Genomic DNA, 68,843 nt, shown 5'->3' with positions numbered 1-68,843 from the left:
CGGAGGGTCCGGCGGAGGCGCTCCACATCGTCTGTGGTGATGATCGATCCCTCCCATGAACCGCTCGGTTGCGCCATGGCCTCAATGGTCGACGCGGCGGACGGCGGCGAAGAGTTGCGCGGCGTGGACGAACGGCCCCCCGTGGCGCCGGAACGGCTGCGCTGCCTCGGCGGATCGGCGGAGTAGCTTCACGGCGGCCGGATGCGAGGCCTCGCCGAGTTTCACCGGCGAAATCGATCTGCGCGTGGTGGCACGAAGGAGCAGAGAGAGAGAAGCGCGGCGAGAGCAAGGAAGAAGAAGATGAGAGCGGATGGCCTCCTCGGTGCCTCCCCCTCGCTATTTAAAGAGGCCAGGGCAAGTGGGCGACGTGGGGACGTGGGCGGCGGTGTGGGATTAACTGCGCCCACGATCTCCACCACGCCGTCCGTTGCTAGTAACTCCCCTCCGCCACGTCAGCCACGACCACAGAGAATCCGGAGGGAACAGCGATGTGACCAGATGAAGCGCCAGAGACAGAGATTCCGTCAGAGCCGGTCGAATCGCAACTCGCGCCCCGAGGCGGCGGAGACTCCGGTGCACCTTCGCTGAAGCCGGATGCATTTTTCTGAAATCGGCTGCCGCCTCACCAACAAGGCGGAGACCTCTCCAGCACTTAAGAAAATCAAATCCGCAAAACCGAAGTGGCGTCCGGCTCGAGAGCAGCCGGACGAAGCAAGCCGAAAGAGGGCGCAACCGGCTGGAAGAAAATTCCCAGCCGGCCCCTCAAGTGCTTTTCATCAGAATCCATGGGATCAACGACTAACGGCCAGGAAAAACCTGCCCAGGTCCTTCTCTACGCAGGACCTCGCTAGCTTCAGGGGCTAATGTCGGGAGGAAGACCCCGGTTATGGCAAAAGACTGGGAACAGTTGGCTCGAGGCCGGCTGGCCCGCGGCAAAGGCCGGCTGAGGAGCAGCCGGCTGGAGCCGTGGCCGGCTGCCTTGCGAGTTGGCTGACCCTAGGTCTACGCTGGTCCAGTCATGGCCGGCTGCGCTATGGCTGGGCCGGCTTCTACGTGCCATGTCCGGCTTGGTTTCGTTCTCCCTGACCGGCTCGAGGCTGGTGAGCCTTGCAGGAGAAGGCTCAGGAAAGGTTATCCGGGTGCAAAAAGTCTACGCTGATCTCATCTCCCGTAAAGTAAGGGGCACTGTGGAGCAATAGTGCCCCACATCGGACAGGCCGTCATGGCATGTCTGCGTCATGCGCTGCAGGGCGACCGGCGGAGACAGCGGGCGCCTAGCGCATGTCGCTCGGCACGTCCCCTCTCCGCTGACCTCGGCAGAAGGACGGATGCGACCCCTACGTCCAGTGAGGCCAGCGCCTCGTCAGGAAGCGGGAAAGCCGGAGTCGGCGGGCCCGGCCAGTAGGCTATAGGGGCTTCTCTGTAAATGTAACTGACACTATATAAGCCACACCACCCCTCTCGTGCGAGGGGAGGATCGATCACTTCTCATTTCCATACTTAGAACCGCTCAGGAGAGAGGCCTTCGTCTACCTCCAGCCTCCTCCTAGCAGCCGGATACAGCTCAAGGAGCACCATTGTACTGTCTCACTCAGCATATACACTCTAGAGCAGGAGTAGGGGTGTTACCTCCATACGAGGGCCCCGAACCTGGGTACGTCGCTGTGTCGCTCGTGCCCATACCCGCATCCGGAAACCGCCGTAGACCATAGCAGGAACCACCTAACTTAAGCCACCCTATGGCATATGCCGTGACGATACCACGACATCTCTCTTGTTGCTTATTCTATGTATCAATAGTTTACTAGATATAATCATCTTCCTGCTTTTCTGTGGGTGCATGCACCCATGAGAATTCGGGGGAAGCGATGTAAGAAAAAAATGGTGTGGGCGTTACAGCGTGTATGGCAGCAGCAGATTTCGCCACGCACCCGATCGATTTCAAAGAATTTGAATCCTCATTGATTTGGCACGCACCCGATAGGAGCACCAGCGAGGCGTGATCCATCATCATTGAAAGCTACCACACGACTTGATCCTTGGCTGATTTCCTTTTTTCTTATTCAATTTTATATTTTTTCTAATTGATTTTCTAGGCATTAATTGCTATAATCTAACCCTTCATGTGCGGGGCATGGTTATCTTGTATTGTATGTTTCTTTGAAGCAATAGAATATTTTTGGATTTGAGGAGGACCAACGACCCAGGAAAAAGAAAAAAAAATCAGGGACCCATCATCAACAAACTCGCTGCGTCCGGGAGATCTGCCGTCGCAAATTTGCCATCCGACACAACAATCAGGTGCTATATTTCTAGTTAATTACTATTCGCAAAATTTATTGAGCCAAATATTCGTTCGGCTTGTGTTGTCAGTTGCTCGCAGAATTTTCGCGTCGTAATACCACTGCAGATCAGAACAAATTTCGACTACTTTGATGTGTCGACCCCATTCGCCATCACGCATCCGCCATCGCGCACACGACATCTCGCACTCGCCGCGCCGAGTGGATTTATCTTCTTCGACTCGGCATATATCTTTCCTGGCTTAGTGGATGTATTTTCTTTGGTTCTGGATATATTTTCCCCGACTCGGTGAATTTTATTTTCTTCGGTTTAGTGGATTTATCTTCTTCGGCTCAGTGGATTTATCTTCTTCGGCTTACTGGATTTGTCTTCTTCGGGTTATCATTGGTTTCCTCTAATATAATACTACCCGACGCATTTCCGGGCCAGTGGATTTATCATCTATGAATATTACTAGATTTATTTTCTTCGGGTCAATGAATTCATCCTCTATGATATCGGCGGATTCATCTTCAATATATGCTTCATATTTAATGGTGTAATCTTCAATGTGGATTCATCTCAAATACTTCATCTTGGATTCATCTTCAGTACTTCATCTTTAATGGCGTAATCTTCAATGGTTTAATCTTCAAACGATTTCTTCTCCAATGGCGTAAATTTTCAGTGGATTCATATTATATTATTGTCAATGGCTTCATCCTAAATAGCTTCACCTTATATGACGTCGCGACTCCGTAAACTTCTTCCGACGTCACGACTAACACTCGGGGGCTCGACACCGACTTCGCCGCGGGTCACAACTGCGACACGGCGCCTAAGCAACAATCATGACATCACCCAGCAGCGCTCGGGGGCTCGACTATTTCTTCATCAAAAATTTGGCGGCACCTATTTGCGCTATTTGGTGGTTTCTATTTCGGCTCGACTTCTTCTCTGCACTCGAAGACTTCATCGCGTGTCGACTCCGTCGTACCCAATAAGCTAAGTGTTCCTTTATTTTATACAAAGTTGATTATCGTTTACTTTCGCCGCGCCCGACACTCGGGAGCTGCGTTGTATATATTCACTCTACATCTCAGGTTGATAAAATAAGAACTGCGCCTAGGAAAAACTACATCAATGAAGAACTCGATAAAAAAACTGCAAGGAACCCGATGAAATTTTCTTCAAGGAGGAACCCGATGAAATTTTCTTCAAGGAGGAACCCGACGAAATTCTCTTCAAGGAGGAACCTGATGAAAATTTTCTTCAAGGAGGAACCCGACTAAATTTTCTTCAAAGAGGAATCCGACGAAATTTTCTTTAAGGACGAAATTTTCTTCAAAGAGGAATCCGACGAAATTTTCTTCAAGAAGGAACCCGACGAAATTTTCTTCAAAGAGGAATCCGACGAAATTTTCTTCAAGAAGGAACCCGGCGAAATTCTGTTCAAGAAGGAACCAGACAAAATTGTCTTCAAGGAGGAACCCGATGAAATTTTCTTCGAAGAGGAATCCGACAAATTTTTCTTCAATGAGGAATCCGACAAAATTTTCTTCAAGGAGGAACCCGACGAAATTCTCTTCAAGGAGGAACCCGACGAAAATTTCTTTAAGAAGGAACCCGATGAAATTTTCTTCAAGGAGGAACCCAAAAAATAAAAAAATAAAAAAAAGGAAAAATCTTCGGGTCCACCGACTCATCATTTATTCCGATCGAGAACACTGGCGGTGTACCCGACGACAATATAGAAGAACCCAATACATTCGGCTATCCCATCATGCCTGAGAAAAATATAGAAGAACAAGAAATATGGGTCGTTCCATCAGCCGAACGAAGGCACTCGACAATATATTCTCAGAGCGCGTCTGCCGCGGTAAAAAATCTGAATGCCGTGATTTGTAAAAGGGTCACGAAGGTAAGACCCCAGGATCCGTCCTGCGTGGCGTGGCATCGCACCCGAATACGCTCTCCCACTTTATCCACATCAACAAATGTGAAGAAAATCCTAGCGGACACGTTGGGTACCCGATAATTTAGCTGGAATTCAGTTTTCGATAAGTCCTAAAGCGGCACGTCCTGAATTACGCCAGTATCCCAGGTTCGAGTCTGAGGACTCAAACTTGAAGTAAGTTTATGCGGATTTGCCACAAGGGCAATTAACTGGTACCTGATCCGTCAGATGAACCAGCCTCATTTACCAATATCCATGTACAATATAGATGTCGAATAAAAATAGCAATGGCCTGGAATCGAAAAAATCAAGAAGAAAAGTAAGGGTTCATAGATTCAACCCGATTCTGCGATCCAATATCTCCATGGTAAATATATCAAGGTTTGTATACTCAACTCGACTCTGCGACTCAAGTGGAGCCTACTCCCATCGGGAGCACATGGATTTCATCAAGTCCTCCAAAAGGACTCGACAATTATATCAAGTCCTCCAGCAGGAGTCGATAAAAAGAGTGGCTGCGCCCAGGAATATAGTCAAGTTCTTCATCAAGTAGTACAACTTGAGTTTATGCCCAGGTGCAAACACCTGCCCATAGACTCGGGGGCTACTCCCATCAGGAGCGCTGGTCGCGCACCCGATAGAAAAATAACTTCGAGAATCGTCGACATCATCTACGCTACACAGGATCTACGACATTGACCTGATATATTTCCAGATCAATGGCCTCGCCTTGTATTTCTTCGACTTCGGAGATGATTATGATTGGAGTCTCTACGCAAGTCTTCGACTTCCCTAAACACTCGGGGGCTACTGTCATGGGCATATCTTTCGGGTACCCATTGTTACCATACCCGGCTCGGCCCAATATGGAGAAGGCCCAAGAAGGCAACCTAAAGAAGTAGTCGACTAAGACTCTTGTAAAACCCTAGGCTGGTTGCATATATAAAGCCAGCTAGGGCACCCGATAGAGAGAGGACAACATATAGACAATATAGCTTCGCCTACGGTGGCCCCCTGTAAACATACTTGTGATCATATACTAGATTGCTAGCAGCACGTAGGGATCCTCCACCGAGGGGACCCGAAGCTGGGTATATCGTGTGCCCAATCTCGCTCCCGAAATCTCCATCGTCACTCTTCCCCGAAACCCAAATCTACAATCCATAGGCATTGGCGAGGTGATCCCTCATCACCGACGAAGCCATAGGTGAGACGTCATCTGAAAACGGGCTGAGGCTGTCGAGAATCGAGTCTTCGTTGTCTCCGGCTCCTTCTTGGTGCTCGGAGTTGTTGTTATCTCCGGCATCCTCTGCTTGCACAGGTCCAGCGCCTTCCTCTGGAGGGGCGGATCCGGGTTTGTGTGCGAGGAAGTGCACGAAGTGACATCTTTGCTTTTGTAACACCTGGGAAACTCAGGCGGATCTGCATTGGTCTTCCAACGTTGTTTCCTGCTCAGGGGCGGATTGGGTGGGCTTTGATATTTTCCTATCTAAGGCGGAACCTTCTTTAGGAAGTTCCTGCATCTCAGATCGGATCTTCGTAGCTGCGTCCTGCTCAGCGACGGTCGTAGCTGCGTTACTTACCAGTGCGTTTTCGGAATCGACGGTCTCACCGATGAAGATGTGTATTGACGTCTACGCACACTTCTATTCTTGTAGACAGTGTTGGGCCTCCATGTGCAGAGGTTTGTAGAACAACAGCAAGTTTCCCTTAAGTGGATCACCCAAGGTTTATCAGGGAGGTAGAGGTCAAAGATATCCCTCTCAAGCAACCCTGCAATTAAGATACAAGAAGTCTCTTGTGTCCCCAACACACCCAATACACTTGTCAGATGTATAGGTGCACTAGTTCGGTGAAGAGATAGTAAAATGCAAGTGATATGGATGAATATGAGTGGTAATAACAATCTGAAATAAATATGGCAGCAAGTAAACATGCAGTAAAACGGTAAATAAACAGTGATTCGATGTTTGGAAACAAGGCCTAGGGATCATACTTTCACTAGTGGTCACTCTCAACAATGATATCATAAAGGAATATAAATATAAGCACTTCACTATGCTACTCTGAACTACTCTCCGGTTGGATAACGAACACTAATTCACCGCGTAAGGCTGCAAAAGCAAACCTTAAAGATGTATTCCCAAGTACTAATGAACACCCCACGCTGTCACTTTGAGCATTCATAGGAGGTACTAACACACCACAATTTCATAGAGACATCGAACTCAAATCATAATGCAGTGAACAAGTATTATGTGAAATATAGCCTAAGAGACCCACACGGTGCACACACTGTCACCTTTACACACGTGGGACAAGGAGTCTCCGGAGATCACATAAGTAAAATCCACTTGAATATCATAACGACATCTAGATTACAAAGCTCATGATCACATAAAGATCACTCCATGGGAGAGAGAGATGAACCACATAGCTATCGGTAGAGCCCTCAGCCCCGGGGGAGAACTACTCCCTCCTCATCATGGGAGTCAGCAACGGCGATGGAGATGGCGGTGGAGTCGATGGAGATGGCTCTGAGGGCAATTCCCCGTCCCGGCAGGGTGCCGGAACAGAGACTTCTGTCCCCCAGATCTTGTCTGTGACGGCGGCGGAGCTACGGAACTTTTCGTGGATGGAGGTTGATTGATTTAGGGTTTTCGCGTCGGGAGCTTTATATAGGCGGAAGGGTGAAGTCGGTGGAGGCCAGGTGGCCCCAGACCACCCCTAGGCGCGGGCCAGGGCCAAGCCGCGCCTAGGCATGGTCTGGCCGCCCTGTGGCCCTCCTCCGTCTCTGCTCTGGACTCCGTCTTCGCTCCGGGAAAAATAGGAACTTTGGCTTTTGTTTCATCCAATTCCGAGAATATTTCCTGTACAACTTTTCTGAAATACAAAACAGCAGAAAACAGGGAACTGGCACTGTGGCATCTTGTCAATAGGCTAGTTCCGGAAAATGCATAAAAGTGCCACGAAGTGTAAACAAAACATATAGCAATTAGTGTAAAACAAGCATGGAGCATCAAAAATTATAGATACGTTTGAGACGTATCATGTATCCCCCCCGATCGGGATGATGGAGAGCTTGACGGGGTCGGTCCTAGCTGGAATCCAGCATTCGTCTAGAGGGACGATCGGAAAGTTGCCGGCGTACAAGACACGCCCGACGGCGATGGTGTCGCCGATGCCTCCGAAGGTAGAACCCTCCCGGTTCCGGCCTCGAGACGCCGCTGGCCCCACGATGGGCGCCAACTGTCGTTGCCTATTCGACGGTACCCCGGAGGAGGGATCCTCACGCAGGGGGAAGAAGTAGGGGCCATTGGGAAGAGAGCCATTGGGACGGTGGTACGCGGTTTACCCAGCTTCGGAACACGCTGCTCGGAGGCAGGGCCTACTGCTGCTTGTCTGGAATTATCTGGGTGCTTTCACGTTGTTACAATGAGTTGTGGTTGTGCCTCTAGGGCTCCCGGGATCCGGCTTATAAAGGCGCCAGGATCTAGGGTTTCTACGAAGAGTCCTAGCCGGAATACAATCTCGCCTAACTACGGTACATTACATTGCCGTGCACGTCAATGATCGGCCTACTACCTAATATGTCATACTGGATCCGGCTACCTTTGATGGGCCAGGACGGATCCGACTTCAAGCGTACGTCGGTTGGGATCCGGCTCCTTGTTCCTGGGCTGGACTTCCTCCATCTTGATCAACAGCAACTGGGTCGTCCGATGGGTCGTATGCCACCATCACCGTCTATGGGCCACCCGGGCTTGCCGGATCTAGGCACTGTCGATGGTACACCCATGAAGTATACCCACAATAGTCCCCCTCTTAAATTCAATGATGGCTAGAGTTTGTATTGTAATATTTAGAATTTGCAGCATGGACTCTGATCTCTAGTCTGCAAGCACTATGCAGTCAACTTGGAACTCATATTCGTTTGTGTACGCTAGCGCCAAAATTCAAAGAATATATGTATTTACTTTAATTTGTAACATCTTATGGGGTATGTTTATTTGGCTGATGATGGCAAGCCTTGATTTTCTTGTATGCCTGATACACTTAGCTTCTTAATACCTGGTTGTGCTCTGTTTCTACACTAGTGTTTGGAAATGAACATAAACTTCCATGTTTCCTACCTTTTAGTTGTTACATTGAAGACTTTACCCTTTTAGACCATGTTGGTGCCATTTGTTTTCTTGTCCTAACAATGGCTTTGCTTGTTGCTCGATAGGTTAGCGAAAACTACTACAATATTTGGAACCAACTATGAACCCATATTTCTATGGTAGACTTTTCTTAACTGCACGAAACTACACAACATGTATTAAAATCGCTATTTGAACGAACAATGGAACTGTCTGTTGACTTCGCATCAAAGTTATGCAATGGGCAAATAATTTCAAGCACTAGGACGCTCCATCAGGATCTGAGAGAAATTGAATGGACACTGTGAAGAAATTAAACGGTGGAGTGGGGAGTGGGGAGGGGCAGAGGAGGCGCTCACCGAACGGTGGACGGTGTAGCGGTGGCGGGGCTCTCCTCCTCGTCGGCTCGAACGGCGGCGGCGGCTCGGGCGTCCTCCTCATCCTCCTCGACGGTGGCGGCGCTAGGCGGGGCATCCTCCTCCTCGGCAGCGGTGCTAGGCGGTGGCGAGAGCGCGCGCGGTGGCAGTTAGGGTTCGGGGGAAGAAGAAACTGGCAAGAGTGGCCGGGGAAGAAAGGGTTCGACTATTTCACCAAGTGAAATTTTTTGTGGCGCACCAAAGTAGGCATGCGCCACAGAATTCAGCTCGGACATGTGCCACAGAATTCCCAAATTCTGTGGCGCACCTACAACCAGGTGCGCCGCAGAATTTGGACACTTAGTAAACAAACTGGGCTAATGCTATGTTCTGTCAGAAACACAGCATTAGCCCAGTGGTTGCGCCCACTGTTAGCCTTGGGTAGCCCAGGTTCGAACCCTGGCTGCCCACACTTTTTTTTCCTTTAAAAAAATGTTTTTCTTACATTTTCAAGAAAGAACACAACATTTAATAATTAGTAGAGATTATCAATTACAAATTACTTGTATCACACACATATGTGCTTGTCTCTCACACACACACATGTACTTGTCTCACACACATACACACACATGTGCATACACCAAAAAAAATCTTCTTCGTCCCGGCTCCGAGCTCTAGTGTCTCTTCAAAATCTTCTTGCCCTTGTTGTTGGCGGTTGAATACTTTATGCCGGCCACCTTGAGATTTCTTCGCGTGAACGGACAGCCTTTAGAGGGTGGGGAGGTCTTCCTTCTTACTTTACTAGTAGTAGGCATGTCGAAGTGCTTGTCGAATTCCTCCTCGATCTTTGGATCACCGTTCTTGTCCAAGTCTTCCTCGTTGGCGTCTCCTTGCATTCCTATGATGCTCCTCTTGCCCCTCCTCACGACAACACGGCTAGGCCTCGACGGGTCGGTGATGAAGAAGCATTGGTCAACTTGGCTACCGAGTACCCATCGCTCATTTTTCGCAGATGCGTTCTTCGATTTGGCATCGGGTATAACTGACAAGGTTCTACTTGTCAATGACTACAGATTGTAGACTAGGGTTTCACGAAAAGTAGAGGGCAAGTAGATCTCGAAGGTTTCAGCCGAAAAGGTGCTCGACTGCTAAAAACTAGGGTTTGTGTTGACAATGAATCGATCCCTTCTTTCCCCCTCGGCTCCCCCTTATATAGGAGGTGGAGCCGAGGCTTTCGTATCGTACAAGTTACAAAGCTCGGGAGACTCTGCGAGTCTGTCCCGTACAATTACAAATCTCTTTATTCCTAATCTATCTCTATCTTCCATATCAACGCTTTATTGGGCTTCCGGACTTTGTATTCTTGGGTCATGGGCCTTCGATTATCCCCGGGTACCTTATTCGGCAGGACCATTCGGGATGCCTATGTCAATAACCATGGTGGTGAAATACCGGCCTTCTTTTTTGACCTTCTTCGCCCATCTCACACGGAACATTGGAACCGTCTCTCCACAGTAATTGAGCTCCCATATCTCCTCGATCCTTCCGAAAAATCTTTCCTTGACATTAGTCTCGTCATCGCTGTATGATAGCATAGTTACTCCTCATTTTTTATTTTCGCTATTCCTGTCCTTTTCCTCGGTGTAGAATCTGTAACCGTTGATGCGTACCCCTGATAGGTCCTTACGTTCTGCCCGGGGCCCTGTGATAAGGTGTATATATGAGTTTTTCGTCTTCTGTAGAAGGCTTTTTGCTCTGTGCTTGAGGCAGTTGACTTTGCTTGAACCAACGCGTGAAGCTGGAGTTGTGATCTTTGGTTACGTCTCCCATCTTCCCCGGCCGGCCCATATCGATGTAATTCTGCTCGATTACGCTTTTGTGCTCTTCCACCAAAGGTTCGATCAATTTTAAGTGTTGTAGCGCGACCCGGTGAGCCCTTTCAAAGTCGTCGCGTCGATTATTAATGCTGACATGTACTGAGCGGTAGCCCTCGCGGTGACCGACTCCAGCGAGCCTGCCGAGGTGCGTCCTGGTGGGCAGACCAACATCCTGGTCGTCCTCGGTTCTTAGTTAATTCTGGCAGAAGGAGATGCACTCGTAGGTTAGAAACCCCTTGGCCATGCTTGTGTCTGGACAGGCCCTGTTGCGAACGTATCCTTTCATGACACCGTTCTGCCTTTCAAACGACATCATGTTGTGGAGGAACGTCGGGCCGAGCTGCCTGATGTCATCAACGACATGGAGAAGGAGATGGACGCATATATCACAGAATGCGAGCGGGAAGTAAATCTCGAGCTTGCATAGTATCACCATGATCTCATCCTGTAGCATCTTGAGCTGCCTCACGCCGATCGACTTCCTGGTGATAACGTCGAAAAAGTTGCAAAGGCCAAACAACGTATCACAGACGTGCTCGTCCATCATCCCTCGGATCGCAACGGGAAGTATCTGCGTCATGAGCACGTGACAATCGTGAGACTTCATCCCGGTGAACCTCTTCTTTGCTATGTCCAGATATCTGCTTATATTCCCCGAGTAACCGTGAGGAACTTTCACTCCTAGGAGGCACCTGAAAAACTGCTCGAGCTCCTCCGGACTCGTTGTGAAGCAGGCAGCGGGAAGCACCACCGCGTTCTTCTTAGCCCTTTTGCGGAGACGTTGAGTCCCTTCCGTCTGATCATCATCATCATCGGCATCACTATCAGGGGCTTGAAGATCTTTCCTGATGCCAAGATGTTTCAGATCGTATCTTGCTTTCGTCCCATCCTTGGACTTTTCCGAATTGCAAAGAGTGCCAACCAGACTCTCGGTAACGTTCTTCGTAATGTGCATGACATCGAGGCTGTGGGGCGTGTGGAGGACCTTCCAGTACTCCATGTCGTGGAAAACAGACCTCACTTTCCATACACAGAGCAGCGGCTCTACCTACGGTCGCTTCTTTCCCGGCGCTAGGCACTCCTTCCAATTTTTCAGAAGCTCGTCGATTTCTGCGCCGCTCCTCGGACGCGGGGCTCCATCAGGCTCATCTTTACCATTGAACAGATCACCGCTTTTTCTCCACGGGTGATCCAAGCGAAGCCACCTTCGAGCACCTGGGTACACGGTTTTCGAAGATCCGGGATCCCTTGGTAGCTGGAGATGCGGGGTCTCGTCCATGCACTTCACACAGCCGCAGAATCTGTGGCCGACCTAGGCAGATACATATGCGTAACGAGGATAGACCGTGACCGTAGTGAGCAACGCGGCTCTCATATCGAAATAATCTCTAGTGTAGGCGTCCCACGTACGGGGTGGCGTCTTCCACAACGTGTCTAACTCCTCTTTCAACAGCCCGAGATACAAATGCATGTCGACACCTGGTTGTTTCGGCCCCTGAATGAGAATACTCAGGTGTATGTACCTTTGCTTGGTGCACAACCACGGGGGTAGGTTGTAAGGCCATACAAACACAAGCCAGGTGCTATGCGTGCTACTCTGGTTGCCGAACGGATTAAGTCCATCGGTGCTCATACCCAGCCTGACGTTCCTTGCGTCGCCCCCAAACCTAGGGAAGGCGATGTCCAATGCTTCCCACTGGCCAGCGTCTGAAGGGATTGTCAGGATATAGCCCATCTCCGGATCTTCTTCGGGGTTCTCCCTTTCCGCGTGCCATTGCATGAGCTTTGCTTCCTTAGGGTCCACGAAATACCGCTGCAGACGGGGAGTGATAGGAAAGTACCATACCACTTTTCGAGGTACCTTCTTGTTCCCACTCTTGTACCGTCCGTGGCCGCACACCAGACATGTGGTTCTGTCCTTGTACTTGCCCCGATAAATTGCGCAATCATTGATGCAGGCGTGGTATTTTTCGTGCGGTAGGTCAAGAGGGCACACGACTTTCTTGTCCTCCTCGATACTACTTGGCAACGTGTTCCCCTCTGGAAGACGATCGTGCCAAAATTTCAAGTTCTTGTTGAAGCTAGAGTCGGTCCATTTGTTCTGTGTCTTCATCTGCAGATAATCAAGCGTTACATGCAAGCGCGTATCCCGCGGACGACACCCAGGAAAAATCGGATTCATCCCATCTTTCTCCATTTGCGCCAGCTTGGCTTTCTCTCTGGGTGCAGCTCTGTCGTTGCTCGTCTCCTGGAGGAGCAGATCCTGAACATGAGAGTCCCGCAAGACCGAAATTAGCGGGGTCTCCGTGTTCGCACCTTCGTCATGATGATCTTCTCCGCCGGCATCTCCTTCTTCATGATGATCTTCTCCGCCGGCATCTTCTTCAAGATGATCTTCTCCGCCGACATCTTCTTCATGATGATCTTCTCCGCCAACATGTGGTCCTTCGTCATCTCGCTCGCCCTGGTCTTCATGCGCACCATTTGCTGAGGCCGGCCGCGCCTGGTTTTCATGCATGAAACCGCGCCTGAGCAGGTGCTCCTCCAATTGTCCGAAATCAGGGTTGATCCATCGCACGAGTTTGCATGATCGACACAGACATCTTATCTGGCGCTTGTTGCACCTAATCATGTCCGCCTTCGCGTCTTTCTTCTATCTAGCGATTTGAGCGGAACTCATCGTGAGGATCATGGTTGCCTGTCAATGGTATACATAGAGCAGAAAATTAGAACCGCAGCACATGCACACACATGCATGGACGTCACCGGAAAAATTCGGCATGACCTCTCCTAAAGGTAGGACATATGGGTAGTGCAAAAAATTGCCGAAACGGAAATGAATCAACGTTTCGGCAAACATCCATGCACCACGCCGGCACAAGCAACAACTTTACATGCAAATATTCATGGCACCACACAAGCTTTATGTATAAAGATCGTCTTGCCATCCCACGCACACACCGCCCACACGGGACAAGCGCTTCACCTGCAACAAGCATCCATCCGCACCTTGTTATATCACAAGAACTGGACCTGTCAAACATATCTTATGGATTATGTACTTGCTGGGAACCATGTGTTTGCAAACCTCTATGTCCTCTCATCACATTTGATAGATTGCTCCAGATGCTTCTAGCCTATCTATTGTTAATTTTCTTGCGTGGTTAATGTATCCTATAGTGTATCATGAGCTGTGAGGCCATTGAGGCCATGAGCTAGCTGTACCATATTACTGAATTTCTTTCTACCCAGTGTGATGTCATATCTTAGAGGAGAGAATGTGCATGTTGATTCCCTGAAAACAAACAGGTTTGCAGTATTATATTGTCATCAGATTCCCTGAAAGTACCCAATCAGATTCCCTGAAAGCGAAATATTGAGTTGTGGCTGTACAAACAGAGCTAGCAAGCGGCCTAGCTGCATACAGCGCGAGCGGCCTAGCTGCTAATACGCGGCTCGTGCGGCGCCGCAGAAAAACGCGGCTAATACGCGGCATATCGCGCAATCATACGGACATGCGCGGCGCGCACGCGGGCTCCTGCGGAGCGTCCCGCTTGCAGCCTGACGCGTAGTTTTTTTTTTTTTGAAATAACCAGGGGTCTGGCTTTCATTGATTAGCAGGGGGAAAAACTTTACATAGATGATACGATGGCGTAATTACGCCTCGGATGACCTGGGAAAAAGAGAGAAAAAAGAAAAGAGAGAGAGGAGCAGGAGTGCGATCGCTCAAGGAGGCTCGAACATGAGCCGTCTCAGAGCTTTGGCATTGGCGAAACTCCATTCTCTGGCCTCGTCACGGATCCATGAAATGATGGTGCGTAGTGGCGATGATTTGCCGCGGAAAATCCTGGCGTTTCGCTCGCTCCAGATCGCCCAGCACACGAGGATGAAGAGGGACGCGACTCCTTTTCTGGCCGGTTGATGACAGTGCTCCATCATCGAATGCCAAACATCCGTCATGGAAGAGTTGTGTCTCCAAACCGACGGATCCAGCGCCGAGCAGTGAGTCCAAGTGGCTACCGACGCCCATATTGACCTGGTGAAAGGGCACTCGAAGAACAAGTGCCATGACGTCTCCAGATTTCTGATGCACATGGGGCAGAAATACGAATTGGGGCACTGTCTTCGTTGCAAACGATCGGCGCACCAAAGGCGGTTTTGGAGCAACAGCCATGCAAAAACTCGGCATTTGGGCGGTGCCCATGGCGACCAGATCATCGCTGGAGCAATGGAACGGGTTTGCCCCTCGAAGTGGAGGTGGTAGGCGGACGCTGCGGAGTAGCAGCCATCGGTGGTGAGGATCCATCTGATCTTGTCCGGAGTTTCTGGGCGCAGCACGACGGTTTGCAGGGTGCGCCAGAGGTGGAGGAACTCTGGCAGCAGCTCCGGAGGAAAATTCCGACGCATATCATGGACCCATCTGTGGTCGTTGAGCGCCATGGCGACGGACTTGTTCTTTCTTCTTGATCTATGAAATAGCCGAGGGAATTGCATGCAAAGCGGCGCGTCTCCGAGCCAGGAGGATCGCGTAACCCGGCACGGGTCCCATCGCCTAAACTGACTCTCGTGGCTTGATGGAAGAGCTCAAGGTCATGCGCGTCGCAGGGAGTTTCCATGCCCACCCAAGGCCGCAGCGGCAGGCTCCATTCATGCCACAGCCAGCGAAGCCGTAGCGCACGGCCAAAGAACTCCAAGTTCGGCACGCCGAGGCCGCCGACGTCCAGCGGCGAGCAAACCGACTTCCACCGTACCTTGCATTTACCCCCCGCGTTGGTTTCTTCCTCGATGTCCCACAGAAAGTTTCTTCGGATCTTGTCAAACTCCTTCAGAAACTTTGGAGGAAGCTTGAGCGCTGTCATGGCGAAGGTCGGGAGCGTGCTGATGACCGAAGTGACGAGGGTTTTGCGTCCACCCGCATTGGTCCAACGCCCCTTCCAAGAGGCGAGATGAGAGCGCGCCCGATCGAGAATGTGTTGAAGATGAACCAGGCGCATCCGGCCGAGGCAAAGCGGCATGCCTAGGTAGCGGATGGGAAACGTGACGCGCTCTCCGGCGAAGGGTGAGAGGACATCGTCGAGGTTGACATTGTTGCATCTGATCGGAGCAATGGAGCACTTGGCGATGTTGATGCGGAGGCCTGTAGCAAGCCCAAAGTCGTGTAGGATCCGAAGGATGGCCACCACCTCGGCACGCACGGGATTGAGGAATAACACCGCGTCATCTGCGTAGAGGCTTGTGCGGAGCTTGGCCTCCCGAATAGGGAGCGTGGAGAGAACTCCGGCCTCTGTAGCCAGCTGGAGGATCCGTTGGAGCGGGTCCAGCGCAAGTATGAAGAGGAGGGGCGACAGAGGGTCGCCCTGGCGTAGCCCACGCCGGTGCCTAATGGGCCTGCCGTTTGTGCCGTTGAGGATGATCTCCGAGGCCGCCGAGGATAGGAGCAGGGAAAGCCAATCCCGCCAGCGAGATGAGAAACCCAGGCGTTGCAACAGCTCCAGGAGATATTCCCATGAGACCGAATCGAAAGCCTTTGCGAAATCCAATTTGAAGAGGAGCGATGGCCGTTTGCGACGATGAAGGGTTCTGGCAGTGTTTCTGACGTAGAGGTAGTTGTCATGCAGGGCCCTGTTCTTCAGAAACGCACTTTGCGCCGGAGATATCATCGCACCTATCACCGGCGACAGGCGTCGGGCGAGAACCTTGGCGAAGAGCTTGGCCACGGAGTGTATCAAGCTAATCGGCCTAAAGTCGCTGATCCGCGACGCACCAGCAGACTTGGGGAGCAAGCAGACGAAGGCGCGGTTGAGAGAAGCGAAATCGCCGCCGGCGAGGCGGAAGAGATGTTGAAAAACGGCCATGATTTCTGGCCTGATGATTCCCCAGCATCGTCTATAGAAGATGCCGTTAAACCCGTCGGGGCCGGGGGCTTTCTCGGCCGGGGAGTCTTTGATGGCCTCCCAAACTTCCTTAGCCGTGAAAGGGTTGTCGAGGCCGGCGTCAGGCAAGGTGGCAAGGTTCAGCGCCTCCCAGTTCATCGAGCGTTCACGAGGGACCGATGTACCCAGAACGGTGTTGAAGTGCTCAAACAGAGCGTCTTCCTTGTCTTTGTGCGTGGTGGCGATGGTCGCGTCCGTAGTTAGCGCTGAGATGAAATTCTTGCGTCGTCTGGAGTTGATCTTCACGTGGAAAAAGCGGGTGTTTGCATCCCCTTCCCGAAGCCATGTGATCCTGGAAGCTTGTCGTCGTCTCGACCTCTCGATCGCGGCGAGGCCCAGCACCCTCACCTTGAGGGTTTTGCGGAGGTGGAATTCAAGATCAGAGAGAACCCTGCTCTCCTGCGCTACGTCCAGCCGCAGGATGACTTCGTTGGCTAGGTGTAATTGGAATCTGACATCGCCGAACTGCCCTTTGCTCCATGCTCGCAGAGCACGAGCCGTTCTTCCTAACTTGACACGAAGGCGAGTGAAAGGGTTGGTCGATCGCAGGTCTGCGGACCATGCCGATTTGACCGTGTCGATGAACCCTTCCTGGCGCGTCCAGAAGTTCTCGAACCTGAAGCGCGGTTTCCTCGGCGGCGCGCAGATGCAGGACAGAAGTAGGGGGCAGTGATCAGAGTGTGACGACGAGAGGGCTTGGACCGTGCTTGGCGAAAAGAGCGCGTCCCAAGCGACGTTGTAGAAGAAACGGTCGAGGTAAACCAGCGTCGGGTCGGCACGCTCGTTAGACCAAGAGAAGCGGCGATTGGAGCAGCGGAGCTCCATGAGCTCGGATGCATCAATGGCGGCCCGAAATTGGCCCATGAGCCTACGGCAGAAATTCGTGTTGCTTTTGTCCCTCGCCTCATAGATGAGGTTGAAATCCCCAACTATGAGCCACGGCATGCCCGCCGGAGGCCGAATCGCGGCCAGCTCCTGCAGGAAAGCTGGCTTATCTGCATCGACGGAAGGACCGTAGACGACCGTGAACAGGAAGGAGGAGCCATAAGAGATCATCGTGACCGTCGCCGTGACGGAGTGGTTGCGATTTTGCGAGTTTGTCAGCGAGACTACCGCAGAGTCCCAGAAAATGGCGATACCACCGCGGGTTTCCTCCGCAGGAAGGTAGACGAAGTCCTGCCGCGAAGAGCCCGCGATCTCGATAGCTAAAGACCTATCAATGTGATCGAGCTTGGTTTCCTGTAGACAGAGAATCGACGTCTTGGCCGCGGAGGCGAGCTCAGCCACCGCAGTGCGACGCGCCGGCATGTTGAGGCCCCTCGGGTTCCAGGACAAGATGGGGCAGATTGCTTCACTCATCTTGGAAACCAGGCGAAATCAGCCGAAGGAGCAGAAGGCACAAGAGACACGAAGACAGCAGCAGCAAGCAATTCATGTTGAAAAGGACACAACCAGAGCATACATGTGGGCGGGACGGCGCCCAACTGACCAGCCTCAAACCCGCCGTCCCGGAGTAGAACGGACCACACCAACCCAAACAAGAAACGAAACACCAGGTGAAGCCCGGTGGCTGCTGCGCTATGACTAAGTTGCTAAACATTGAGAAACTAGTTCGCCAGCGCGGCGGCTCTGCCCGCGACGGCCTGCTGGGCGGCACGGTGCACCGCGTCACGGTCGACACGAGTCAGGATCGCCAGGCCGTCGATGTCAACCTCCGAGAGAGGCTCCTTGAATCGCTCGACGAGGCCGGCCGCCGCCTCCTCGACGCGCCGCTCGTCGCCAGAGATCACGTTCATCTCTTTGGCCAGGCGCAGTGTGGCCCGCTGCGCCACCGGGGTGGAGTTCGCCGTCTTCGCTTGACGCAGACTACGCTTGGGTGTGACAGCCACCTGCGCCGGAGACGCCGGGTTGAGGGGAGAGGTCCCCAGGATCGCCGCCGGCGGCACCTTGAACAGCATCTGCAGGAAGTCCTCCGCTGGCTCCCGCTGCATCGCTTCTCCTGCAGCTGGCTCGCCTGCCAGCCGCATATCGTCGACCTGCGAGGCAACAACAGAGACCTGCACCGAGTCCTCAGCTGGAGCCATGCCAAAGTCAGAAGTCGCCCACGGATGTGGCACCATTGGCAGGTCGGGGATGGTCGAAGGGCTGCTGGTGAAGGAGAGGGGCTGGCAGATGGTTGCGGCGCATGCCGCCTCCATCTCCAAGCACATCGGGTCGACCCCCATTGGGCCCCATTCCATGTCGACGTGGTGTGTCGAAACAACCAAGTCAGCAAGAGGGTCGGGGGCCACGAGGCCCGTCGTCGTCGCGGGAGCCTTGCCCGTCAGGGGCGCGAGCTCCTTCGTCGAGGTCGCCTCAAAGAGGCGCAGCGGCAGGGGCCTGTCGTGGGAAGCGGGGGCGGAGGTGGGAGCACAACATCAGAGCCTCGCAGGACGTTGGCTGTTGGCGAAGGGAGCGAAGCAGCTCGCTGACGGTGGCCTGCCGGCGAGCGGCTCCGCTGACGAGCGCCGTCGCGCCCAGAGGAGGAGGAGGCTGGGCCCCTGGGCCGAGCTGGAGCAGCGGCGACGTCGCGCCAGTTCCGGCGCTGACCGGAGGAGTCGCCCTCGTCCTCGCGGCGCTGGTAGGCGGGGAGGTAGCGACACCCGTCGAAGCGGCGGCCGCCGGAGCTCCTCTCCTCGCCGTCCGGTACCCCAAAGCGCCAGGTGTATGGCTGAACCGCGGGGTAGGGAGGCTCGTCCGACGAGGTGGACGAAGGGACCCCACTCTGGCCAGAGGGCGGCGTGCGCGCCTCCCGCACAGTCCAGTCCTCGACGAGGTCGATGTGGATGAGCGCGTCGTAGCGGAGGCATTCAGGCGGCGGCGCCACCTCCCTCCGCGGCGGCGAGAAACCGTTCATCTCCACAACACGTCCTGCATCCTGCGGGAAGACAGAAAAACCATGGTAACCTGGGATGCGGTCGATATTGCGACACCACACCCAGCAGCTGAACAGCTCCGTGTTGTCCTGCGAGTAAGTGCGGCTGTCGAGGCGGTCGACGAGGACGTGGTTGCCGAGCACCTCCTGTGCCCCTTCCCTTGACCACATGTGCATCGGCATCCGCTCGATGCAGATACGAACGTGGAGGTTGTAGGTGAGGTGGACGGCGTGGTCGGACTCCCGCCATGCTTGCAGCAGAAAGGCAGAGCCGTCGACGTGCAGGCGGCCCAGGGCGATGGCGCGGTCGCGGTGGGACGGGTTGTCGAAGAGAACGAAGAAAGCCTCAGGGTGGTGGCGAGTGACCCGCAGCTGGTGCGGCGGCAGGCGGAGATCCTTCTCCAGCGCCTGCCCCACGAGGTGAGGGTTGGCGCAGTGGCGCGCCTCCGTGGCCGTGACGAGGACGCCCCGGCTTCGCAAGTTGAAGATCTGCTGCTCCATGGCGCGGGAGGCGATGATGATCGAGTGGCTTGACGGAGGCGAGGCGCAGGCTTGGAGGAGATGAGGCGGTCCATGGCAGGCGGCGGCGGCGCGGGGAAGCGGAGTCTCTCGTGCACCGGCCCGCGAGGAGAAGCGGCCTTGCGGAAGAGCGGGCAGCGGCGGCCGGAGGTGTGCCCCCAAGCCCAACAGTCGATGCAGCGAACGGGATCTCTACAGGCAATAATTTAAGAGCAACTCGTTATCAAATTTTTACCAAAATTTGGCCCAATTTCCACACTACCAAGAAAAATTTGAAACATTACTGTAAATCATAAATAGGGTGTCCCTAATATTCTAGTCAAAAGTGAACCAATTAAGGGCAGTAGCTTAAGAGGAACACCTTTTTCATGTTTCTGGATCACATTTTGGCTGAAACTTGATACTTTTTTTTTATAAAAATGTGAAAAGGTAGTAAATTATAAATGGTGGTCTTACTGTTCTGGTGAAATTTGAGTAAATTAGTTGGCTCAGTAGCTACGTGAGTTTTCTTACAGCGGTAGATACATTTGAATCTGCCCATATGGCTGTGTATCGTCCTGGGCTTCAATGGCTACGTAGACGCTTCTGTGCAGTGGGCTTTCACTTTTACCTATCATGGCCTTTAATCTCACTGCCAAAGTGCTGTCCGCTCTTCCCAGCGATTCTTCCCCAATTCTCATCCCAACCACGAGCGCACCATGCCGCCGCCGCCGCCGCTTGTCGACGACGTCATCGCCGAGATCCTCCTCCGCCTCCCGCCGGACGAGCCCGAGCACCTCATCCGCGCCGCCCTCGTCTGCAAGCCCTGGCTCCGCATCATCCGCGACCCCGGCTTCCGCCGCAGCTACCGCGACCTCCACGGCGCCCCGCCCCTCCTCGGCTTCCTCCACCGCCTCATGGTGTTCCAAGGGGACCCGCCCGCCCGCTTCCCCTCCACCACATCAATGCCGGAGTTCCCGCACCCGGGTTCCGGCGGCCGCCGCACGCGCCCCCTCGACTGCCGCCACGGCCGCGTCCTCATCCACATGCTGCCGGGATTCCTCGTCTGGGACCCCGTCACCGGCGACAAACACCACCTGCCGCCCGAGCCGGAGGAAATCGACTGGCTCATCTACTCCGCCGTGGTTTTCTGCGCCGCCGACGGCTGCGACCACCTCGACTGCCGCGGCGGCCCCTTCCGCGTCGTCTTCGCGGCCACCCACGAGGACAAGGACATCATACTTGCCAGCGTCTACTCATCAGAGACCGGTGAGTGGAGCTCGCCAGTATGCCTCGACAACACCTGTGAAATCTACGCCCGGCACACCCGAGAGGCGCGTGCAGATGGACCCATGGGACGCTTCTACACGCCCTATGTCCAGCCGAGGCGAGGCGCCCTTGTCGGAGATGCAGTCTACTTCACTGTCCGGCGGGGCAACGCAATCGTCAAGTACGACCTGGGAAAGGACCGCTTATCCATGATTGACCCGCCGCAACATTGCTTGGTGCACGGCATTGCTATCACGGGGGTGGAGAACTGCACTTCACTGGGCTTTACCTGCATTCAGGGTTCCACCCTTCATACGTGGGCAAGGAAGGTGGATGCACAAGAAACTGCAGAATGGGTACAATACAGGGTCATCGAGTTGGAGAAAACAATGCCTGTTACCAATCCTGAAGACGAACGATCTGTGGTCGGCTTCGCAGAGGGTGTGGATGTCATCTTCGTTTGCTCAGGTGCTGGCTTATTCATGATCAAGCTCAGTTCTGGGCAGGTTAAGAAGGTTGATGAGCCCGGAGAATACTTTAGCGTGCTGCCCTACATGAGCTTCTACCTTCCAAGTATGATACTTTTGCGTCTTATCTGTTACAGCTTCTGTATGTTTGTTTAATTTTTTGGTTATGGTTTGTGAATAATTAGTCATAATGCAAGCAATATGTGTTAGTTATATTCACATATAGAGCCTGCCAAGTTCGATTATCTGTCCTAGAGATAACTTAATATGATCAACTAAAAATCATAACGTACTTTATATTAACAGTTGGAATGGGTGCTAGGACATAGCTCACCGAAATGCTGAAATAGAGTTGGTTATGAGTTTTGTGCATGATATATTTTAGATCATGCCACATTTTTGTTGCTAGTAAGGACTAACTGATCAAAGTCTGCTGCTGGTTTCTTTGAGAACTGATACTATTAAGTATCAAGTCATTTTTTTGGTCTATTCACCAGTTTACATAAAATTTTGCAAGTCATGCTTTGTCGAATTCTTTGAGATCCTCATGAAAAAATCCTTTCAATCAATAGGTAAATTTGTATTCTTAGAGCTAATTCTAATTCTTTCATTCAGTATTATTGTCTCTGCTAATCTTGCTAGTAATCTTAAATCGGTAATGATTAATTTCTTTGAAATTTACGAATAGTTCATCATTCTATCACATTTCAGATAGTGTGTCGCAAGTGGCAAGTCCATTTGTACATGGGTAAACTAATAAATAGAGTTCATTTCATTTTAACACTAACAATATTTGAAGATAACTTAATCTGAAAACTCTTGATCACTTTTTGGTAGAATTTATTAGTATTTCTTTTTTTCTGATATGGCAATGAACAAGCTTAATAATTGAACTTGTCTGTTCTGACCAGCACTAGTCTGAGCGTTCACGTTCTACATTTTTACAATGTTCATCAGTATATACTGTTCTCAATATATTCTTTAAATTTGAAGGTAGGTGTAGACGTATAGTTTATTTATCTATTCCTAATGCTGTATCAAAACTGTTGTGTTTTTCAAACTGCAGCTATGAGTTTGGCTTTTCGTTGGATTGTTACTGGTTGTTTGACTTCTTATGCTTGCATAAACAGGCAATAGTGGTGGACATGATGCAACTGATCTTCCGCACAATACTTAAGAGGACTTTCTGTCGTGATGTACTGGTTAGGCAGGTAAGTTTATCTTCTGCATGTATGCTTAGTTATCTGATCTGTTCCATCAAATAATGTAGTGCTATCCTTTCCGTATGTTAGTGTAGGCTCTTCTCACTCTAGATCCTCCAATGACCGATGACTTGGAACCGTTCCTCATTCTCTATTGCGCATATGTTCGTCCCTGCTCAGAGAGAGACTACTGTCATGCTAAGTAGTAGCAAATGAACTAACCCTTTGCCGTGCTTCAGGAATATATTTTTGTTTTACTTTGGGAGTTTTATTTACTCGTTTCTGCATCACCTTTAACTGTTTTTTCGTTGTTTTGTGTATCTCAAGTCCTAGTATGTATGTGCATGCTGTAAGTAGCATTAATCAAGCATTTATTTTCATATATTTCCTTTATTCATACAGACTTATAGAGTTTGCCATTTCACATTCCTGCTTATTCTGGATCATCGTAATACCTTAGTGAAGTAACGATAGACACAATACTTGAAGAGTATGCCTTTGCTAATCTTATACCTCTGTTTATCGTTTTGCTTGGAGTCATTTTAGTTTTATCGATGATAATTCTGGTTTAAGGCTGTTTGGTTAAACATTTTCTCAGCATGTCGCTTGTTATCCACCAGATTTTCATATATATCTAATTGGGCATTAGCCACTAGTATAATTTGGCCGGTCCAAAGTATATGTAGCTATGCTTTATGTGCGGTCTAATATTTCAGTTTTAGCCACCATGGATATTTAATACTTCATACCAAACAGGGGAATCAAAATGACACGACTAGATAACTAGTAACATGCATTATTTTACTAGCATGTTAACAGTAATGTAGTGCTGAAAGTACTTCTTAATGCTGTGCAGAGTAAAAAATGGCAGTAATTTTGGATCGAAGGAGGTATCAATTAGTAAGATGAGACAGGGTCCCTTGCCTGAGGCTTTTACCTCAAGAAGTTGATAAAATTCGTTTTGTTAGTGACTAGCTAGCTCGTACATTTCTGTAAGTTAGCTATGAGCTAGCAAGAATTTATGATTTCTACTCCAGGAGACCCTCTTTTGGTCTGTACTCAGACTAGTGTAGCCAAAATCTTACAATAGTTGGAGTCGAAAGTGTACTACCAGACTACAAATTACCTACTGCTGTTCTCTGTTTCCGTTGATTTTTTCTAATACTGCTTAGTCAGTTCAACTTTGGAGCTTTTGGCACAATTTCCAAAAATTGTGAAGCTAATGTTTTCTCTTTGAGTCATACAGAAATTGTGAACTCTAGTTTCTTTGGCTGACGATATTACTTTCTCTGCAGGTATCTACTACAATAACATTCTGGTGGCTGGGATGCAGAGATGGGCTGTTGGGTAATTTCTTCCAATTGTATGCTCGACGCGGAGATCGACCCTCTATGTAGCTTTCAAGTGCACTTGTAGGAATTGATGACTTAATTTGCCAACTTCTGTCTATTATCTCATATCCGTCAACTGTTGTGAAGGTTGTAGGCACATTAACTTGCTCTGATTAATTAGTATGATTAATTAGTACTTTACTTGTGGTGCGTTGACCATGCACTTGGAGGAATTAATCGCTTAATTCGCTAACTTCCGTCCATTATCTCATTTCCATAGACATTCATCAACTGTCATGAGCTTGTGGCATGCTGACCTGTCAACTCTTGCGGAAAATTGAGTGTGTGCTTCTGATTACCTTCTGTGTTGTGTCAAGCATGGAGATTTCAATGTCGGGTGTCTGCATATGTTCCTTGATGTCCCATTTTGTGTGTTTTTTACTTTTTGTTGAATTTGTATCTGGCTCCGAGCTTGATATTTAGTGGCTAAATACTGACTACTGAGTGTTGAATCGCATGAGTTGGGAAGAAGCTCCTGTATGTTGAATCGTTCCTGCCTTTGCCACTGCATAAATAGCTGCCAGACTGAACCAGGTCTGACTTTTAGAGTTCTTTGAGTTGTGTAGCTAGAAATATTAAGTCTCTGGTTTACGGAGTGAATTTCCTTTTGTAGATCTTTCTCTAATTCTTCAATTGCTCCTTTTTTCTTTATAAATTGGGGAGCGCTTGCCTAAATTTTGGATTATTTTATTAGTTTTGAAGAAATAAATGCCTCACTTCTTCCTTGTAAAATGATGAATAATCTGGTTGGTGTGATCAGGACTTGAATAGATGAACCAAGGCCAAACTTCTACTATGCATTGATGACCGCCTTTTGTTTAACATTCGCAAACTTCTATTAGCTGCATGCGCTCATCCAGTTGTGCATCGAGAACTCAGTAAGTTGAATCTATATTTGTTCAGTAGGAATGATAGTCTGGTAATCTGTTCGTCACTAGGAAGGAATGATGCTATTTTGCTACCAGGAATGTTTTTCTTCTGCATTTCTCGAAGCCCTGGCGAAGGCTTTGATGATTTGGCTAACATATGCATTTCCTCTCAATTACATCTTTGATAGTAAGACAAACAAAAGCCAAATTGACATTTTGTATTGCGGGTGTATGCCTTTAGGTATCAATATGAGGTGAGATTCACTAACTTGCACAGAAACAAGAAATAATCCATAAAATTGATTGGTCCAACAATCACAGCCGTTGAACGATCATATCATACAATCCTGGGGAGCATGATGAGGAGGAGCATGCACACGGCAGCAATGGCGGCTGCTCTCAACTTCTTACCAGCTACCATTGCTTCTTTAGAACTGGTGCAGTGACTGGTGAGACTCCCATAATTTTCAGTGTGCGAGCTCTTATTTGGCATCCGAGGGCAATATATCAACATTTGAGTTCACTGCTAATTTCACAACTATTATATGAAATCGATCATGCGGCGTGCTTTGGCGAGTGAATGATGCTCAAGTGGTAGTGTCATATAAACAGTGCTGTTTATATGATGAAGGTTAGCTGTAGAGCTGTAGGGAGAAAATCTATCGGGGAGTAAATATTTCCAGGCAATTTACAAGCTACCAAAATTGTTCTGTTACACGGACAATCTTGGTCTGTACAGCAACAAAAACAAAAAGTGTGTTTGCAGTGTGTGTGTTCGTGGGCCACATAGATAGGCAAACATTGGAATTTCGTGGGCTTTAGGTCACTTCCACTCCACAGGCGAGATGTTGCCGTCGTCGGCGGCGGCGGTGCTGGAAGACGGCGACCTGGCCTCCGAGATCCTCCTCCGCCTCCCTCCGCAGCCGTCGTCCCTCCCCCGCGCCTCCGCCGTCTGCAAAAGCTTGCGCAGCGTCGCCTCCGACCCAGGCTTCTCCCGCCGCTTCCGCATCCACCACCGCCGCAGCCGTCCCCTCCTCGGTTTCTTCATGGGAGCTGGCAACGAGCTCCGTTTCGAGCCCACTCTGGATCCCCCCAACCGGGTCCCGCAAGGCCGCTTCCAGTTTCCGATCGATGCCAGCGACCGCAGCTTCAAGCTGCTCGGATGCCGCCATGGCTTCCTACTCATGCTCCGCACATTTCAGGGGACCGTCCAGCTCCTGGTGTGGGACCCTTTCAATGGCCACGAGCACCGCCTAGCCATTCCTCCGGGGTTCGATAAGAAGCAGATCAATGGAGCCGTGCTTCGCGCTGCCCCCGGTGTCGGAGACATAGACCACTTTCAGGTGGTCTTGGTAAGCACTGACGTGCAACAAGGAGTGGTCGCCTGTGTTTACTCGTCGGAGACAGCATGGGGTAATCTCATCGCAACACCGCTTCCATCTTGGGGCAAGATTGATCCGAGCAGGCCTGCTGTGCTCGTCAGGGATTCCCTTTATATGTTGCTGCTTGGGATTGGGGGGCCTTCAAGGATCGTTGAGTTCGATGTTGGTAAGCAGAGTCTAGCAGTGATACCTCTGCCTGCCAGCTTTGATTATGGGTATGGTCGCTCTTGCTTCTACTCAGTTATGCGAGCAGATGGTGGTGGGCTTGGTATGGTCTTTGTGTCAGCTCCAGGTGGCAGCGCCCAATTATGGAAGAGGATCACCAATTATGATGGCGTTGCTTCCTGGGTGCTGGCAAGAACTATTGAACTAGACAAGCTAATATCCCATAGTTTAAAGAGTCAATGCTGCCTACATATTACGGGGTTAGCGGAGGAAAATAATGTGGTGTTCTTGTGGTCCGGTTTCGGTGTCTTCATGGTTCAGCTTGACTCACTGCAGTTCAAGAGACTTCCCCTAACCACCATGCATCGTTGGCATCCATTTGAAAGTGTCTATGCTGCAGGTAATAGCATGCCTTCATTTACAATGCTCGGATGACAAAACCAATCTACTTTCCCATTCCCAACGATTGGGTTGATGGAACGATGTTCACATCATTGTGTTAAGCTAGCAATTTTAAATACCGTATGTCAATTTTTTATTTTGCTGCTTGGTGACCCCTTCAACATATATGTGTAACCGCCCATTAGCCACTAACATAATTTGGTTGGTCTAATCTATATGTAGCTATGCTTTGTGTGCATTCTAGTTTATTCAGTTTTGGCCACCATGGATGTGTAACAATTCTTGTTGAACACATGATTACATTACTAGATCTATCATGAAAAATTGTCTCTTCACTAATAACATTCTTATACGTACTAGTCTATTGCGATTTAACTTGTGTGAAATTATTGTTTGATGCTGTGAAGAGTGAAAAAATGACAGTCGTTGTGGACCAGTGGAAGTATCAGTTGATAAGATGATGCATGACGCCATGACCTCTTGCTTTACGACTTACTGCATGAATTTTATAGAATTTGATTTGTTAGTAACTAGCTAGCTAATACATTTGTAAAAGGTTTCTGTTTCCCTGCTCCATGAGGCCCTGATGTGCCCACTGTTATTATAGCCTCTATTCAGAACAGATGTAGCTAAAAAACTGCTAATATTAGAAGTTGAAGGTGTGCCACTACACTAATATTATTTGCTGTTTCATATGTTAATAATGTTTATAACGCTGAGATGATTCAACTTTGGATCTTTTGACACAATTTCTGCAATGTTGAAACGTAATGTTTATTGCTTGAGTCATAAACAAATTGAGAGAACTTTCAAGGGTTTTCCTGGAAGCATAGTACAAATTTGTTTGACTAACGGTATTGCTTTCTCCGCAGGTATCTAGAGTGACATCCATGTGGCCGTGATGCTGAAATGAGCTGTGAAGTGGATTTGTGAACCCCCATCTATCATCTAATTTAGACGTTCCTTAACTCGGCATCGGCGAGAACCAAGAAGGTTGAAGGCATATTGACCTGATTTAAGCTTGTGGTTCATTTAATTTCGTTGATGCTTTTTAAGCAATCTAGTCTACGCGTGCGTGTTTGATTAGTCTCTGTGTTGTATCAGGCAAGGAGATTTCTGGTTTCGTCTTATGTTCCGTGATGCCCACTGTGTGTCTGTTTGTTGAATTACTATCTTGTTCCGAGCTCAGTATTAGCTTAATTCTGACTAATGAATGTTGAATGAACTGCACCTCCATACCTGGTGCTATTTGCTACGTGTTTCATTGATATTTTGGTTTCTCTGAGATGCTGTGAGTGTGAAGTCATGGATGAGTTGCTTAAAATTTTAGATTGTTTGATGAGATGGCTTAGTTTTAAAATATTCTATGGGTTAGCTTCTGGCCCCTTCCTAGCAAAAAGTGAAAGATGAATAATGCAGTTTGTTGTTGAGGCCATGGATAGGTAAATCAGAGCGAAATGAACATTACTCAGTTTATAGTATGCCTTATGCATTGATATGCAACAGCCACATAAATTCAGTTTATTGATTGCTGCTACAATCACAGCCGTTCAACATCATCATCATCATATCGTCCCATGATCGACAGGCTCTTCAGGTCTCTTCAAAGTAACTTGGCGTCAATTGTGGTTCCGCTTCTGGTTGCAGTCACGCACACAGGCCTCTGGATCAGCTGCACGACGAAGAAGAATTACGTGTCAGAAGAGAAAAGACACATACCATCATTGTTGATCAAGGAGAAGAATCACAAAAAATGTTCATGTGTGAATACCGAGAGAGCCCATCCCTCCATCAGTATGATTGTGTTACTTACCAGCGGGCTTCACGGGCGTGTCGCAGATGGAGTCCAGGCCGCAAGCCGCCCTGCAGTATGAGGCGCCGCTGTGTCTGGCCTTGTTGGGGCTGCATTTGTTGAGGCAGAAGAAATCACAGGCTAACCGCGGGGCCGTGTGCCTGCACTCGGGGTAGCACTCCCGGTAGCACCGGCAGAACTTGGACATGGCGGCCACCTGCTGCTGCTGCCCGGACAGCATCAGGAGGAGCATGCACAGGGTGGCAATGGCGGCCACCCTCGACTTCTTCGCCTGCATCTTCCTTCCACCAGTGATGGCTTCTTCTTCAGAGTTAGGGGAGAAGGAAGAGAACTGATGTGCTGTGGTGAGACTGTGTGGCAGCATGGGCTCTTATATGGGACTGGAGTTCCGAGGGCAGAACCGACATTTATCCCGGTATTCCATAATGTATTCTTGGAGCATTTCATTATTTTCCTGTAAAATCAAAGGTGTATGGTTTCATACTTCTTTTTCAAGAAAAAAAAGTGTACAGTTTCATAGTGTTGCAGCCCAATTGTGCGGCATGTTTCGGTGAATGAATGATGCTCAAGTGGAGGTGTGTCCTGTAGCCAATTTCGCCATGGTATTCATTTTCTGAACACACTTGCTACAAATATAACCTTGGATCTTAAACTGATTAGACAAGGTAGACCGGCCATTATTAAGCTGCATGTGTTGATGCAGAAAGAAAACTGAACGCAGTTTTGATACAATGCTATTTTTACGATATTACATGCCAGTAAGCCACTATGCCAAGCCAAGGTTAGCTATAGAGCTGCTGGGCGAAAATTTAATGGGACGCAAATACTAACAACTTCCAAGCAATTTACAAGCTAATGAATATAAATTCTAATGAAACCAGTCATGCCAGAACAGATTACAAAACATCCAAGTAGACAAAAAAAAAGATTTCTTCTAGTTACAAGGGTGCAAATTATGTGAGAAGATCAGACCCACGGTCACTCATCATTGTATCTATTCGTTCTGTTACACAAACAAACAGCACTCAAAAACCTAACATAGTTATAAACTCTTACTGACCACTCTTGTGGCAAATCATCAACTAAAGTGTCCGCTCTGCACAAAATGAGCCTCCTCCAAAACTACATGCACACCAATGGAACTGATCTAGGCATTCCTCTTCAAGGTACCATGAAGTCTGCCATATTTCCAAGGCTGTTAAGCGCTATCTGTCATTGATCATGCACAGGTAACCACCCCCGGTATTGCGTTCCAGGGGATACCTGGTGGTACCCTTCATATACCCAAGGTGACTCATGGCAGCATCTCGGAGTCCAGATCTGTTTGGCACCTTTCCTTTCTTGCGCTTCTTTATCATAGTGCAACTGCTCAGCGGGGCATCGCTTCCAGCCCCAGGTCTCCTACAACATAATTCACAACGATGAAATCTAAGTTAGAATGGCCAGTAAAAGTTCAGTTACAGCACGGCAACCTAGCACGTGGAATACAACAGCAATACCCTAATTAAGGCCCCTGTGGCTTATTTTGACGAATGGAAGACGGTAAACGATAGATAAAGGAATGCTGGAGAACTTACTTCAACAACTTCTCTGAGGCAACTCTAGCAGCTTCAATGGTGTCCTTGGTAGGTAGCCACTTTACAACCCTACCAGGATCACCTCGCATCGGTGAGTGGATTTTTACAAGCTGCATATGATTTTCTACATCAGTAAATGATCCCTTCATGCAGTAACAAAGAAACATACTTGTAGTTCCCAATGGATGTTAATATGGTTTTCTTAGGTTAGAGGAAGAGACAAACTCACACCAAGACATTCCATCATTTGATAATATGCTCTGCCATGCAGCGGAGTGTGTCCCTTTCTGGACTCTGAAAAGTATCTCGTCCTGAAATGAAAGACTGTAACATCAACTCTGCAAGTAGAAGTGCATGCTTGCAATGATAGTTAACATGCAAATCACCTACCATTCCTTGTAGCCTGGGTCTACTGTGAAACCATACATGTCGACACTGTCACAGATGGAGAGAGCAAACTCAAGAGCTTTAAGCCCAGTGCCTTTAGCAGATGAACCAAATGATGTTCCTAGCATGAGGTATACCGGATTGGTTATTGGAAGATCCTACATAACAAGAGTTCTGTCAGGCACTCAGGCAGGTAGGGCCTGTTTGGTTCCCAGCCACACTTTGCCAAGCCTAATTTTGGCAAGTGTGGCAGCCACAAAAGTGTGGCTAGGATTTTGGAAGCCACAAAGTGTGGCAAAAATTGGCAAAAAATTCACTCTATGATAAGTGGGTCATATGGATACTCAAGTGTGGCAGCTCTAAAGTGTGGCAAGAACCAAACACATGCCAAATTGCCAAACTTTGGCTTGGCAAAGTGTGGCTGGGATCCAAACAGGCCCGTAATGAAACAAGGTACATGTACCCAAAGGCCAAAGCACCCTAATTTCGAAATACAATATAGCTAAATTACCCGAATCATCTGGTTCATGGCATCATGTATTGTTGTCTTAACGATCAATGCCTCCTTTTTTGCTTCTGCAACCATGAGAATTAGCGTGCCTTTTCATTTCGTATCCCACTAAAAGAGAAATAGGTGGCAGGGGACTTACCATCTAATTCAACAACTTTATCCAGTGCCTTCGCAGATCCTCTATTAAGAAGGCGAAATGTACTCTTTGTACCAACGTACTCCGTGTAGTTCTGCAATGCAAACAGAAGAAGTCAGGCAAGTGCAGGTGAAGATATCAAAGCAGGAAACACAAGTATCTTAGGAAAACCTGGACGGGTGCACCATTTTCTCTAATGACAACATCATAAGAATCAATCTCATCCCCAAATTTTGTTTTTAGAAGATCCCCGGAGTTTCCGACAACAGCACATCTCCCAAATTGCTGCGGTACATATGGAGATGTCTCAGGGAGAACCAATGACAGTTTCTCCATGCAAAGAGCTCTGTTCCTGCACTTATTCCTGTGAAGCCAGAACTAAACATAATCAGCAATCTCTTGAATTTAACCATAATGTAAGTCTACATGAAACTATCGTGTCTACCCACAGAAGGACTCCTTTGTTGATCCTGCGCCATGCATACTCCTCCCAGCCATTCGGCAACGCATCAATGTACTCTTTTGTAAGTACTGTGGTACTGTTGCGAACCTAGGGGAAAGAACAAGACTTAGTGACTGCATCAACAGTTCCTAGTTTAACTCTGACAAAGTAAACGACAGCATCTTGTCACAGTTTACAAATCACTTATGATGTTCTGCAAATTTTCATTGCACTAACTAAACCACACATATACGTCAGTAGAGTAAAAAGATTGGCCACCTGCTGCCATGAGGCCACAGCTTCGCAGAGATTGAACTCAAATGCCAGCCCTTCAGACTCTCCAGTTTTGGGGTCTCTCTGCAAAAACCAGTCATAAGAGCAAAGTAAAAGGTAAGCTGGCCTAACTATGAGGAACAACATAGGTTTGTTCTGAGTAAAATTGCAGGCACAAATCTGAAAGGAGAAATGCATGCAAAAGAAGTGGTAGGAAACATACGCACTTACCCACTTGGAATCTGTGTCGCTTGGGTACTGTATTACGATCCGGCAGTAATCCTCTCCGGCAATGGCTTGCAGTCCTAGACCATTCGCATCCTGCAGTTGTTTTAATCACAGGTAAGAGTCATCCAAACCAGTATGATTAGGATCTAGTACAAAGGAGATCATCAAGTAGGTAGCAACACTGGTACGAATTGCCTTCTGAACATAAACATGGGTAGTTCCCAAACATCCAAACCGTCCCAATCCAAGACAGGTATCACTCTCTTACTACCAACCCTTCGCATCCACTGAACAGTAAGCATCCCACTCGCATCAATTCTCAGAACCAAGTCTAGAATATCATCAACCAGTTAGCTTGCGAATCCACCAGAGGCCAAGGTTCGTGCGTTTTAGAAGGTAATCGGCGCAGATACAGCACAATGCAGCACTTAATTTGCTCACAGACGATACTGCCAGGCCCCAATTGGTTGAGAGAATTCACGCACGGGTAGTGAGTAGATCAGCGGAGGCAAGGTGGTGACTCACCACGCACTTGCTGAACCCTCCCTGCAGCGCGGCGAGCGCCGCCAAGTCCGCCTCGGAGAGCCCCGCGCCGCCATCTGCATCCACCGCCCACACTGATTCAGGGATCTCCACGCGAAGGCAAATGAAGTAGAGAAGAGGGAGGTGAGCGGGGGTTACATGAGGAGAGGCCGGAGAGGTAGATGAGGATGGCGCTGACGCCGGAGAGGATGGCGGCGGCGAGGGCCAGCGGGAGCACCCGCATGGCCGGAAACCGGTGGCTCTCTCGCCGGAGCTGCGGCCGGAGTGGGGGTGGGAGTCGGTGGTGGCGCGTCTGCCTACCCAAGCCCGGTTGCTTGAGCGAAGAGCAATGGGCCGTGCTAGAATTTAGGGCGGAGAAGCATGGGCCTGGGCTCGGTTGCTTATAAAAACGAAGAAATCTCGTATACAACCAGGGATGTTTGGTTCGTCTATCGACGAATAAACAAAAGTTTTTCTTCCTAGAATAGGAATACTCAAAAGTTTAAAACCACATTCTTTTACACTCCCTCCATTCATAAAATGGCGTCTCCCTCTTGACCATGATCGCTGAGGAGGACAAGCCGGTCATTGGTGGCTCTACGCTGGAGCGCCGCAAGAGCAAATCAAGGCAGAGGATGGAAGGCTAGTGCATGCTCTACGCCGACTACTTCACCGACGATCCATTGCACGACGATGTCGTATTTCGCCGTCGTTTGCGGATGAGTAGGAAACTCTTTCTGAAGATAGTCGAGAATTTGAGGGAGATTGACTACTTCAAATTGAAAAGAGACGCCGTCGGCAAGCTTGGTTTCTCGACAATTCAGAAGTGCACAGTGACTCTTCGGATGCTTGCCTATGGAATTGCAGGTGATACACATGATAACTATCTGCGCACGGCAGAATCCACGGCCATTGATTGCATGTATAGATTCTGCAGGGCAATTGTGGTGATTTTTGGAGACATCTATCTGCGCACACCCAATGCAGCATATACAACTCGGATATTGGCACAAAATGCAGAGAGGGGTTTTCCTAGGATGATTGGAAGCATCGTCTGTATGCACTGGGCATGGAAGAACTGCCCATTTGCACACAAGGGCATATATAAGGGACACAAGGGTGCATGCAGTATGGTGCTTGATGCAGTGGCTGACCAGGACATGTGGATTTGTCGTGCCTTCTTCGACATCACAATGATATTAATGTGCTGCAGTGCTCCAATGTGTTCCAGACGCTTGTCGAAGGCAATTCCCCTCCGGTGCAGTTTGAGATCAATGCCCACCAGTATGACAATGGCTACTATCTTGCAGATGGTATCTATCCAAAATGTGAAGGAGATATGCCCTAGAGGCAATAATAAAGTGGTTATTATTTATATCTTTATGTTTATGATAAATGTTTATATATCATGCTATAATTGTATTAACCGAAACATTAGTACATGTGTGATATGTAAACAACAAGAAGTCCCTAGTATGCCTCTTAAACTAGCTTGTTGATTAATGGATGATTAGTTTCATAATCATGAACATTGGATGTTATTAATAACAAGGTTATATCATTATATGAATGATGTAATGGACACACCCAATTAAGCGTAGCATAAGATCTCGTCATTAAGTTATTTGCTATAAGCTTTCGATACATAGTTACCTAGTCCTTATGACCATGAGATCATGTAAATCACTTATACCGGAAAGGTACTTTGATTACATCAAACGCCACTGCGTAAATGGGTGGTTATAAAGGTGGGATTAAGTATCCGGAAAGTATGAGTTGAGGCATATGGATCAAACATTGGGATTTGTCCATCCCGATGACGGATAGATATACTCTGGGCCCTCTCGGTGGAATGTCGTCTAATGTCTTGCAAGCATATGAATGAGTTCATAAGAGACCACATACCACGGTACGAGTAAAGAGTACTTGTCAGGAGACGAGGTTGAACAAGGTATAGAGTGATACAGAAGATCAAACCTCGGACAAGTAAAATATCGCGTGACAAAGGGAATTGGTATCGTATGTGAATGGTTCATTCGATCACTAAAGTCATCGTTGAATATGTGGGAGCCATTATGGATCTCCAGATCCCGCTATTGGTTATTGGTCGGAGTGAGTACTCAACCATGTCCACATAGTTCACGAACCGTAGGGTGACACACTTAAAGTTGGATGTTGAAATGGTAGAACTTGAATATGGAATGGAGTTCGAATATTTGTTCGGAGTCCCGGATGAGATCCCGGACATCACGAGGAGTTCCGGAATGGTCCGGAGAATAAGATTCATATATAGGAAGTCATATTCCAAGTTTGGAAATGATTCGGTGCATTTATGGCAGGTTCTAGAAGGTTCTAGAAAAGTCCGGAAGAATGGCACTTTGGAAAGTGGAGTCCCGAAGAGACTCCACTTGCATGACCAGCCAACCCTAAAGGGGAGGAGTCCAAGGTGGACTCCCCTAGGGTGGCCGGCCAACCCACCTCAAGGAAAGGTGGGAGTCCCACCTTGGGTAGGACTCCCTCCTTGAGTAGGTTTCCCACATATGGGAGGTTTTAGTGTTGGGGTCTTATTCGAAGACTTGGACTAGAACTCTTGGGGCTTCCACCTATATAATGAGGAGGAGAGGGAGGGGGGCAGCCACTCTTTGGCTCAGCCTTGGCCGCACCCCTTAGAGGGCCGGCGCCCAACCCCCCTCTCTCCCCAAACCCTAGCGGTCTCTCTCCTCCACCACATCCCGCACGCTTAAGCGAAGCTCCGCCGGATTTCTCCACCACCACCGACACCACGCCGTCGTGCTGTCGGATTCAAGAGGAGCTACTACTTCCGCTGCCCGCTGGAACGGGGAGGTGGACGTCGTCTTCATCAACAACCGAACGTGTGACCGAGTACGGAGGTGCTGCCCGTTCGTGGCGCCGGAACCGATCGTGATCAAGATCTTCTACGCGCTTTTGCAAGCGGCAAGTGATCGTCTACCGCAGCAATAAGAGCCTACTCTTATAGGCTTTGGAATCTCTTCAAGGGTTAGTCTTGATCATCCCCTCGTTGCTCCCATCTTCTAGATTGCATCTTGGCTTGGATTGCGTGTTCGCGGTAGGAAATTTTTTGTTTTCTATGCAACGTTATCCTACAAAATGGTCAACATTTGTGAAGACAATCTCGAACCCTGTACCTGGAGGGAAGAAAGCTTGGTTTTCTCAAATGCAGGAGGCTGCTAGAAAGGATGTGGAGAGGGCATCTGGTGTGCTGCAAGCTCGCTTTGCCATTGTCCTGTACCCTACTCTTATATGGTACAAGGAGCAGATGTGGGAGGTCATGACATGTTGTACAATGCACAACATGATCATCGAGAGCGAGAGGAAATTTACAGTGTTTGATACTGAACCATATGAACGGATGGATCCTCTTGCACATAGTGGAGCATTTATGGACTCTCAAAGGCGGCGACTAGTTTGCAAAATGCTTAGGTGTTTTTGGCTCTGATCGCCGGCATGGCTAGCCCGCGGCGTTTTCTCGCCCCACCGACGCCCCGTTACTCCGTTAGCCCCCTATAGATTGGGTTTAGCCTGGAAGCGCCGAAGGAAAAACAAATTTAGTGGCCGCGGCTAGGTGGCACTGGCACCCCAAAACAGTTATTGAGGGCATCCCCAACGGGGCGACACATTTCGGACGCCCCAATTGTCCGCGGTCGTCCATTTGCGTCGCCTGGCGGACGCGAAAATGACCGTGAGGCGCGAATTGTCCGTTTGCGTCGGGGGCCACCCCCAGCGGTCCGACACATTTTGGACATCCCAATGGTTTGTGTTCATGCTTCTTCTTTTCCTTTTGTTGAAGAACTCTCCAATTTCTAAGTTGTACTTATTAACGAACCTTTGAAAGAGCAAGTTCGAACGCGAAAACAAGTTGTATTGATTATATACTAATTCTCTAATCGAACAAATTCAAACATATTTAACATACAAACTAGGGAACAAATTTGAAAACAAAGAAATTCTAAACTAATTTTTGGCCTTCTTGTTAGAAGGACCTGCCTCTTGCTTGTCACCTCCTCCGCGGAAGAGGGAACTGCCGGACGACGCGTCCGTGGAGCTTGATGAGGTCCAGTCGGACGACTGGTCACTGTCGTCGTCGTTGGTGAACGGACGACGATGCTTCGCCTGTGCCCGCGCCTGCACCCTTGCCCCGGCCCTTGCCTCTTTCCTTACCGCCGCCTCCAGCCGTGCGAACTTGGTGTCGGAGTCCCCCTCCTCCTCGTGGCTGTCACTGTCAAAGGCGGCTCCGTCCTCCTCGACCTCCCTCGGCGGGGAGCCAGGGTTGCTGGTCGTCGTAGACGTTTCTCTGAGTCCGACGGAAAGGACAAGTTGCTCATGGTGGCTGGCTAGCTGGTGTTGGAGAAGAAGAAGAAGATTGACATGCGGTTTGACGTCAATTACAGCAGGCGTGGGGATTATGACGGTGCGTATAACGAAGAGGCCTGCGGTTGCTCTTACGCGGTGGTTTGGCGGTCCATTCTGGCGGTTGGCGGGTTGATCGGCGCTCCGGCGGTTGACATCGGCGCGCTTGCTGTGGTTTAATTCGAGGCCGATCGAGCCAGGACCGCTGCCAGGCGGGCCCATGGGGAAGCGAACGGACGCTAGGCGCGTCCGAGCAGCGTCCGTGAAGACGTAAACCTAAAACATATTTACTCGCTGAAAACTCCAGACACGATGCAGTCACCCCGTTGGAGCAGCGTCACATTTCCAGTCCGTACGGACGGAAACGGACGCCCAGATGCCCTAAAGCCTTTTGAGAGGGCGAGTGAAGATCCAATTGGGCCGAGCCGAGGAACGGCAGATGCGCCACGCGCCCACGCCCGCGCCGCACCGGAGCAGCTGCTCCTCACGTGATACGCAATACCTACGAGTCGTCTCTCGCTCGCTCGCATCGCATCGTAGCCCACCCATCCCACCTCACCTCACCTCACCTCCTCCTCATCCGCCCCCCTTCTCTCTCCCCCCTCCGCCGCACCCGCAGGCAGCGGCGGCGGCGCACCAGACCCCCGCCAAGCCACCCACCCACCCACCCACCCAGCGTTCCCAGCTCTCCCTACAACCAGCAGGCGTACTCTCGCCTCCCCCCACCTCCCGCTGCCGCCGGCGGTAGCACGAATCCAGCGTCGTGGTGGCGGTGGTGCGAATCGAGTCGCTAGAAGACGACAACGGCAAGGGGCGCGCGCGCGGACCACGTCGTCGGCGGATCCCATCTCCCCTACCATACCCTATCCCAAGGTATACACATCTACACGCCCTAAACCGTTCCCGCATCTGCCGAACCCTATCCCATGGTACTAGCTGTTAGAACTCGCCAGTTAGGTTTTGGTTCAAAGCACGCCTGACCGTTCCTGCCATGTGCTACACGTGATCTCGAGCCTCTATGTGTATGTTCGCTTGCAATTCACAAACATAGCAGCACCGACCGTGCGTGTGTTTTTCGTGTAGAACACACGATAGCTAGTTCTAGCGCTGATTTTCATAGTGGTATTAGATGTTGGATTCTGTGTAGCATGATTGCCAGTCTCGTGTTCACCTGCTAATCTGAATAACGGAGTTTTTTTCTGTAGTTCACGTTGGATGGCATGATTCGTGGAACAAGTGCGTTTGTATGGATTTCTAGTTTATAGAGAAGAGACTTGAAAAGAAATCGAAGACGAACAATTAGAACGGAATATATTAGCATCATGTTTTTCATCAAACAACGTAGAGAGTAGGAACGTCATGTATAGTCCGTTATAGAACATAGCTCTTGTGTATTTGATTGGTTCTACGCCAGCACGGGTCTTGTGCAGTTGATCGCATCATATGCCCGTAGGCCACACTTGTGTTACGAACTAGTGCAAAAGTTCCTTCTGATTTCATCTTCATTCTTGTACACTTTAAAGCTTCATCGGCTGACTGTTCTCATTCTTAGGTATAGGTACAGCCTGGACCTTTGATAAGAGGCTGCACAATGGAGCTGTCAAAGCAAGGCCAGGAGCCCATGTCTGCTAGCATGGGGTCTCAAGCACTCCCCTCTTCAAACATCCAGTCTACCCAGCCTGGGTACCCCACTGTTTTCTACCCGCCCCTTTCTGCTGGCTGGAGTCCGCAGCCAATGTTCCCGATGGGGGCTTCTGTGCCGGTCAGTTCGTACTATATTGTCCCTATGAGCCAACAAGCTGTCCAAGCTGGCGCTTCCAGGCCAGAGACGTCACATCCTTTGGGGGCGCAAGTGCAGTCTATGAGCAGAGTATCCTTGAGGCCTCCTCAGCAGGTGCTGAATGTTCAGACATCTCTGCCAGTGATGATGGGGTCGCAGCTGTCGCCATCTGTTGCAGGGAAGAAACTCCAGCAGACTGCTGCTTCTCCAAAGGTTCAGATGATGAAATCTGCAGCGTCTGCCAAGCGCCCTGCGCAGAAGGAGCTATCACCAAAGGTTCAGCCTCAGCCTCAGCAGTTTGAATCTGTGAGATCGAAGTTCAGGGAGTCGCTCTCTGCTGCATTGATGACGGATTCTGACCAGCAGGATAAGAAACAAGCCGCTGAAAACCTGCAGTCTGATGGGCCAGCGGACCAAAAGAAGAATGTGGAGGTAGATGAAGTGCAGGACCTAGTGTCGATCACGTCCAAAGATGCGAGTACAACCAATTCAGAGGCAGGCAACGCTGATGGTGAGAAAGATGGAATTGAGAAGTTGGGCAGTGGCTTAGTGTCGGACGTGATCACAATCACAGATGATGATATGCAGCAACAACTAAATCATCTTTCTTCGGAAGGTGAAGCATTAGGTCAAAGCATGGTTGTCGCAGATGAACTCTTGCAAGGTCATGGCCTTTCTTGGGTTTCTGATTTTGACATTGGGATCTCTGAGCCTATGACACAACCTAATTTAAAAAGGGACAGAACTTGTGATATCGAGTCTGGGGTCACGGAATCTTTGGCGGAGTCTGAATCAAAAAGAATGAAGTCGGCTGATGAGGCAGCAGCAGATAAGGGTAGCATTATCCAGAAGGCTGAAAGATTGGCATTTAGAATCGAAGAGGAGCTCTTCAAACTGTTTGGTGGAGTGAACAAAAAGTATAAGGAGAGAGGTAGATCTCTTCTGTTTAATCTAAAAGATAAAGGCAACCCTGAGTTAAGGTTGAGGGTCATATCTGGAGATATTCCACCTGAACGCCTTTGTTCAATGACTGCGGAGGAACTTGCTTCCAAAGAGCTCTCGGAGTGGCGGTTGGCTAAAGCTGAAGAACATGAAAAAATGGTTGTCCTTCCTAACACTGAGGTTGATATAAAACGTTTAGTGAGGAAAACACACAAAGGAGAGTTCCAAGTTGAAATAGAAGAACCAGATGGTATTTCAGTGGAGGTTGAGCTTGGAGGTAATGTTCTATCTCATGTTCCATCAAAACCTGTCGAAGATGAGTCAAAAACTAATGATGAAACAAGTATGGATGATAAAGCTGGTGTAGAAGGTAAGGACAAGGGTTCTGATGGCATGTCACAAGATGAGGATGGTGGGTCAGGTGACAACGATTCATCGGGCAATGTGGACTATATTGAAAATGAGAAAGCAGATCTTATTGATGAACTTATGGTGGATGACTTAAAAGACGCGGAGAATCTTCCACCGATTCCTTCGTTAGATGAATTCATGCTGGGCTTAGATTCCGAGCCACCTTTCGAAAATTTATCAGTTGGGACACCGCAAAAAGATCTCAGTGATTCTGATGAACCTAGTTCCACTTTGGAATCTGAGAAACTTCCTGAGACAGAAGATAAGCTCCCTGCAGAAAAGAAAACTGAATCTGAATCTGATGGGCCATCTTTACAGGTTAAATCTGAGTCCAAGTCAGAATCACCCAAACATGAGGTTGGCTCAAATTTGGTTCCTGATGTGCCACCCGATGGACAGCTAATCAAATCCTCTCCTGATAGAGTTGAATCCAAAGAACCAGCTGCTGCTAATATCTCGAATCCTGTTTCGACTAAGAACCATGTGACAACTACTGTTCCTATGATTCGTGAGAGTATATGGGAGGGTGCAATTCAACTGACTCTATCGTCACTCACGAATGTTGTTGCCATTTTCAAAAGGTTTGTTTCTTTTGCTTGCTCTTTGAAGAACTGTTTTGTTGTTACGAACTTAGCATGTCCTGTTGATCTAAGCACATCCCCCCTCTTCATTTTCATCTTCTTAAGAAAACCTTTTAAGCACCATTAGTTGTCATTCTATATGTTGTATTCTTGACTGATGCCATTGTATTATGCTATGCACCATCAGTTTTCTAATGACACGGTCGGAAACTAACTACCGTGATATATGTTATTGACATTGGATATTACTTCACCAATATATAGTTCTGCATTTTTCGAATTGGATTTACCTCGCCACCTACACTTTGTGTGCCACAACCGGTAACATAGGCCATTAATGTTAGAAAGCCAACACTCGAAACTGGAGCGAATCTGGTCACTCTGTGTTGGTTCCTCTGATCGGACGGTAATGGTCCTCCAGCATCTCAACCATTCTCTCTAGTGTTCACCTGCAAGCTCGGGAAAACTTTTATCGCTCACGCAGCTGCTGTCACATGATAAACAAGTGCTTCAGAGAGACCCATTAACAAACGAGGCTGGTTAGTGCTAGGTTGTTCATGTAATCATCTTGGTTGGAATGTCAGAACTTTGAACAGCCCATGACTGCATATTTTACAAGTTTTTGTGCACAGGTCAATGGCTCTGGAACTCCAGATCAAACTCGGGCCTTTGTTTAATACCATTAATATAATGGATTAATGAGTCAGGACTTATTGTAACAGTAGCTTATGATAGCAAAGAAGGGCTTTCAAGAAATCCATTAGCAAACTAGGCTACTTTCTAGTATAATTAAGGGGCCACCGGTTGCTTGGTTGCTCACCGTCTCACATGTTAAGTTAAATTGGCTATTGCACATGATCAGCATTAATAAAACGATAAGTGTGAATGCTAGTTCCTAATAAACAGATGAAAATGTACTGCTGTTTGGTTATCTGTGATTTGATTATGTACTTCATATTTTTATTGGTTCTGACATTTGTTCAAATTTCTCTTGTACAGTGGTGAAAAGCCATCTGGGAAAGAATGGCGTAGCTTGATTGAGATCAAGGGGAGAGTTAAACTTAGTGCTTTTCAGGAATTTCTCGAACAACTTCCCAAATCTAGGAGCCGTGCTATAATGGTAATTCTGTTTTCAATGTATAATTTGTTTGTTTCTAAATGATTTTCTTACTGCATGATTATGGTTGAACCATATACATGGCTCAGCTTTATATGCTTGTCACCATGCTGTCTGGTTTCTATTATATATTGTGGATGGTTGCCGATACACCATATTGTAATCGCGTTCATAAGTTTGCTGAATAGATATATATATCCCTGTTGTTTTGAATGCATGAAACTTATGTAAAGTTTGTAATTTCAAATGCGTCCTAAACTGGTAATGTTTCAAATAGTAATACTAGTACATCCATTTCCCTCTGCCTTTCCTGATTTTGCTGATTAGATATATATACCCCCTGAAATTCGTCAAGACTATGGTATCTATCATTTGTTGTTTTGAGTTTTTCAAAATGTTTGGATCCACTGATGTTCAGAGTCAGGAACAAATGCGTATGTGTCGGTACTTTTATGCTGGTCCCCAGAAAATTTCATAGCAGGTGCTCAAGAAACTCACAGTTTAACGGCATGTGTACTTGATAACGTGTCTACCTCTCAAGCTATCTGGTCTATATGCTGAATTGGGACTCTGTATATTTGTAATTGTTATTGTGCTTAAGGTCTAGAGGTGTTATGAGTTATGGTGGTATATCGTCGTCATCCCACAGACCCAATTGAATTGTTTAACTAGACAACCTAAGAATTGTAAATAGTGTTGTATGCCCTCTTAATACTAATCTATTTATACATGCATATAGTTAAATGACATGTCCTGTGATCTGCATGTAATTCTCTGTTCTGTATCTTTTGAGTATCCGCTCCATCTGTTTTAAGTACGTTTTACTCATTTTTAGGTAACCGAGCTGTTGTGGAAGGAGGGTTCTCTGGAGAGTGGTCGCCAACATCTTTCACAGGTTCCTTTTCTAAGACATATCAGTATATCACCCATCAGGAGCTTAGCGGCACTTTGAAGAATATTTTTTACTAAATTGGCTCATTCTTCTGCAGACAATTGATTCATATATTGCAGATGAGAGGGTGGGATTAGCTGAGCCTGCAGATGGACTAGAGCTGTACCTGTGCCCTCCACAAGGAAAAACCGTGGAGATTCTCTCCCGGCACTTGCCAAAGGAGCACTTGGATGGTCTTGTTGTGGCAGCAACTTCGATCATCGGAATCGTCGTCTGGCGGAGACCCAGCGTTCCCAGGATCCCTTCCCACCAAAGGCATGAGGGCTCCAAGAGGCAGTCAATCCTTGGTACTCCACAGGTTACTGGTTCTACTTCGGTCCGTCGGTCCTCCGCGCTCCAGAACTCCTACGGTGCACCACCAGGTTTTCCCAATCAGCGCCACCAGCACGAGCCTGAGGAGGATGTAACTGATGATGTGCCCCCGGGGTTCGGACCTGGTGTTGTTGCCCGCAGGGACGAAGACGATCTCCCCGAATTTAATTTTGTTAACTCGTCAAATCCCGCTGCTAATGTAACAACACACGCCTTCAAGGGCCGACAGCATGTACCCGCTCGTCCAGTAGAGCATATCAGGGAGTTGGTTCAGAAGTATGGTAAAAGATCGTCTATTGAATCGCGTCGCTGGGATGACGACGATGACGATGATATACCAGAATGGAACCCTATCCAGCAAAGTAGACTCACCCAAACGCAGCAACCACTTCCTCCACCACCACCGCTGCCACCCATACAGCAAATCCATCCCTACCAGCAACAGCAGTACAACCACCCAAATGCAATGCAGCCTCTTCAGCAGCAAGTGCCCAGCAATAACCCCCTCCTTTCCCAGGCTTACCTCCAGCAACTTCAGCAGCAGCAGCAGCAGCTTCAGCCTTCGCAAACTTGGCAGCAGCAGCCGAATGCCTGGTGGCCGGCGCAGGCGCAGGGTGTCGCCGCCGGCTCCCCTGCTCCAGTACCCCAGTATGTTGTAACAGTGCCTAACAGTAACAGCGCCCAAGGTGCCCAGGGTTACAGCGCTGCAAATTTAGGTGGCATGCCCTGGAGACCGAGATAGAAAGAAACTTGTAACAGTTGTTAGTTCTCTTGATTCCTTTGTAGCTCTGCCCAGGTTTCGTTGTAGCGTTGGTTTCTTTTCCCTTTTTAGCTCACAGGTTCATGTAAGTATCAGTCAATCGTGTACATTCCTGTGCACGAGGATGTAAAAGATGGATAAATTAGATGGCTGTGGCTTTTATTCCGTCCAATAAACATAGGATCTACCGTGAACAATTTGGAGCTGCCGAAAAATTACCAATAATATTCGGACGTGGATAAAATAAATATTGGAACATTTGTAAATCTCGCTTTGAACTCTGTCAGTGACATTTGGTGCACTCAACATGCGTATGGAACTATAGCTTTGGCATCCTTTATGTGGTCTTCCCTTCCATTAGTAGTCATGAAGTTGATGCTACGGCAAAGCCGTAGGGAGGCACTACCACAAGTCTTGTGTTGTGACATGTTCCGGGAATAGGATGATGGGGATTATTCCTGTAATTTGTATGCATGTGCCCCTGTACCCAAAAATATAATTAACTACATATGTTAAAATGTTTAATTTGTATGCATGTGCCTCTGTACCCAAAAATATAATTAACTACATATGTTAAAATGTTAAATTGCGGTTATGCCTGCACCTAAACTAGTAGAAATGTAGAAGATATTTCGCTATGAGCTATCTATGGTACACAAATGTACAATTGGTCTGTATAAGTGACTTGCTTGCAACATCGCAGTGATTATTTAGAGATGACCTCATCGCATGATTCTAGAAACGGCTGCTCGTGAGAGTTATTGATGAACACTTCATTATGGAGCTCTCTCCACACATATCATGACGAAAGATATATGTTATCCTAATCAAAATTAGTTCTCACATGCTAGTGGTGTATCCTACATCCACGAGAACATTTAGACCTTATTGATTTCCAACATCATACCTAACACACTCCTTACTTTACTTGTTTTTATTTACTTTCTTGCATACTTCGGTGCTGCATTTCTTGCATACAAAAAAACAAACAAACCTTAATGGTCATTACTTTACTTTACTTGTTTTCATTTACTTTGACGGCCAGTGGCCATCCTATTGTTGATCTTAATGGTTGTAAGGAAACCACGACCTTCTTCGCTGAAGACATGTGTGTGCCTTCAGTCTATTTTCTGGCGACAAGCGATGTTCTACCTCGAGGCCTTTGTGCCGAGTTGGAGACCCTTCTGATGGGTTCATTGCATAAAAAAAAACTTCCTACAGTAGCAACCACAAACACACCAAGATCATATCTAGGAGATGCAAGTAACGAATAACCGTGATTGAGATTAACTCACCCTTGAATACACAAAGCGTCAACGAGAACGGTCCGCGTAGTTGATCTAGATGATCACTTGCCGATCTCAAGATCGTGAAAAAGACATGTGTTACAAAGGGAAACACTTATGTACTCGGTCACAAGTACGGCTTGACGACGAACTCTGACCCCTCGTTCCAGCGGGGCAGCGGAAGTAGTGGATCCACTAAGACTATCCAACATCACTCCGGCGTGGTGCTGTTGGTGGAGAAATAATCCCAGCAGGGCTTCGCCTAAACCCACAACTCGTATGGTGGATCAGCGGGAAGCTAGAGGGAGAAGGGATCAAGTGATGAGCAATCATGGAAGAGGAAATCCACCCATCTTATATAGGAGGAGGGATCAGCAACCAAGGGGGGGGGGGGGGGGGGGGGGGCTGGCCACTCCACTCACACCCACTCAAAATCCCATAAAACCACACTCAAAGATAAAGGTTTTTTCTTCCATACAAGAATAAAACATTTTTAATTCTTTTACTTAATACTTGTAAATTCTTTTAGTTAACAAACATTAACATTCAACCCCTTTAACTATTTCAATATTCCAAAACAATTCCGACGATTATCAAAACAATCCCTACGGTGTTCAAACTTTTCTCTGGTGTTCTGCATCCACTCAAAAGCATCGACGAACGTTAAGTGTGTCACCCTACGGTTCGTGAATAATGTGGAAATGACCGAGACACCTCTCCGATCAATAATCATCACCGGAATATGGAGATCTGTAATGACTTCCACTCATTCAACGATGAAACTTGTGATCGCATGAACCATAAACGTGGTAACCAAATCCTTTTATCTCACGATTTTTTAATTGTCAGGGGTATGATCATCGATATCAACTTATACCTAGTTTGATCCCGTTACCGACAAGTACTCTTTACTCTTTCTGTGATATGACATTCCTGTGACCTAGTCACATGGTTGCAAGTGGTGTCAATGTGATATCACCGAGAGACCCAAAGTATATCTCTCTGTCATCAGGATGGATCTTGATTCATGAGCATCAACTAATACTTTCGAGTGCCCAAATCCACCTTTATACTCACCCTATCACGGTGTGACATTTGATGTCATCGAAATACTTTGCCGGTGTTAGTGATTGACATGATCTCGTGGTATCAAGAATAGAGGTACTTCGTATGTGTTTGATATAGCAATGTAAACTTAATGACCTGATCATATTGCTATACCTACTCGGGTGTGTGTTCATCACATCATTCTTCTAATGACATGATCCTGTTATTAACAACATCCGACGTTCATGATCAGGAAACCTTGATCATCGGTTAATCAACGAACTAGTTAAAAGAGAGGCTTTACTAGAAACTCTTGTTTGTTTATTAGACAAACATGTATTAATGTTTTCGGTTAATACAATTCTAGCATGGGAAATAAATATCTATCATAAACATGAAATAAGATAACAACCAATTTATTATTACCACTTAGACATATTCATTTCACATTCGACTCCGATGTGATATGCTCCCGCCGCATCACCCCAAGTGGCCAAGTCCCCGGTGTTGTTGTGGTTGATTGCCATCGGAAGCTTCATTGACTCGCTGGACAAGGAGCTGGAAGAAGATCTGGACATGATTGCGTTTTCTATTTTTGTTCTAAGATCTTCTATGCAAAATTCAAGGACTAACTAGTAGCTCTCTTTATTATCAAGGTCATTTTTTTGTAAAATGTACTCCACCATCGATGAATTAATGCAGCGACGGGGCCCTTCGTGGCCCCTCTTCCCGTACAGAAAAAAAGCACGCTGATGAATGAGATCTTATTGTCGAACGAAGGACCGAAGAATACTTATTGTAGATGATGCCATCTCCAAAGTGGCGAAGGTCAACAAGAAGACGGAACCAAACCTAACCCAATCTGCTGAAAACCCTACTTAATGAAGAACTGCATGCATAGATCGGGTTCCTCACCCCTCCCGACACCGGCAAGGCCGACCGAAGGAGGGATGGGGAACCCGACCTATGGTGGAGACGAAGGTGTAGTTTTCTTGGAGGCGGCGGCCGCGAGAGGGTTTATTGTTTTAATGTTGTATGCAAAGGCGGAGCCAGGCCCCAGGCCACACGGGCGACGGCCTGGGGCGTGAGAAATCCATTGAGCCTATATTTCGGATTTTGGCCCGGGGCGTAGCCCAGCCCAGCTAGGGATGGCTTTCCTCATGTTTTTCCCCACACTGTGAGCGCGAGAGCTAGCGAAGACACACGGATGGACCAAATCGAAACCCCAACCCCCAGGAGACGAGAGCGAGCGACGGCCGCCTCTGCGCCATTGCTGCCGTCGGGATTCGGCTCCACTGCTCTAGGCTCCAACACTGGCGAGCGGCGGCCTCCGCTTTCCGTGCCTCTCCCTCTCCAACCTCCGCTTTTCCGGCGTCTCGTGACTCCCGTCGCCGCCTCGCCTCCTGGCCCGGCGCAGAGTTAGGTTTTCCCCTTTCCCCCCTTTTTCTCTGCCCTTTGTTTCCTCAATTTTTCTTACAATTTGATTGTCTAAATTTCCCCTTTAGTTAGGTGCTCTGCCCGTAGCTATTTTAGTTAATTTAGCTACCGATTATATTTTAAGAGGATAAGATGAACGAAAGAAACACAATTGATAGTTTTTTCCCATTGCAAACCACATAATCGGACATTTTTTTTTTGCCCTTTGTAGTTCGCCCGTGGCGTGACAAATTCCTGGCTCCGCCGTTGGTTGTATGGGATTTTTGTTTCCTCAAAAGAATTAGTACTATATACTACATTGTTTGAATTAATTGAAGTGTGGAGTTGCAGCAGTTCCAATTTTTCTTTGCGGGCAATTAATTAGCCCTGAGTCGGTCGTAACAGTCTCAACGAATCGATCCGTGTACGTTGCTGGGTATAGTACTATAATTGAAGTACTAGTACTAATGAATGTCGTGTGCAAATTCGTCAAATTAGTTGGTCTTATTCGTCAAATTAAGGAAGGAAGAGATGGCCGTCGACCGTCGCTGTGAAGAAAAAACCGGTTGGACCGGGTCTAGCTAGTTGGAAATTCAAAACGTGAATTCATTTTGGTCGAGGAAAAAAAATAAAAAAAAATCGTACCGGCTGTAGTCTAGAGCGGAGCGGCGTGGTGTGTGTGTGCATATACGATATACTCGTGCCCCGCCCCACCCCGTGTAGGTGTAGACGTCATTTCCCCCACCCCAAAACCAAAACCCGCCCAAACCCCAGCGCAGCGCGGCGCAGATGAGAGGAGGCCTCATCTCGTCGTCCTCCAGGCGCCTCCTCTCCACCGCCGCATCCTCGCCGGCCGGCGACCGCCTGCCGCCGGTTCTGCATCTCGCGGCCTCGCGTGGCCTGCTCGGGTAAGCGACTCTTCGAATCCAGTCCCCTACCCCACCCCACGCTGCAGTGGCTCGGTCGTTTGTGCACGCCACGCGCCTTCATCTCCGTCTTCCTTGGCCGTTTGCCGATGCGCTTCCCTTGCTTTTTTTCTATTCCGTATTATTTCTTCTGTTGCATCCCGCATCTAGCGTCGTTTTGTGCTCGGAGACGTATCGAATCGACCTCGATCCGCCCCCGCGCGCGCGCGGCTCTCCGCCGGCACCCTGCTCCCGCGGCGGGGAGTCGATTGGAGCCGGGGCGCGCGCGCGCCGATGGCGTCGACCGCCGTGCTCAGGGGATCCCGCCAACCGCCAACCTCGTCGTACGTGTCCATCCACGGCGGGCGGGGCTTCGGCGTGAAGGGGACCCCCTACCACTCGCGACCCCCTGTGCCGTTCATGCGTCGTTTCACCGACGCATCCGCGCCGTGCAGGTAACGGGGCGGTTCTCCGCGCGCGCGCGCGCGCGCGGCCACGGGGCCTAGGAGGACGCCATCGCTGGCTTCAGATTGGGCCCCCGAACCCTATCCGGTTACGATGGCGAGCGCGTGCAGCGGTATGGGTTGGATTTTTCCCCACTTTGTGAATCGATGCTTGAATTGGTTCCCGAACAGTATGGCGATCAGGGCGGTGTAAGGTTCCTAGATCGTGGGTGGGTGGGGATCAAGGCCAGGGGGTAGTATGTGGCGCTACAACTGTCCTAGTTGCATTATTAGCCTTTGTTGATATATAAGTTGCCTGATGATGTACATCTTGTGATACTTATCAGTATTAACTTGTCAAGTTGCCCAAGCAAGTTCTACTCATTTGCATGTTTACTGGGATCAACGCCAGGGGGTAGTATGTGGGCGCTACAACAGTCCTAGTTGCATTATTAGCCTTTGTTGATATATAAGTTGCCTGATGATGTACATCTTGTGATACTTATCAGTATTAACTTGTCAAGTTGCCCAAGCAAGTTCTACTCATTTGCATGTTTACTGGGATCAACGCCAGGGGGTAGTATGTGGGCGCTACAACAGTCCTAGCTGAATTAGCCTTTGTTGATATCTATATAAGTTGCCTTGTGATACTTATGAGTATTAACTTCTCAAGTTGCCCAAGCAATTACTACTCATTTGCATGTTTACTCAAACTTCCAGCAAGAATTTGTTGTGCTAAGATGCTGATTTGGTCATACTTAATCCTTTTTCTAGCATTGCATCTCCGTTGGCATTGGTTCATTTCCCTCAATTCTATCCTTGCAGATCTCATGTGGGGGTTGATATGAGTGCTTATACTAGGCTGCACACTCTTGGTTGCTTGGTACAGGTGCCAGTCACTCAAGATGCCAATGCTTTCGATCGTCAGTCTGCTGTGGTGCCTCTCAGCGTACGTTTACAGGCCCTTGCTGTTGCCTAGGTACCTTGTACTTGATAACCTGCACTAATATGCTAAGCATTTAATTTTAGATTGCAAGTGCAAGTACGCTGTCAAATCAGTTGCCTCCATTTTCTGCTCATCCACTCTATACCTTGGCCAGTCAGGTGATTGTAACCGTGCTGTTTACACTCTATATTTGTTGCTAACCTGTGCTTACGTCCCTGCTTGCGAACCCACACTAATGTGCTAAGCATTTAATTGCAGATTGGAAGTGCCAGTACTCTGTCGAATCAGTTCCCTCCATTTTCTGCGCATCCTCTCTATACCTTGGCCAATCAGGTAAATTGCACACTGATTCTAATGGTGGTGGTTACACTGTATATTTGTTGCTGACCTCTGCTTACCTTCCTACTTGCCAACCTGCGCTTACGTTCCTACTTGCTAACATGCGCTTATGTCCCTACTTGCTAACTTGCACTATGATGTTTAATCGCAGACTGAAGGCACCTTGGCAGATACTTGCATTCCATTTGCAGCCCGGCCTTTGTCTGCCTTCGCCCATCAGGTAAAAATGTTCTGCCACATCCTGCTTCACATGTGCTTGCTACATTAAATCTCATGGGAAAATTTGTAACTGTGGGTTTTACATTGTATATTTGTTGCTTTTGCAAATGTACCTTACCTTAAAAATGGCTTCACATGGATGCCAGACATGTGGAGATAAAAGTATTACGTTCTTCAACGTACACTGTTTCTTGTGTAGCGTGCTTAGATGTTGTTTCTTGCAGGTGGAAAGAGAGGAGCAGATAGATGGGAGTGGGAAATCTGTCCAGGGGGGGGAGCGAAAGGGAAATATGGGTGTGATTGATGGTGTACGAACTGAAGCTAATTGGTACGTCAGTTACCCAGATTATCTTCTAGTGCTGGCTTCATGAAATATCCATGTAATTGAGAATTGTAAGTAAGAGTTACTTGGAATGACTAGTCTTCTACCATTGATTTTGCTGTGACCCCAGATTTAATTAGCGTCTTGTTTTTTTTTTGTAAATATTAGTGATAGTACTTGAGTTAACTGATGATCTGTTGAGATATCAGACTGTTTAAAATAGGCATTCTTTGTCTTCTATTAGTGAGCATAGGGATATTGCTGTTTAGAGTCAATTTGGGTTATGTGCATATTGCGAAATTGATGAGTTGCCACAATGGACAAAACCCTGAATTTGTGGTGCACAAAATATTGCGAAATTGATGAGTAAAATGCAAGTTTGTGAACATGCTGCTTTCTGAATTTTTTTGGTAGAGGATGCATATGTTTGTAGTTCATTTAGGTGCCTTCTAGGTGACTTTTAGGGAGAATGTTCAAGTGTTTCACATGGATTATGTATTTTTTTTTGACATACTTATCATGTTTAGATGATTTAGGGGTGTATAGATGACTGCTGATAACTTTGTATGTAGCATCTTAGTACTGTCACAGTAAGGCTGGTAATGAATTTTGTTAGCATCCTGTAATTATTTTTCATCATTTGTATCACTAATCACTGACACTTCTATGTTTGCAGGGATTGTGAAGGTGTCGTCAGTATTCCCCCTAAGTCTGACCTTGCTGGAGGGATAGCACCTAAGGTGAGGATTTGTGTTTCTCTATATTATAACATGGCTGCACTATCAGTTTTTTGGAGGTGCTGTGCTTGTGAAGCAGCATTTATAGTGGTTGTACTGATTAGTTTGTTCCTTCTTTCAGGAGGAAAGTGAGAAGGAAATTGATGATAATGGTGTGGCTACAGAGGGAAACAGACAGGGGACAGATGGTGACGGCACCCAGCCGGAGGGCGGCAAAGGACCTGATGGGACTTCTGCAGGCGGCCATCAGGTGTCTCTCACTCTAAATCTCCCTTTTTTCTCTCTCACAAGAGCACATGCACATACACTCAAGGGAGAAGTAAAACTTGCTTTTCCCAGAGGTACTTCCCCTTGATGACCAAACACTACATTGTTTCTGCTGCCATTACTTTTCTCTCATTAACTCAATACACACACATGATCAATCCTCCACTAACCATGCATGCACACATAAGCTAATTAACAAACCCTCCAACACACACACACTAGCTAAGACCTAATCTTCCACTACTAGCAACTTACGATGCAGCTCACTAACCAACTAGATTAACATCCAACAGCCTAACATGCACTGCTAGATGTTACGACTCAGAATCACCAGCATGCAACCTCTTACATTGAATAAACTCACGGTACTACTTTTGCAATTCAACAATAATAATTTTCCTTAATAACAAGATTGTGTCTAACATCAGGGTTCAGAGGGCAGCGGGAGCAACGGAGAGCGGGGAAATTGGGATGGGTATGAGAACTACTTATTGTATCTACTGGCTGAGCAGCGGAAGGCACAGAGCGCAGAGAGCTGCAAACTTCTTGAGGATAACCAAAAGCTTCAAGCAAGCTTGGAGTCCTTTCGCTCTGATACTGAGTAAGCTGTGTTTTTACTACATTTGTTCCATAGTCCACTACCTATTTGTTCAACTGCTCACTGCCTATATTTGATGAATGCAGTTTAAAGATGATGAAACTTCAGCTATATCTGAAGCATCTTGCGTTGAAGATTGTGTTGGCTATGCTCTTCGCTCTCCTGATGGCTATGCAGTATGTGCTGCCGTACACTCCCGAAGGAAAGATACTGAGGGAGCGCATAAAGAAGGTGTTGCAGCAAGGGGAGTCTGAGTAAAGACAGCTGTTGCCGACAAGATGAGTTGGTTCTGGGTCTTGCTATCATTTCACATTTGCTTGATCCAAGATGAGTGTTTCTTGATGTGGCTGTACTTTGGTTGGTACTATATTTGGTCTGCTTGTATGCACTAGACCGTGTTTCTGAACATGGCATCTAACTGAGACATGGCTCTACAGATAGTAAGTAGTTAATAAAATTTCATATTGCTCTGCTTGGAGTGCCCCATAGCTGATGCCGTCTTGCAACCAGCACTGGCTCGGAGTGCAATCTCATTGTTGTCCCTACCAGCCTCGCGAGATGCGTGTTCCTGCCGTAGCCCCATCTCCGATGCAGAGCTCCACAACCAGCGTGCATGCACCTTGTGGCGCGCGATGCCTTGCCAACAACGGCGCGCTGGCCGGTTTTGACACCATGGCGTGCTTTGTTGACTCCCAAGTTCACACCAGACCCTCTTCTGCAATCTCTCTCCACTATTCTGTGAACAACTATCTAGATCTTCTCGAGTAGTAGCGAGATTCGGAATTCAACGAGGAAATTGTCAGGAGGCTGGCTGCAACCAACCACCCCCTTCAGCCAGTGCTCCACGGCATCGCCGCTTAATTACAACCAGGATAAATCTCGACAAGGTTCCTGGGATCTAGCGATCCTCCTTATATAGCTACACTACTGTTCACGTGACCCAATGGCCATCTGCCAGCCAGGAAGGGGCCCGCTTGTCGCGCTTGGGCCGGGCCTGTGCTGGACCACCGTCTTCAGACGAAGTGGACTTCCCCTCGTGTATGGCTGGACCTCCGTCTTCAGACGAAGTGGACTTCCCCTCGTGTATGGCTGGACCGCTGACAATCCCCTCCTCTTGAAAACCTGCTTGTCCCCAAGCAGGTGCATACGGGAACTGCTGACGAAGAGCGTCCATGTCCTCCCAGGTTGCTTGATCCTCAGTGCCACCGCTCCATTGTACGCGAGCTTGAGCGACCGTACGAATTCCCTTCTGGCGCACGCGCTGCTGCACTTCTGATCGGAATACGAAACAAAGCGTCAGGTGGAGGAAGGACCGGAGATACCTGTTGCGCTGGTCCAATGCACTGCTTCAACTGGGACACATGGAAGACGGGGTGGATCTTGCTCGTACTGGGCAGCTCCAACTTGTACGCCACTTGCCCTACACGTTCCAGAACACGGAAGGGACCGAAGAACTTGAATGCTAACTTGTGATTTGCGCGGCGAGCAACCGACGACTGAAGATAGGGCTGGAGTCGCAAGAAAACCATAGCACCCACATCGAATGTCCTCTCGGTGCGATGCTTGTCAGCCTGCACTTTCATCCTCTGCTGCATCCGGAGTAGGTGCTGACGCACGGACGCAATGATCAGGGAACGCTCCTGGAGCCATTCTTGCACATCCTGGGAAGCTATCTTGTCGGTCGCGGTAACGCCAAAGTAACGAGGCTGCCGCCCATACAACAGCTCGAAGGGAGTTTTACCAAGCGAGGAATGCCAATTTGTATTATACCAGAACTCACTCAAGGCAATCCACTTGCTCCAGTGATGTGGTTGTGAACTGATGAAGCACCTCAGGTAACATTCCAGCGACTGATTCACTCGCTCTGTCTGGCCATCAGTCTCAGGATGATTAGCAGTACTCATTTTGAGTTGTGTTCCAGTTGCTCGGAAAACGGACTGCCAGAAAATGCTTGTAAAAATGGGATCACGATCAGATACCAGGGACTTAGGCATGCCATGCAGACGATAAACATTGTCAACAAACAACTCTGCAACTTTGCTAGCTGTGTAAGGGTGGCTGAGAGGAATAAAATGTGCATACTTACTGAACTTGTCAACAACTACCAAGATGCAGTTGTAGCCCCGGGACTTGGGCAGTCCATCAATGAAATCCATAGTAGCTACCTCCCATGGTGCAGATGGAACAGAGAGCGGTTGCAGTAGACCAGCAGGTGGCAATCGTTCAGGTTTTGCTTGCTGACAGATGCGACAGCAGCGGACATAATCCTTAGTCATGGTTTTCATTGCTGGCCAACTGAAGAGGGAAATGAGCCGACGATAGGTAACTGGAAACCCAGAGTGACCCCCTTGCGGATTGTCATGGAAGGCAGAGATAATCTGTTGCTGGAGCACCAAGTCGTTGCCCACCCAAATCCTTCCCTTGTGGCGCAGGATACCGTGCTTCAAGGTATAATGTTCATCCGACTCGGGGTCGACCGCCAGTCTTTGCAAAATTTTCTGAGCTGTGGCATCTGAGCTGTATCTTGCTTGTACCTTGGACAACCAACTAGGCTGGATTGTCGTAACAGAGAACAGCTGGGAATCTGAATTTGGTCTGCGCGACAAAGCATCAGCTGCACCATTGTGAATTCCTTTTTTGTACTGCACCTTATACTGTAACCCCATTAACTTGGTCAAAGCCTTCTGCTGCCACTCGGTGTGCAAGCGCTGATCAGTGAGGTGAGTCAAGCTTTTGTGGTCGGTTCTGATAATAAACTCGCCAACTTGCATATAGGAGCGCCACTGTTGTACTGCTAAGAGAATAGCCAGGTACTCCTTTTCATACACTGAGAGTGTGCGATTCCGTGGACCCAATGCCCTGCTCACATAAGCCAATGGATGACCTTGCTGAGAGAGTACTGCTCCAATACCCACATCACAGGCGTCAGTGTCAATGGTGAACTGCAGCGAGAAGTTGGGAAGTGCCAAGGCTGGTGCCGACATAAGCGCAGACTTCAGAACTTGAAAAGCAGTTTCAGTATCCTCTGTCCAAATAAACATCACACCCTTTTTCAGGAGATTGGTTAAAGGTTGACTCAGGATAGCATAATGCTTGATAAACTTGCGGTAATACCCAGCTAGGCCTAGGAACCCCCTTAGTTCCTTGAGTGTTGTAGGCGTCGGCCACTCTTTGATCGTCTGAATTTTAGTGTCATCTGTTGCTACACCTTCGCCAGAGATAACATGTCCCAGATAAGCAACTCGCTGCTGAGCAAAAGCACACTTGGAACGCTTTACTTGCCACTGATCACGCTTCAATATTCCCAGAACTGTTGATAGATGTTGCAGGTGCTCCTCATAGGTAGCGCTGTAGATCAATATATCGTCAAAGAAGACGAGGGAAAATTTCCTGAGGATAGGGGCAAGGGACGCGTTCATGGCGTGCTGGAAGGTGGCTGGGGCGCCTGTCAGTCCAAACGCCATGACTTTGAACTCATAGTGGCCATTGTGCGATTGGAAAGCCGTTTTATACTCTTCACCAGGCGCCAGTCGAATCTGATGGTAGCCAGCCCTGAGATCGAGCTTAGAAAACCAATGCGCGCCAGCGAGCTCATCCAGTAATTCATCAATTATTGGTAGTGGATACTTTCCCTTCACCGTCAGTGCATTGAGGTGACGGTAATCCACCACCAGGCGCCAAGTATGGTCTGCCTTTTTAACCAACAAGATGGGAGAACCAAAAGCGCTGTTGCTGTGTGTGATAACACCTTGATCGAGTAGCTCCTTGATTTGCCTCTCAATTTCTGTCTTGAGTTCAGGTGCCACGCGGTAGGGTCGAACCGAGACAGGACGTGCCCCTGGAATCAATGGAATATGATGATCATAGAGGCGGCGCGGTGGCAGGCCAGTAGGTGCATCAAAAACTGTCGAGTACTGATCCAGGACCGACTGTACTTCACGAGGTAGCTCAACTGGCTGATCTGTTTGGCCTTCCCTGATGAGATGCAATTCAATCAAGGCATGTGTCGACAGAATTTCCCCTTCACCATGCAGGATGACCTGTCGCCCTCCATGTTGAATGCCAAGCCATCCTTGCTCCCAATGAGTCGTCATAGGACTGTACTTACCCAGCCAATCCAAGCCTATGATACCATCATAGCTACCCAAACGCAGCACCCGAAAGGTATCCGAGAACTTGGCACCATCAGCTGACCACTGGAGATCAGGGAAAAAAGTGGTACTCTGTAACACAGCACCCCCCGCTACCTTAACTGACACTGGGATAGGTAAACGGTGCAGGCCTGTCAGAAGCTTGGCCTTCTCCTCATCGATGAAACAAGCCGAACTACCAGAATCAACAAGGAACAGGAAATCGTGTCCCTGAATGTGTACCTTTAACTGCATAGTTTTTGGCGCACTAACCTCTGGGCTAACGGCTGCCACAGAAATCATCATCACCTGCTGATTTACAGGCTCTTGATCAGCTTCTAGAGTATCTTCATCACTATCTGTGCATGATCTCATGTAATCAATCATTTCCTGCACCACATGTAACTGAATAGCTGACTTGCACTGATGTTCACGACTGTACTTCTCTCCACAAGTGAAACACAAATTCTTAGAGCGGCGGTAGGCTCTGAGGCTGTTCCATTTGTCGACACTAGCAGGCTTCTGACTATCGACAACCTTCTTCTCCTCCACTGTTCGAGAAACCCACTTGGAAGGTGGTGGCGGTGGAGGTGGTGGTGCAGAGATGGACCTTCTCGAAGCAGATGCAGCTATTGGCTGAAATCGTTGCTGATTGTCATCGCCCAATTCCTCATACAGAAGAGCCAAGGAATAAGCCACTTCCAATGTTTTCGGCTGCTGAATTGCCACGAGAACCCGTACTGAAGACTGGAGACCATCGATGAACTTGGTTGTGTAATGAACTGGATCTGGCTTACCCTCATATACAGAGATCTGATCCATCAACTCAGAGAAGCGAGATACATAATCCTCGATAGTAGTTTCTTGCCTGATGTGGAACAAACGCCGACAGAGTATCGGATGTTGGTTTCTGCTGAATCGAGCCAGGACTGCTTCTGTGAACTGCATCCAACTGGGTTGCGGATACTGATGTAAGAATGCCTCTAGCCAAGTTGCTGCTGCGCCCATGAATTGATCAGCCGCAAGGGTGACCCAGAGGTTGGATGCCGTCAGGTTCCTCCGAAATTGTTCCTCACAACGCCGTTGCCACAATTTAGGGTTGGCTCCATCGAAGTGAGGCAGATCGGAACGGAAACCAGAAGCAAAATTATGAGAATCACTGCCAGGCAAACGCGAGTTGTTGTAGTGGCGCTGGGGAAAAAAGTTGCGATCGAAATTTGTACCTCCTTTCGGGGAATTCGTGTGCTGGGCACAGTTCGTTCCCCGGTTTTGTGGATCCCAGTGGCGCCCTTCAGGGCCAGCGGTACGAGCGTCGATCTCCTTGGATGCGGATGACGACGGCCTTCCCGCCACGGCTCCTGGATCGCAGCGCATCGCTCGATCCACAGCAGCCGCGAGTCCGGCGATCTCGGAGCTGAGGGAGGTCTTGACGGCGTCGAGCTCGGCGCCGAGGGACTCCTTCGCCGCCTGAAGATCAGTGCTCACCGCCGTGCGAACGCCGTCGACGGTGGTGCGGACGTCCGTGATCTGCTCCGTAGTGTCGTCGACGAACACCTTGACCGCATCGAGCAATTCCTTCTTGTACGAGGCGAAGCGGATCTCGTACTCCTCCTTCGTCTCTGATCGGAGGAGCTGGTACAAGGCCTTGGATTCCGGCGAGAGGTTCTCCATGGCTTGTGCTCTACGTCGGCCGGCGAACCAGGTGTGGTGTGGGTGGGAGGGAATCTCCAGATCCGTAGATCGTATGGCTCTGATTACCAATTGTGAACAACTATCTAGATCTTCTCGAGTAGTAGCGAGATTCGGAATTCAACGAGGAAATTGTCAGGAGGCTGGCTGCAACCAACCACCCCTTCAGCCAGTGCTCCACGGCATCGCCGCTTAATTACAACCAGGAGAAATCTCGACAAGGTTCCTGGGATCTAGCGATCCTCCTTATATAGCTACACTACTGTTCACGTGACCCAATGGCCATCTGCCAGCCAGGAAGGGGCCCGCTTGTCGCGCTTGGGCCGGGCCTGTGCTGGACCACCGTCTTCAGACGAAGTGGACTTCCCCTCGTGTATGGCTGGACCTCCGTCTTCAGATGAAGTGGACTTCCCCTCGTGTATGGCTGGACCGCTGACATATTCCGACTCCATGCCACATTGCCGTGGTCTGGATGATGGCAACCGCGTTCCCGGCAGCGCAAGGATGGGAATGTGCACTGGCCATGCCACATCGCCCCGGACCCGCTGGAATCTAATACTAGTACAACCCACATTCCATCGCTGCTCTGCTCACTCCTCACGAAAAAGACATATGCAACAGAGATGAGCTATGTCCATCGCTGTGGTGGCCGATGTGCCAGTGCACCCGAGGTGGAGTTCATCCGCAGCTACCTGTTATATAAGTACGTCTTGGAGACTGCAGGTAGTGAAGCTGAGCCACGATCGGCCAACACCTTAATTAGCCGTTGTTCAGTCAAGACACCGTGGGCACTACCTCCAAAACACTACCAAGGTTCTGTTCGGTTCGGTTCAAGTTAACGCCAACATCTTCTCATGCATCCGACAGGAGAACGCTTCCAAAACAGGTTGGCTCATTTGGGGTTGGCAAAATCAAGGAATATTATGCTCACTCAAAGTTCATGCCTTGGAACCAAGTCGATTCGATCTGGAGCTGTGAGAGAAAGCTCGTGTGCTGATGATATCAGGCAGTGAATCAAGGAAGAAACTGTCTTGCAGCCTAAGGAATTGCTAGCAGAACCTCATGTTCAATAGCAAGTGCCAATTCTTTATGCTAGAAAGGCAACAACTATGAGATATGCATATTCCTCTGCTCTGTCCGGCGGCACAATACAGTTGGAGTACTGAAGAGAACAACTATACTATTCCTAGGATAGTTCAATTCAGTGTAGGGAGGTGCTGTTTCCCTGCAACACGTTGCATATCCTAGGATAGTTCAATTCAGTGTAGAGAGGTGCTGTTTCCCTGCAACACGATACTCAAACTCGTACCATATTTCCCAGAACAATCAGCTGATGTTCTTATTACTACTACTGGTTCTGGTTGAAGTTTGAGTATGCTATGCCAGGTGCCAGCAACGAATTGCCGCAATCATGGGATTATGGTGGGTCTCAGCTGGTCACTTTCGATCCTTGTGGCTTCGGTTTGTGACCAGACAGCTCGTCAAGAACACAGGGATGACATGGCTCCAGCGGCCTACTACTTCCACCGCACCTTCTGCGAATGAACTCGATGTTGTCATTGCCTTCCGAAATGAGCTCGATGAAATCAATGAACTTCAAGCGCCGTAGATAGAATCCAGGCAAATACCACACCTTCTTAGTATGCCAAGCATCTGCCTAGGGGGGAAACCAGATTTGAAGAATGGATGGAGTGTATGACGCCTGTACCGCCACCTTTCACAAACAGAGCAAAAATAAAGCTCACCAAATAGCTTCAGCTCAATCATACTATACCTTGCTAGAACTGCCACCTCCTTTGCTCTGAATTGGGACATCTATAGTGCACATAGTACCCCACAAATTCCTCAGAAAATCATGAGTAGCAGGGACGAGTCTATTGAGGCCGTTGGCTTGACAAAGCTTGAACCAGATCTCGTGGGCGAAGGGGTACCAAATGAGCAAATGATCAATGTTTTCTTGAACTTGGTCACACAGAGTGCACTTTTGGGTGAGCAGTAGCTCTCTCTTGTGCAACCTGTCGGTTGTCCAGCAGCGGTGATGAACTAACTCAATGATCGCCTGAACCGTGGGTTGCCCTCTGATATCAGCAGTCCACATGCTTTTTTGCAAGGCTTCAGCTAGTGCGCCACGGCCTTCCACAAACTCCATAAGCACGGACTGACTATCAATTCATCGATCCAACCAGAAAACAGTGTCTGCTCCATTGCCAAATTGGTGCTGCAAACATCTCCTCTGCTTTCTTTGCTAACTTGAAGTTCAGCCCTCTCCAAAGCTCTCAGGGGCCCAACACCACATCATTCGAAGTGCATCATTGATCATCTAGAGGTTTTAACATTGCAAGCCCACCGTACTGAATTGGCATGCAAACTTGTTGCCAAGCCACCAAACAATTCGCTCATTTTGCGTCTTCAGCTCCATGCCAAAAGAATAACAACAACAACAACAACAACAACCAAGCCTTTCAGTCCCAAAAAAGTTGGGGTAGGCTAGAGTTGAAACCCATAAGATCTCGAAGCCAAGTCATGGTTCCGGAACGTGGATAGCTAACTTCCACGCACCCCTATCCATGGCTAAATCTTTGTCGATATTCCAAACCTTCAGGTCTCTCTTAACGGACTCCTCCCATGTCAAGTTTGGTCTACCACGACCCCTCTTAACATTCTCATCACGCTTTATCCGTCCGCTATGCACTGGCGCTTCCGGAGGCCTCCGTTGGATATGTCCAAACCATCTGAGACGATGTTGGACCAGCTTCTCTTCAATCGGTGCTACCCCAACTCTCTCCCGTATATCGTCGTTCCGTACCCGATCCTTTCTTGTGTGGCCACATATCCATCTCAACATGCGCATCTCTGCTACACTTAACTGTTGGATATGTCGTCTCTTCGTTGGCCAACACTCAGCGCCGTACAACATCGCAGGTCGGATAGCTGTCCTATAAAACCCGCCTTTTAGCTTTTGTGGCACTCTCTTGTCACAGAGTACGCCAGAAGCTTGGCGCCACTTCATCCAACCAGCCTTGATTCGGTAGCCCACATCTTCATTGATATCGCCATCCTTCTGCAACATGAACCCCAAATATCGAAAAATGTCTCTCTCCGGTACCACCTGCCCATCAAGGCTAACCTCTCCCTCCTCGTGCCTAGTAGAACTGAAAGTGCACCTCATGTATTCAGTTTTAGTTCTACTAAGCCTAAAACCTTTCGATTCGAGAGTTCGGCCCCACAACTCTAACTTTCTATTAACCCCCGTTCGGCTATCATTGACTAGCACCACATCATCCGCAAAGAGCATACACCATGGGATGTCTCCTTGTATATCCCTTGTGACCTCATCCATCACCAAATCAAAAAGATAAGGGCTCAAAGCTGACCCTTGGTGTAGCCCTATTCTAATTGGAAAGTCATCAGTGTCGCCATCGCTTGTTCGAACACTTGTCACAACATTATCATACATATCCTTGATGAGGGTAATGTACTTTATTGGGACTTTGTGTTTCTCCAAGGACCACCACATGACATTCCGAGGTATCTTATCATAGGCCTTCTCCAAATCAATGAACACCATATGAAGGTCCTTCTTTTGCTCCCTGTATCTCTCCATCAGCTGTCGTACCAAGAAGATGGCTTCCATGGTAGACCTCCCAGGCATGAAACCAAATTGGTTTTTGGTCACGCTTGTCAACCTTCTTAAGCGGTGCTCAATGACTCTCTCCCATAGCTTCATAGTATGGCTCATCAGCTTGATTCCACGGTAATTAGTACAACTTTGAACATCCCCCTTGTTCTTGAAGATTGGTACTAAAATACTCCGCCTCCATTCTTCGGGTATCTTGTTTGACCGAAAAATGAGGTTGAAAAGCTTAATTAGCCATACTATCGCTACGTCTCCAAGGCCTCTCCACGCCTCGATGGGGATACCATCAGGACCCATCGCCTTGCCGCCTTTCATCCTCCTTAACGCCTCCTTAACCTCAGACTCCTGGATACGTCGCACAAAGCACATGCTGGTATCATCAAAGGAGTCGTCTAGCTCAATGGTAGAGCTCTCAGCCTCTCCATTGTAAAGGTTGTCAAAGTACTCCCGTCATCTACGCTTGATCGCCTCATCCTTCACAAGAAGCTGATCATCTCCGTCCTTGATGCATTTGACTTCGTTGACATCCCTCGTCTTCCTCTCCCTAAACTTGGCCATCTTATAGATGTCCCTTTCGCCTTCCTTCGTGTTTAAACGTTGGTAGAGGTCCTCATACGCCCGACCCCTTGCTTCACTCACCGCCCGCTTTGCAGCCTTCTTCGCCACCTTGTACTTCTCCATGTTAGTCGCACTCTGTCCAGATATAGGCATCTGAAACAGTCCTTTTTCTCCCTAATAACCTTCTGGACCTCATCGTTCCACCACCAGGTATCCTTAGCTTCCCTTCTACTTCCCTTAGTCACCCCAAACTCCTCTACAGCGACCTTCCGCAAACAGGCCGCCATACTCGTCCACATCATGTTTGCATCGCCTCCTTCCTCCCAAGGGCCCTCCTTAATAACCCTCTCCCTGAAAGCCTGGGATGCCTCACCCTTGAGCTTCCACCACTTTGTTCTAGCGACTTTGGCGCGCTTACCCCGCTGGACACGGATCCTAAAGCGAAAGTCAACAACCACCAGCTTATGTTGAGGGACAACACTCTCTCCAGGTATCACCTTACAATCAATGCAGGCGCGTCTGTCTTCTCTTCTAGAGAGGACAAAATCAATCTGGCTAGAGTGTAGACCACTACTGAACGTCACTAGATGGGATTCTCTCTTCCTAAAGTGGGTGTTAGCTACGACCATGTCATAGGCTAGAGCGAAGCTCAGGACATCTTCTCCTTCTTGGTTCCTGATGCCATAGCCAAAGCCCCCATGCACCCTTTCAAAACCTGTGTTAGATGTACCCACATGGCCATTGATGTCTCCTCCTATGAAGAGCTTCTCACCAATAGGTACCCTCCTAACCAAGTCCTCCAGGCCTTCCCAGAACTCCCTCTTGGTGCTCTCATTGTGGCCTACTTGTGGGGCATACGCGCTGATAACATTGAGGACTAAGTCCCCAACAACCAGCTTGACAAGGATCATCCGGTCCCCTTGTCTCTTGACGCCACAACTCCATCCCTGAGGCTCTTATTGACCAAGATGCCTACTCCATTTTTGTTTCAAGTTGTCCCCGTGTACCACAACTTGAAACCGGTATCCTCCACCTCCTTCGCCTTCTGTCCCTTCCATTTGGTCTCTTGGACACATAGGACATCAACACGCCTCCTCACCGCTGTATCAACTAACTCCCGTAACTTACCCGTCAGGGACCCTACGTTCCAGCTACCTAAGCGTATCCTCCTAGGCTCGGCTAACTTCCTTACCCTCCGCACTCGTCGAGTCAAATGTGGAGACCCTTACTCATTTTTCACTACACCGGGGCGTCGGTGCAGCGCGCCACTAAGGATGCGGCAACCCGACCCTTGCTCACTTATCACCGTATCCAGATCAAGATACGGCGCGCCACCAAGGGGGTGACGGCCCGGCCCTTGCCCATTTGACACCACACCCGGGTTCCGATGTGGTGCGTCGCTAAGAGGGTTACGCCCCAACGAGGTTCCTTTGGGTTTCATCTCCATAAGAGTGGCTGGGTTTTTTACGTTGGATGGGCAACAAATTTTGTTGGTTAGCTTAAAACCCATGGCCATGGTGGCAAGTCAAGGGACAGCATACGATAGATAGATTGTGATATCCGAGAGAAGGGTCTTCAGAAGAATGAGCCTGCCACTCGAGGCAACAGCAATGTCCTCCATGTGGCCAAGCGTCAAGCGATCTTGTCGATCAGATCTTGCAGCCGAGTCTTTGTCGGGGAGCTTTGCAACACATTGATCATCCCACAAGCAACTGGAACAACAAAACATTAGTTAAATTGCAGTGCAAACCTGAAGCTTGCCCAAACAGATCCAATAGGGCATTGGCTGCTGTCGATTCTTCAGTAACCGGCTTGAGGAACATCGTCATCAGCGAACAATGATGGTATATATATGTCTGATTCCCCGCCTTTGTAATAAGCTCTGAAACACACCACCTTTCTTCCCCTTGGCTTCGTTCAGTTAGCCCCGGTCCGGCGGGGAACGTGGCCCAAACTGCTAAGCTTTATTGATTAATCATAATGTTTATAATAAAGGAATAGTTACAGAGTTTGGCACACCAAGCCATCAAATATACGGCGTCCTAATGCCTCTGACAAAACATGCTTAGCCAGGTTGTGAGCTTCAAAGCTACTAGCTCTACCCTCATGGTAAAAAATGCAGTCCTGGAACGGTGCACTTCTAGCTTTTATTTCTTTAATAACTGCTGAGCCATACTTCCCCATTGATCCTTCAATGATATCTATCAGCAATCACATTCTTGCAGTATGAAGGGCCAGTCCTATACACCGACCAGGTCGGTGCCGATGCGGGTTGCCGCACACCCCTGGTCGGGTATTGGGCCTGGCCCATTTAACTTTTTCGCTTTCGTTTCTCTTTTTTTTTTCCTTTTTTCTTTTTCCGTTTTCTGTTTTATTTTCTTTTTCTTTCTGTTTATTTTTTCTTTTGTTCAAATTAGAAAAGTTTTTATTCGAAAAACGTCAAATTTGAGAATTACGAAAATTCGAAAACTGTTCAAATATGAAAACTGTTTAAATTCAAAATTTGTTCAAATATGAAAATCGTTCATATTCAAAATTTGTTCAAATTTGAATTTTGTTCAAATTTGAAAATTGTTATAATATGAAAATCGTTCAAATTCGAAAATTGTTCAAATATAAATTTTGTTCAAATTTAGAAATGTTCAAATTCGGAAATTGTTCATAGAAAAAAATACATTTTTTGTTCAAATTAAAAAATGTTCAAATCTGAAAATGTTCAGATTTTTTAAAAAGTGATTTATTTTTAATTTGATTTTTTTAAAATTTTTACAAATGTTCAGATTTTTAAAAAAGATTCTTTTAAAAAAGAAAACAAACAACAGAAAAAAAAAGAAACGAAAAAGAAAAAACCAGCTTACCTGATGTTGGGCTGCGGCCCAGTTTAGTAATCCGGGCGCGGGGTGTGCGGCAACCGGCTTCCGCGCCGACCAGCTCGGCATACAGCAGCACCCGTATGAAGCGACATTTCTTCGAAGCAGTAGTAAATCTTCAGCAAGAGCAAGGGCCTCACACGGCCCATTACCTGTCAACCCGCGTGGATCCGTCCTGGCCCAGCCGACACGGAACTCACCCAGGCCCAAACACGTCCGACCCTCGGTGGATCAAAACATCTTCTCCCGAGCGCCGCCTCACGCGATATCACAGGTCGCGGAAGACCCAGCGCAAACCCTAGCTAGACTGTGCCGCCGGCCGCTCCAGCATCTTCATGGCGCTGCGCTCTCTGTCGAGAGGATTTCCGGCCAGCCTGCTCCAACAGGCAGCGGGCCCCCGTATGGGGCCCGTACGCGAGCTATCGCTGGCGGCCGGCGGCCGGCTCATGGGCACCCGGTGTCAGGTTCGTCCCTTCAACGCCCCCTCTTCAGTTCACTGTCCTATCAATTGTTATCATGTCTTGAACGTTTTTCTTTTAGTTTAGCGCCCGATTATACTTTCTACACAATAGATCTGCTGTCGGCGAAACCTCGCCACGCAGGGTGGGCTACAACCTCCTTTTGTTTGGACTGTAGATCTGTTTGGGCACAATGGATTTTTTCTTCTTAAAAAGAAGTAATTTTTTTTGGTTGTTAGAGCATCTCCAGTCGCGTCCCTCAAAAAGCGTCCGGCACAAATGATTTGGGGCACGTTTGGGACCGCGCCGGACAAAAAGAGACCAAAAATCTGTAAAAAAAGAGGCCCTTCCCAGCCGCGTCCCTCAAACAGCGTCCGGATGCATGCATTTTAATAGAAGGGACCACCCCATGTGGAAAAAGTAGGTGAGAGAAAGTGTGGGGAAAGAGACTAGCATGTGGGGACTAGGGGCTGCATGCATGCGTCCGGACGCTATTTTTGTGTCCGGCGTCCCCGGTAGAGTCTCTACCGAGGACGCCGGACACAAAATGGGGCGCTAATTAGCTTTGGGGGACGCGACTGGACAGCTTTTTTCCCCATTTCTTGTCCGCGGTCCCCGAAACCTCATTTGGGGGACGCGACTGGAGATGCTCTTACGGAATCAATTAGTAAAGAAATCCTAAACGCTACCATCATCTCTTTTACATCAAAAATTGTCACCAGGAAAGGATGCAGTTCATTCCAACTAAATCGACATTTCCTCTTTCTAGGAGAAAGAAGCACAGGAAATGATAGCCACTATGCAGAAAACAATAAAGGAGACGCAAGCTGCAGCCTCGGAAGGCCACCTCTTGTTACGGCAAAAGTTCACTGACTTGCAGGAGAAAACGAGGTACATCCACGAATCACTCTTTATTTTTTTACAAGTTTGATGAAGGCGTACATATCGTGATGATCACTCCCCTGTTTGCTTTGTTGATAGCCGTGATTTGGATAAGTTGACCAAGTATGCCAAAATCTTGAATAAGGTTGCAAACGTAACTGTTGGTGCGGCAATTATTGGTGTTCCATGGTTCCTCATTGCAGGAAGAAAGGATCAAGCCTGAAAACCTCTTTAAATGTGGATTCTGTCGCTCCCGATGATCGGGGGCAAGAGTCTAGCTCAATAATTGTCTGACAGAAAGCTTCCCCTGTTGTGGAACTAGTCCGAGGTTTCTATGTTACCTTGGAACTAGTCCAGGGTTACCTTGGTATGTAAGTCTTATCCGCTGTAATCTGTTGTGGAACTGGTTGGAGTTTTATTACCTTCCGAATGTTAGTCATCATGTAGCACTTTGTAATTACCTTGTTAAGCCGGACTGCTTGTTCTATGAAGAAGAGTCTATATGTAAACCTTTAACTTATTCTGAAGTTCAACCTTTCAACTCTCGAACTGTTCATTCTAACCCTAGTATATGAAATCTGTTCACTTTGAAACCCTGGTCATGTTTCGTGTCGACTCTGATGCCACATGGCTGGACAACTTAATAGTTTGCTGACGTAGATAGGTTGTCCAACAATGTGTCATCTCAGTAGCACAAAACCACCCGAGAACAGAGCAAGGTTGTCAAGTGAACGGATTTCTTATTTCAAGGTTAAAAATAAACAGTATAGGAGTTGAAGATTATAACGGGATCTCTGGTGAGAGTTCAATACAGTGCAGCATAATTGCGCAGTTTGCCACCTGCAAGTGTGCCCTGTGTGGCAAAGCTTCTTCAGAACGCTGGTCTTCTTTTGCTCTTCTTTTAATCAGTGGCATTTTCCTTTGCTGCTCGCTTGCTCGTAATCAAAGCTCTCCCTACAGTGTTATGTTGGGTCAACGCATGTATTACAGTTCAATCAATGGATTTTTGCTTAGTTTCTAGTGTTAGTTGTGCACTGGTTTCCTTCTGTGCCATGCTGTGTCAGTTTGGTCAGCAGCCATTCAGTCCGTGCACTGTCCAACAAAGTAATGAGTATGTAGATGGAAAATTCTGAATAGTGAATTTGGGAGTGAATTAATACGCCTATCACAATTCACAAAACAAATAAACCATTTAACTTGGAGCAGCGCACTGTCCAACAATGTATCTCCAACAGGGCTACGATGCAACTCCAGACCTAGGTATCGCTATCACCAAGTTTACTTCATTTGAGACAACGAGCGAGCAATGCCAGATTGGTGGCGTGGCGTGGCGGTTGGCCCTGGAGGCTCGGACCAATGACCACGGCCTGGACAGGTTCAGAACATGTAGTGACAACAATCACCAACAGCTAACAAGGCAACTAGAAATAGCACCATGTAAGGCTCTGTTCGGTTGTTGGATTATCTCATTGTTCTGAAAGCCTCCATGAAAGCAGGATTCTTGTTTGCTTTGATGACAGTACCTGGCTATTGTATTTGTTTGCTTCGTCTTGATCTATCTAACCTTGAAGAGCTGTTTTGCTTTCTTTCAGACATAAATTTACAAGATAAATTGACCACGTAACTTAAGTGCTGACATCTTCTGTCCCGTCCTATGTAAGTCAGTAAAAAGCATATGTTTTCTTCTCGCTCTAGAGAAGGGACGGGTTTGACTCTAAAGCCGTTGCATATAGGTTAGATCGGTCAGCCTAAGGTCTTATTGTTGGAGGAATCGTGATATAGCACAGCTCAATGAAAGAAGTGAATTAGCGCCAGCAGTGGGCCTCGTATTTAGATGGAATGACTTGGATA

General features: G+C 48.3%; 7 protein-coding genes across 9 annotated transcripts; 6 read left to right on the top strand and 1 right to left on the bottom strand.

Annotated features, from left to right (window-relative positions):
• The first annotated feature begins 20,591 nt into the window (after positions 1-20,591).
• LOC127308775 (F-box protein At4g22390-like) lies at positions 20,592-24,433 on the top strand. 2 transcript variants are annotated; one of them, XM_051339673.2, is made up of 3 exons: positions 20,592-21,805; positions 22,830-22,910; positions 24,197-24,433. In XM_051339673.2, the coding sequence occupies exons 1-2, from the start codon at positions 20,683-20,685 to the stop codon at positions 22,874-22,876; spliced, it is 1,170 nt and encodes a 389-aa protein (XP_051195633.1). In that variant the 5' UTR covers positions 20,592-20,682; the 3' UTR covers positions 22,877-22,910; positions 24,197-24,433. The 2 variants fall into 2 exon arrangements, with proteins under 2 accessions (XP_051195633.1, XP_051195634.1); XM_051339674.2 differs by lacking the exon at positions 24,197-24,433 and adding an exon at positions 23,758-24,190.
• Positions 24,434-25,973: 1,540 nt separating this feature from the next.
• On the top strand, positions 25,974-28,395 carry LOC127308776 (uncharacterized). The gene is made up of 2 exons (XM_051339675.2): positions 25,974-27,108; positions 27,983-28,395. The coding sequence occupies exons 1-2, from the start codon at positions 26,007-26,009 to the stop codon at positions 27,988-27,990; spliced, it is 1,110 nt and encodes a 369-aa protein (XP_051195635.1). The 5' UTR covers positions 25,974-26,006; the 3' UTR covers positions 27,991-28,395.
• A 1,336-nt stretch (positions 28,396-29,731) lies between these two features.
• On the bottom strand, positions 29,732-33,348 carry LOC127308777 (sialyltransferase-like protein 4). The gene is made up of 12 exons (XM_051339676.2): positions 33,159-33,348; positions 33,003-33,076; positions 32,481-32,570; positions 32,256-32,333; positions 31,984-32,084; positions 31,706-31,898; positions 31,538-31,628; positions 31,399-31,463; positions 30,891-31,045; positions 30,730-30,811; positions 30,501-30,610; positions 29,732-30,324 (listed from the first exon to the last, which is right to left on the bottom strand). The coding sequence occupies exons 1-12, from the start codon at positions 33,241-33,243 to the stop codon at positions 30,129-30,131; spliced, it is 1,320 nt and encodes a 439-aa protein (XP_051195636.1). The 5' UTR covers positions 33,244-33,348; the 3' UTR covers positions 29,732-30,128.
• Positions 33,349-33,559: 211 nt separating this feature from the next.
• LOC127310742 (uncharacterized) lies at positions 33,560-34,347 on the top strand. The gene is made up of 3 exons (XM_051341387.1): positions 33,560-33,641; positions 33,867-34,132; positions 34,231-34,347. Exons 1-3 carry the CDS (start codon positions 33,560-33,562, stop codon positions 34,345-34,347), a joined length of 465 nt encoding a protein of 154 aa, XP_051197347.1.
• Positions 34,348-38,039: 3,692 nt separating this feature from the next.
• On the top strand, positions 38,040-44,440 carry LOC127308778 (uncharacterized). Its single transcript, XM_051339677.2, has 5 exons — positions 38,040-38,261; positions 38,941-41,102; positions 42,102-42,222; positions 43,055-43,114; positions 43,209-44,440. Exons 2-5 carry the CDS (start codon positions 38,980-38,982, stop codon positions 44,223-44,225), a joined length of 3,321 nt encoding a protein of 1,106 aa, XP_051195637.1. The 5' UTR covers positions 38,040-38,261; positions 38,941-38,979; the 3' UTR covers positions 44,226-44,440.
• Positions 44,441-48,727: 4,287 nt separating this feature from the next.
• On the top strand, positions 48,728-53,242 carry LOC127308779 (uncharacterized). Of its 2 annotated transcripts, none has more exons than XM_051339678.2 (10): positions 48,728-48,900; positions 50,166-50,289; positions 50,370-50,444; positions 50,545-50,619; positions 50,777-50,845; positions 51,069-51,172; positions 51,843-51,906; positions 52,025-52,153; positions 52,599-52,771; positions 52,855-53,242. In XM_051339678.2, exons 1-10 carry the CDS (start codon positions 48,782-48,784, stop codon positions 53,024-53,026), a joined length of 1,104 nt encoding a protein of 367 aa, XP_051195638.1. In that variant the 5' UTR covers positions 48,728-48,781; the 3' UTR covers positions 53,027-53,242. The 2 variants fall into 2 exon arrangements, with proteins under 2 accessions (XP_051195638.1, XP_051195640.1); XM_051339680.2 differs by lacking the exon at positions 48,728-48,900 and adding an exon at positions 49,033-49,474.
• Positions 53,243-65,902: 12,660 nt separating this feature from the next.
• On the top strand, positions 65,903-67,519 carry LOC127308780 (uncharacterized). Its single transcript, XM_051339681.2, has 3 exons — positions 65,903-66,116; positions 66,880-67,001; positions 67,092-67,519. Exons 1-3 carry the CDS (start codon positions 65,988-65,990, stop codon positions 67,213-67,215), a joined length of 375 nt encoding a protein of 124 aa, XP_051195641.1. The 5' UTR covers positions 65,903-65,987; the 3' UTR covers positions 67,216-67,519.
• Positions 67,520-68,843: the final 1,324 nt, after the last annotated feature.

Source organism: Lolium perenne, chromosome 6 (genome assembly GCF_019359855.2).
Source record: "Lolium perenne isolate Kyuss_39 chromosome 6, Kyuss_2.0, whole genome shotgun sequence".
NCBI classification, from domain to species: Eukaryota; Viridiplantae; Streptophyta; class Magnoliopsida; order Poales; family Poaceae; genus Lolium; species Lolium perenne.
This window is presented reverse-complemented; position numbering and strand designations above follow the sequence as displayed.

Bases quoted from the DNA above. Each gene is read 5' to 3' on its own strand.
- LOC127308780 (XM_051339681.2), top strand. From the start codon at position 65,988: ATGGCGCTGCGCTCTCTGTCGAGAGGATTTCCGGCCAGCCTGCTCCAA. The intron at 66,117-66,879 runs GTTCGTCCCTTC...TCCTCTTTCTAG, and splicing joins TCATGGGCACCCGGTGTCAG to GAGAAAGAAGCACAGGAAAT. The intron at 67,002-67,091 runs GTACATCCACGA...CTTTGTTGATAG, and splicing joins GACTTGCAGGAGAAAACGAG to CCGTGATTTGGATAAGTTGA.
- LOC127310742 (XM_051341387.1), top strand. From the start codon at position 33,560: ATGATCGCTGAGGAGGACAAGCCGGTCATTGGTGGCTCTACGCTGGAG. The intron at 33,642-33,866 runs GCTAGTGCATGC...ATGGAATTGCAG, and splicing joins ATCAAGGCAGAGGATGGAAG to GTGATACACATGATAACTAT. The intron at 34,133-34,230 runs GTGCTTGATGCA...AATGTGTTCCAG, and splicing joins ACAAGGGTGCATGCAGTATG to ACGCTTGTCGAAGGCAATTC.
- LOC127308777 (XM_051339676.2), bottom strand. From the start codon at position 33,243: ATGCGGGTGCTCCCGCTGGCCCTCGCCGCCGCCATCCTCTCCGGCGTC. The intron at 32,085-32,255 runs GTGGCCAATCTT...TCTTTCCCCTAG, and splicing joins CTGTGGCCTCATGGCAGCAG to GTTCGCAACAGTACCACAGT. The intron at 31,464-31,537 runs GTAAGTCCCCTG...TCATGGTTGCAG, and splicing joins TAAAGTTGTTGAATTAGATG to AAGCAAAAAAGGAGGCATTG.
- LOC127308775 (XM_051339673.2), top strand. From the start codon at position 20,683: ATGCCGCCGCCGCCGCCGCTTGTCGACGACGTCATCGCCGAGATCCTC. The intron at 21,806-22,829 runs GTATGATACTTT...TTGCATAAACAG, and splicing joins CATGAGCTTCTACCTTCCAA to GCAATAGTGGTGGACATGAT.
- LOC127308776 (XM_051339675.2), top strand. From the start codon at position 26,007: ATGTTGCCGTCGTCGGCGGCGGCGGTGCTGGAAGACGGCGACCTGGCC.
- LOC127308778 (XM_051339677.2), top strand. From the start codon at position 38,980: ATGGAGCTGTCAAAGCAAGGCCAGGAGCCCATGTCTGCTAGCATGGGG. The intron at 41,103-42,101 runs GTTTGTTTCTTT...TCTCTTGTACAG, and splicing joins GTTGTTGCCATTTTCAAAAG to TGGTGAAAAGCCATCTGGGA. The intron at 42,223-43,054 runs GTAATTCTGTTT...ACTCATTTTTAG, and splicing joins CTAGGAGCCGTGCTATAATG to GTAACCGAGCTGTTGTGGAA.
- LOC127308779 (XM_051339678.2), top strand. From the start codon at position 48,782: ATGAGAGGAGGCCTCATCTCGTCGTCCTCCAGGCGCCTCCTCTCCACC. The intron at 50,290-50,369 runs GTACGTTTACAG...ATTTAATTTTAG, and splicing joins CTGCTGTGGTGCCTCTCAGC to ATTGCAAGTGCAAGTACGCT. The intron at 52,772-52,854 runs GTAAGCTGTGTT...TGATGAATGCAG, and splicing joins TCCTTTCGCTCTGATACTGA to TTTAAAGATGATGAAACTTC.